At 45.3% G+C, this 71,707-nt stretch overlaps 2 protein-coding genes across 3 annotated transcripts; one reads left to right on the top strand and one right to left on the bottom strand.

The window, feature by feature from the left end:
* Positions 1–12,707: 12,707 nt before the first annotated feature.
* On the top strand, positions 12,708–50,106 carry TBC1d7 (TBC1 domain family member 7). Its single transcript, XM_084576268.1, has 6 exons — positions 12,708–12,934; positions 14,533–14,717; positions 18,877–19,017; positions 24,268–24,413; positions 35,067–35,196; positions 49,796–50,106. Exons 1-6 carry the CDS (start codon positions 12,745–12,747, stop codon positions 49,841–49,843), a joined length of 840 nt encoding a protein of 279 aa, XP_084432394.1. The 5' UTR covers positions 12,708–12,744; the 3' UTR covers positions 49,844–50,106.
* On the bottom strand, positions 48,554–58,087 carry LOC146181130 (uncharacterized). Of its 2 annotated transcripts, XM_084576270.1 has the most exons (3): positions 57,664–58,087; positions 56,866–57,011; positions 48,554–48,923 (listed from the first exon to the last, which is right to left on the bottom strand). In XM_084576270.1, the coding sequence occupies exons 1-3, from the start codon at positions 57,919–57,921 to the stop codon at positions 48,881–48,883; spliced, it is 447 nt and encodes a 148-aa protein (XP_084432396.1). In that variant the 5' UTR covers positions 57,922–58,087; the 3' UTR covers positions 48,554–48,880. The 2 variants fall into 2 exon arrangements, with proteins under 2 accessions (XP_084432396.1, XP_084432395.1); XM_084576269.1 differs by lacking the exon at positions 48,554–48,923 and having other exon boundaries at positions 52,231–57,011; positions 57,664–58,083.
* Positions 58,088–71,707: the final 13,620 nt, after the last annotated feature.

The raw sequence follows: 71,707 nt of genomic DNA, 5'->3' as shown, positions 1-71,707 counted from the left end.
CACCGACTAACCCACACCAATATTTTACCTGAATGCGTCTTCGGACTGTGTAAGCTAACGCTAAGCTGTCTAAGCTAAGCTAAGCTAAGCTAAGCTAAGCTAAGCTAAGCTAAGCTGGCTAAGAAGACGAAAGATTCGATTGAGAAACGCACAAGTATGAAAGCTTCCAATCCAACAGACCAGATATAATTGGCAGAGATACCAATGCTAATCAATAAGCGCAAAGTGGCCGATATAAGGAAGTATAGTATGGAGAAAATTGAGCATGCTATAAAGAACGGGGGCAGCCTTAAAGCGATGAAGAAATTGTGCATAGGCACAAATCAGATCTATAAGCTAAAAGACAATGCAGGCAACGTCATCACGAATATGGACAAGGTAGTCGAAGCAGCCGAGGTGTTCTGTACTGATCTCTACAGTGGCCAAAGTACTCAGGATAATAATGAGATTGGCAATAGTGTTACGACCAAGCATCCGCATTTGCGCGCTCTATTGTTCGCCTGTGGGCATGGAAAAGTTTTGTGAATATGTGGTGATGGTCCATTGGCTCTAAGTGAGCCTGTTTCCAGGAATCCTGTTTTGTAAGCATATTTTGCTTTGTGGACAACCTGCAAATGCCAAATTGGCCCTGTCAAGAGAACGTCTGGAAAAACACAAAGAAACGTCCCCCTGCGGGAAATAGCAGGAAGTGCTTTCTTTTGTTCACCCTTCCAGTCGAGAAGTGCTATCCTCCAGTGATGAATGCCTCCTATCCAAAGGAGACGACAGAGTGACATGTCCGCTGACGTGCAGGACAAGAGAAGAGCATGACTCATACGGCCATTAAGTGATTTCCCGGGAATGCAGGAAAGATTTGCAATTGTCGAAAAGGGACCATGTTGGGAGCCCTATGCGGCGCCACGTGCACTCGGGTTTCTGAGAAGTAAAACCCCCAGAACCAGCCTGTGGTTTCTTTGCTGAAGAATAGAAATGTACCTCCTCTCCTCGCCGTTCCCAAGCTTTTCCCGCCAACAAGTGATCACGCCCAACGAATGAATGCCGGACCAGTCAGTGCTTCAGACCATCAGTGCAGTGATGTGTTCGATTGGATGCCGATACCTGAGGGGCGTGCCCTGGATTTGGTTGGTCAGCATCTTCAGAGAGGGGCTGGACATAGGGGGTTTTTAAGGACGCTGCAGAGCACGAAATGTCGCTCTGGGCCCTGGGTAAACGGCTCATCCAGTCGCTTCTCGCTATGAACTCTTAACGCTTGTCATTTTGCTGATGTACCCTTCTTTTTCATGTAAATATTCTTGTAAATACGTTTTCTCAAAGTGCCAGTAAACCTGCTTGTACATATTTTACCAACTTCGAAGATTCAGTCCTTCTTCAACCCGGAGTCTCTGCACGCTACCAAGTGAAGGCCGGGTCGACGTAGCCCCAGCGTCACGACAACTGGTGATCAGCGGTGGGATCTGAATCTGCAAGCACAACGACTGGTGCCCAGCGTTGGGATCTGAATCTACAAGCCACAACATCTGGTGATTGGAGGTGGATCTGAAGCTACAAGCCACAACACCTTGTGATCGGAGGTGGCATCTCAAGCAACAAGCAGGAGCAACAATCGAACAAGAGGGCAGCTCGGAACATCGATCGCATGTGTGGGTGAGTGCTTGGCTTTTCTTCTGATGTGGACCAGGTTCTAGAACAGGGTTAGATTTTAAGAACTGGTAAAAAGTTTTGAAACGCCTTTAGGTTTGGTAGTTTGCACTGTTGTTTTGGAAGTAGCCGACACTCGGAGCGATCATGGACCTACAAAAGCTGCAGAAACCGGAACTGTTGCAATTGTGTGAGGAATTGGGAATTGATACAAGTGGTTTGGCACGAAAACCTTTGATTATAAAGGCAATCACAGATTTGGGAGCCGATGATGAGGAGCTCAGTGAAGCATGGAACCTCATCGCCCAAAAAAAGGAGCAGCTCAGACAGCAGAAAGAGCGGGAAAAAGAGGAAAAGAGGCGTGAGCGTGAACTTGAGAGGGAAAAAGAGGAAAGGGAGCGCGAACGTGAGTGGGAAAAAGAGGAAAAGAAGCGTGAAAGAGAAGCAAAAAAGCTGGACCAAGAAATTGAGCTCCGGAAATTAGAACTAGAGTTGAGCAAGAGGTCGGGCGATTGTCCCCAGCTAGCGGTACCTCTTCTCAACAAGGAGGCAGATTTCAAGATGTCAAAGTACATGCAGCCATATGTGATATCAGGGGATATCGGTCTGTATTTGGCTAACTTTGAGCGAACTTGCGAAAAACTGTCCTTCCAGCGAGACACTTGGTCTCAGAGATTATTGACGGTTCTGCCCTGCGAGGCAGCGGAGGTTGTCGCGCGGCTAAGCAAGGAGGACGCGGACAACTACGAGAAGGTCAAAGCTTGCCTTCTGAGAAAGTATAGGCTTAGCGCCGAGGCGTTCAGACAACGTTTTCGGAACGCTACTAAGTCCAGGGACGAGAGTTACCCTGAATTCCTGTACAATTTAAGAGTAAATTTGGGCGAGTGGCTAAAGAGCACTGATTCCTACCGTGATAGGGACGCTGTAGTCGAGCGAATTCTTTTGGAGCAGTTTTATAGCTGCCTCCCAGAAAAAGAAAGAAATTGGTTACAGGACCGAGGCGAAATTAAGTCGGCAACTGAAGCTGCCGAACTCATTGAGGAGTACGCTTCGCGCCGACAATTCAGCAACCCAGCAGTAGATAGGCTCCGCAATCCCACGTTCAGTGTAAATAACCGTCAGAAAAGGCACTTTGCTAGATTTGCAAACGAAGAAAGGAAGGCTTCTTCAGGCAAACGCCCTAGAAAGGACGGCAGTGAGAAAAGTGGGGAAGTGACCAACGCGCAGAACACAAAGAAAAAGCTTGAGGCTAGGAAGCCGCTCACATGCTTTAGGTGCAATGAGCAGGGTCACATTGCCGTCAACTGCCGGAAAGAAAAGTTTGTTTTCTCGTATGTCAGTGACTGCGATGAAAATATGCAGCTTTTGGAACCTTACATGCATGACCTAGTAGTCAACGGGAAGCCTTGCAAGGTACTGCGCGATTCGGCCGCAACGATGGATGTTGTCCATCCGGCGTATGTATCGCCTTCCGACTATACAGGACAGTGTGCATGGATCCGACAGGTAGTTGAGGAACAGAGTGTGTGCTTGCCGATCGCGAACGTGGTCATCGAGGGCCCTTTCGGCGAATTAACAACCGAGGCTGCCGTTTCAGGAAAGCTTCCTAAGTGCTATCCGTATTTGTTCTCCAACAAATCGGACATGCTGCTGCGAAAGAGGGGCATCCTTTTCGGAGACAGTGTTGTGCAAGCATTAACACGTTCAAAGGCGCGAGAACTAGCTACACTGCTCATACCAGAAAATTCCACAGCGGAGGAAACGGCAGTTAAAACAGTGGTCTATGTGGAAGATAGCGGGTTAGAAAACTTTGAGAGCGAGGCATCTCAAATAAGTCAACTTGAAAGTGAATTTGATGAGACGCGGAATGAGGACGTTCTTGAGAATAACCTCTTGCCGCCAGTGTCTAGTAATTTCACGAGGCTTTTAAGTGGAACCCGAGAGGACTTAACTATGGAGCAAGCCAATGATCCCAAGAATAAGCTCGAAGTACAGTGGGAAGGACCTGCTGAAGTCGTTGCAAAGCTTTCTAACACTAACTACGCAGTGAAAATCCCCGATAGGCGTAAAGCAGTGCGCATTTATCATTGCAATCTTATGAAGCCTTATGTGCAGAGGGAAGCCGTGGTAAATCTAACGTTAAACCTTCCCGAGGAGATGGGGGACAACTTGATTTGCCTCAGTGGAAAAGGAAGCAACGCTCAGGAGCTTCTCAAAAAGACGGAGCAGAGAGGAGAACTAAAGAAATCCCAGCTGTCCGATCTGGGCGAGATAATAACAGAGTTTGAGGCCTGCTTCGTGGACAGGCCAGGCAGAACTGATTTGACTGAGCACGATATTGAGCTGACTTCAGACGTGCCAGTGCGATCAAGGTGCTACCGATTTTCTCCAAAGCAAAGAGAAATTCTGGATAGGGAAGTAACTCGCATGCTGGAATTGGGAGTAATAAAACCCTCGGAAAGCGATTTTGCTTCGCCTATGATCTTAGTAGAAGCTCCAGGTAAAGACCCTAGGCCTGTGGTAGACTACCGAAAGCTAAATTCTCTCACCAGGGATCAAGTGTATCCTATTCCGAATATTGAGGAGAGAGTAGAACAGGTCAGTAGAGCGGCATATGTGACTACGCTGGACCTTACTCGAGGATACTGGCAAGTACCGCTCACTGAACGCGCCAGCAGATACGCGGCTTTCGTCACTCCGACGGGCAGCTACCAGCCAACAATGATGAGTTTCGGGCTCAAAAATGCTCCATTTTGTTTTTCCCGACTCATGGATAGGGTTTTAAAGGGGTGTGAAACATTCGCAGTGCCTTACTTAGATGACATTGCGGTTTTTTCCGACTCATGGGCGGACCATATGGTACATCTAAGAGCTGTACTGAGCCTTTTGCGTCAAGCTGGACTAACCGTAAAGGCCGAGAAATGTTGCCTGGCAAGGGCGACCGTGGACTACTTGGGTCACAATGTAGGTCAGGGTTTCAGGAAACCCAGCGAGATTAAGATTTCTGCGGTAGCAGACTATCCGCGGCCGAGCACGAAGACGGAAATTCGAGCATTCCTAGGTCTGACTGGGTACTACAATCACTACATCCCTAACTATTCAGCTTTGGCTAGCCCTCTGACCGACGCTCTCCGCAAGACAGAACCGACAAATGTAGTCTGGGACGAACAAAAGGAAGCCTCCTTCGTAAACCTGAAGGCTGTGCTGATTAGCCGTCCGGTATTGCGAGCTCCAGACTATGGCCGAGAATTCACGGTCCAGTGTGATGCCAGTGATCGAGGGTTAGGTGCTGTTCTCTGCCAGAGAGATGACGACGGTAATGAGCACCCCGTGCTCTACTTGAGCAGAAAACTGAGTTCTAGAGAGAGGGCTTATTGCGCGTCAGAGAAGGAATGCGCTTGCATTGTATGGGCCATTCAAAAATTGCAGTGCTATCTTGGAGGGGCCAAATTCACCGTAGAGACGGACCATTGTCCCCTGGCTTGGCTGCAAACTGCGACATCGAAGAACAGTCGCCTTCTTAGGTGGAGCTTGATTTTACAGCAGTACAATTTTGAAATAAGATACAAAAAGGGGAAGTTAAATGGGAATGCGGACGCGCTTAGCCGCTCTTTCTAAGCGGTCCGAGATGTTCCTCACCATGTATCCAAATTGATAATCAGGTTTTTTTTTTTTCGTGCGCTTGAATATAGATGACTATGTAAAGCAGCACGTTTGGTTTTCGAGGCATACGTGGGTCCTGAACGTCTTGAGAGTGGGCTTTTCTCGAACAACAATGGCAGTTTTCTTTTGACCTGGTCTCTTCAGACGGGAGCCGAGTGCTTGCTTCGACATGTGGTTGAGTTTCAGATAGCTCAAGCAATTTGGCCTACAACAATCAAGACAACGCGACAAGCAACAGCGAGCTTCAAGCGTTCACGTGCAGGCCATTAAGTCGTCTCTTCATGCAGCAGCTGCGGCTGCTGCCCTCCGAGTCTCTTCTGGCGGGGGAGGAGGCTGTTACGACCAAGCATCCGCATTTGCGCGCTCTATTGTTCGCCTGTGGGCATGGAAAAGTTTTGTGAATATGTGGTGATGGTCCATTGGCTCTAAGTGAGCCTGTTTCCAGGAATCCTGTTTTGTAAGCATATTTTGCTTTGTGGACAACCTGCAAATGCCAAATTGGCCCTGTCAAGAGAACGTCTGGAAAAACACAAAGAAACGTCCCCCTGCGGGAAATAGCAGGAAGTGCTTTCTTTTGTTCACCCTTCCAGTCGAGAAGTGCTATCCTCCAGTGATGAATGCCTCCTATCCAAAGGAGACGACAGAGTGACATGTCCGCTGACGTGCAGGACAAGAGAAGAGCATGACTCATACGGCCATTAAGTGATTTCCCGGGAATGCAGGAAAGATTTGCAATTGTCGAAAAGGGACCATGTTGGGAGCCCTATGCGGCGCCACGTGCACTCGGGTTTCTGAGAAGTAAAACCCCCAGAACCAGCCTGTGGTTTCTTTGCTGAAGAATAGAAATGTACCTCCTCTCCTCGCCGTTCCCAAGCTTTTCCCGCCAACAAGTGATCACGCCCAACGAATGAATGCCGGACCAGTCAGTGCTTCAGACCATCAGTGCAGTGATGTGTTCGATTGGATGCCGATACCTGAGGGGCGTGCCCTGGATTTGGTTGGTCAGCATCTTCAGAGAGGGGCTGGACATAGGGGGTTTTTAAGGACGCTGCAGAGCACGAAATGTCGCTCTGGGCCCTGGGTAAACGGCTCATCCAGTCGCTTCTCGCTATGAACTCTTAACGCTTGTCATTTTGCTGATGTACCCTTCTTTTTCATGTAAATATTCTTGTAAATACGTTTTCTCAAAGTGCCAGTAAACCTGCTTGTACATATTTTACCAACTTCGAAGATTCAGTCCTTCTTCAACCCGGAGTCTCTGCACGCTACCAAGTGAAGGCCGGGTCGACGTAGCCCCAGCGTCACGACAATAGGTAAAAGCAATCAGACGTTCCGCCAGTGAAGAAGGACGAGGTTAGGAAAGCGTTAGAAACTATGAAAATTGGGAAAGCAGCTGGAGAGGATCAAGTACCTATAGATGTGTTGAAGGACAATGGGGATATCGTACTAGGAAAACTGACCACCCTAAATATGCAGTGCCTGGCGCCATCGACTTTACCGAAACCATGGAAGAACGCAAACATTATCTTAATTCTTAAGAAAGGGGACAATAAAGACCTGAAAAATTACTGACCAATCAGCTTACTGTCAGTTACGTATAAAGTATTTACTAAGGCAATCGCTAATAGAATCAGGACCACCTTAGGCTGCAATCTAGCAAAATATCAAGCAGGTTTTCGGAAAGACTACTCTACTCTCGATCATATCAACCAGGTAAAAGAAAAATGCTCAGAATATAACCAGCCCTTATGCATAGCATTCATTGATTACGAAAAAGCATTTGACTCAGTTGAAACCTCGGCGGTGATGCAGGCATTGCGAAATCAGGGTGTAGACGAGCCGTACGGGAAAGTGTTGGAAGAGATATATATAGGGGATGCACAGCAACCATAGTCCTCCATAAAGAAAGTAACAAAATTCCTATAAAGAAAGGTATTAGGCACGAAGACACGGTGTCCCCAGTACTATTCATAGCTTGCTTAGAAGAAGTATTCAGAGACTTGTGATAAGAGCAGTTAGGGATAAGGGTAGATGGAGAATACCTCAGTAATTGGCGATTTGCTGATAAGATTACCTTGCTAAGTAACTCAGTGAATGAACTGCAAAGAATGATGCATGACCTACACAGGAAAAGTAAAAAGGTAGGCTTGAAAAACAATATGCAAAAGACTAAGGTAATGTTTAACAGCCTCGGAAAGGAACAGCAGTTTACGTTAAGTAGCGAAGTACTGGAAGTAGTAGGCGAATATATCAACTTAGGTCAAGTAGCTAGTAACCGCCTATCCGAACCATGAAAGGGAAATAACGAGGAGAATAAGATTGGGATGGAGCGCATTTGGCAAGCACTAGCAGATTATGACTAGCAGCTTACCGGTATCGCTCAAGAGGAAAGTATGCAACAGCCTTACCTGTACTCAGTTATGGGGCTGAAACTTGAAGGCTAATGAAGAGGGTTCTTAAATTGAGGACAACGCAGAAGGCTATGGAACGAAAAATGGTAGGGGTAGTATTAAGAGAGAGGAAGCGTGCAAAGTGGATCAGAGAAATAACTCAAGTTACTGACATTCTAGTGGAAATCAAGAAGAATAAATGGGCATATGCAGGACATGTAGAGCGAAGAGTGGATAACTGATGGTCGCTTAGGATAACAAACTAGATTCCAAGAGAAGGAAAGCGTAGCAGGGGGTGGAAGAAAGTTAGGGGGGTAGATGAGGTTAAGAAGTTAGCAGGGGTCAAGTGGATCAAGCTAGTACAGGACCGGGTTAATTGGAGGAATAGGGGAGATGCCTTAGCCCAGCAGTGGGTATAGTCAAGCTTATGATGATGGTGATTATGGTGCCTCCTCGGACGCTCTTTGTCGCATCAGCGCACAAGATAAGAACTGCGTTTCGAACTGCACAAAATTAATGTCAAAAAATGGCAGTGACTCAGCTATGTCAGGATGTACGTAGCGAGAGGTACCCTGGCTGAGCTTGTTGTGGTCCTGTATGTCTAGCAGTGAGACATTGGGTATACACATCTCTTATTCATTTTCCTTGACAGAGAAGAAGACTGCCCGATGATCTGTGAAGTAGCATGCAGCGGTCTCAAATCTGTCTATAGGCAAGCGTCATGTTTGTCAACAAAGGTGGCGCTGCCATCGGCAGCGACATAGGGTGTAGGCAAATGCGCAGCCTGCCTACACAGCGTCGAGCGTGTTGCTTTCGAAATCAGTTCGCGCGTGCCAATATTCTGAAGACTAAGCTTCGCTTGTGCGTAGAAATAGTTTGTTTTATGCCTGGCATCACCGTTCCTCTCTCCGTTCCTCTCCATGCACAAAAAAAAAAAGAGGCTTCTGCCATTTGACTCCTCGCATTCAGAACTAGTGAAAAGGGGTATTGCTTCGCTTTGTCTTGAGTCTGCACTAAGGAAGTCATGTGTTCACACGATGCGTCGAAGCTTTGAAAACCAATTGGCTAGGCTGGCTTCAGCCGGGTTCCCTGGTGCGGTCGGGGCGCAGGTCGCCGAAAGCCTCCTACAGAAGTTGAAGAAGGCAAACGGAGTAAGGGGGGAGGTCCCTCGAGAAGAGGTGAGACCGGTCGCCGTGCCGTATGTGCACAAATTGGCCCACAACTTGAAGAAAGTTGCGAGCAGACATAATGTGCCACTCGTCTTTTCGGCTCCCCTGAAGCTCGGAAGCCTTTGCCCTCGAATAGCGAAAAGGAAGGAAAAAGAAAAGGAAAGAGGCTGTGGTGCGAGACATGGGCGACAATTCATAAATATGCCGAAAGGGTTGTGTATGAAGTCCCCCTCACTTGCGGTTGCTGCTACATCGGACAAACCGGGTGATGCGTTAATGAGCGAATCCGGGAACATGAACGTAACGCAAAATAAAGATGGCCCCAATATTCCGAAGCATATCAGATAGACTCTGGAGGCCCTGTTACAGCGAGCGGTGGCCCACTGCCCCAAGGCTGAGGTGCTGTGGCTCATGGGCGCCAAGTCCAAGTGGATGGCTGTGAGTGGTGGTCAACCATTGAACATGCCAGGACTAACACTGACCAACTTCGTGTGTAAAGCTTTATCTTTTACATTTCCTCGATTTGCCTCATTAATCTATCTATTTTCGCATCCTGACTATTCCCCTTACCTGGTTGCGACCCTTCTGCGAAGCTGATGCTTTTCTCTCCCAGCGTCTTGTCTCTTCTCCATGGGTTATTGGTTTGCTTGGGGTTGACTGCAGGCACTTGTTATTCATGTTTTTCTGATGTGCGAATTCTTGCAAGGAGTGGCAATGCGATGGCCAGATAGCTAATAGAATCATTTTATATCGGAAAGAAAAGTAATTTGTGCGTCAGTGACACGTCGATCAATCTGTATAATGCAGAGAAAGCGTTTCTTGAACATAACTCATCTTATACTACACGACGCGAATATGTTCCTGATATATATATGTACTTTCTTCCGCACAAAAAAATATGTTGTAAGTGGCGCTCTGTCCTGTTCTTCTTTTCTTGCGTGTGTGCGTGCTGTTTTGGCGCCTTTAATTTGTAATGAATAGGCACCAACTAGCCCAACAAAAAGTTCTCTTAAGCTTTTTGTTCCTACCCTAGCATCTCTTCTGTGTTCATCAGGATAAAAAAAATGCTGAATAAAATTGATTTCATTTCATTTTAATTGTTCTGATTCTACTTCAGTGCTCACTACGTCGCCTGCCGTAATATATACGTTTGAGGGCAGCCTAAAGCGGGATGGTTTGCTGCGCGGATTCCATACCGTTCACATTCTGCTTTGCCATATTGTAAATTTTACACGGATTAATAGCGGCGTCGCGGTCGAGCTAAGATAGCGACCATATGAAGGACTCTGATTCTTATCAGCCTGGGCTCAACAAATTTTCTTGAAGACGCGACAAAATTTCGATATTTCAATAAAAGCGATCGCCTACATTTAGCTAAGGATTGGTATACGTCGATGTAAAACAACCAACTGACGACAAAACGATGATCGTCGGCCTGCGCCTGCAATCGTGCAAGCAAAACCGCTCACGAGTGTCGCTCGTCCCTAGAGGGCTTTCAGCGTTGTGAAAATCGCCAGCGCTGAGCGTCCCTGCATGTCTGGATAGGGAGACAATAAAAACACGTCTCAGGTTTAATGAATTGTTACAGGTAAGCAAGGGTTTTAGAAATCTGATTGACGCCGAAAACTTAAATATGGCTCGCGATGATTTCACTCTCAGCTGTAGTCTGCTTGAAATTCAATTTAGCTGTAGTCTGCTTGAAATTCAATTCAAATTCAGTTCGTACCATTTGCATGTACATGTCGTCTTCAAGTCCAGCAAGCAACGTCTTTGTAAGTATATTCATAAACAGACTTATTTAAAACTATGGAGTGAGGAGCTCAGAACAAATCCTAGAACACAACCTCTGTGTTGTAGGCAATTTGTTCTTTCCTTTCATTTATTTCTGTACACTGTCGCTTAGTCGGGAGCACAGACCGCGAAATCCAGAATCTATTGTGTAAAATTTCGCTTCGCTTGCTCTGCAGAGGATCGCTCGATCACTTCGACAGGCTTGCTCACGTCTCTCCGTTACAGCGTAAATTCGCAGTGCGCATTCGGATGGGTGTTGGCGCGTATATAGTAGACACGAGGGCTTCGATCTGTTTTGCCTTGCTGGTAACCCAATATCTAGGCGCGAAGCGGGTGAAATGAAACTTATTGCTAGCGTCGATCAACCACGACTGATTTATCAAACAGAGCTATAATTGCACCAAACCTTTAACTATAGAGGTGGTCTCCCTGGAAATACTGGCAACACACGACCATTGCCATTGCGACTAATCGGTGGCCATCGGCAGTTTCTGCACACAACGCTGCATTCTCTGCGTCGTTGGTTGTGGAAAAGGTATGAAAATGATATCTCCCAGCATGCTCCCGGCTATTCCATCTCGTTGAGAGAAATGATTATTAGGAAGAATGTGCTGTGGATATGGGGTTGTTGAACAGTGGTGGGAATAACTTTGTCCAGCGAGGTCAGCAAAGTGTAACCAGTACGATTGTTCGTCAACGCCGTACAAAAAGGAACACAGCAATACTGCCGAGTTTTCTTTTTGTCGCGACGCTCCCTGGAGAGCACCCGGACGTGCTTTCTACGCAGCACCAGCAGCGCCTGAATTCGCCTATGCAGCAATCGTAAAGGAGCCACCAAATGGTTCTGCGCACTGCCGCTCCTGCATAAGTAGAAAGGATTGCAAACAATTTATAAGTAGAGGGGAAGGAGGAGGAGGTAAACTTATTTAAAGAAGAGGTCGTAGGCGCGGGGTGGGTTGACGTTCCCGTCCCCGCGGTGGGCTCCTCTTCTAGGCCGGATGCCAGGTGGCCGACCGACGATGTCGTTCGGCGACCTCTTCGGCCCGCTCCGTGACTCGGAATTGAACCTCCGGGTCGGAGCTGAGCAGCGCGGCCTCCCACTGAGATTGGGTAGAGAGCTGCAGACTCTGTGATGGCTTGTCTTGATTACATGAGTATAGGATGTGTGGTGTGTCTGCCTTTTGATGCCCACAGAGAGAACAGACAGGGCTGAACTGCTCTGGGAACCATATGGAGTACAAGTACGGATTAAAGAAAGTGTCTGTTTGAAACTGCCGCCAGGTGACCAGCTGCTACTTTTCCTGATTTCAAAACTCGCGCCAAGGCCATAGTAGTGGCGAGAACCAAAACTTTAACCCGGAATTTCTTTTGGAATCTATTACTGGAGTGAGCTCAGTCTCGAAACAACAAGCTTTGTAAGCCACAGTTTTTTGTGCTATAATCAAGCGGAAAGCTTTTGGCTAGCTAATGTTTTTTTAATAAATGGGTTGAAACCAGATGCGCTGCGTACGCCGCAGCAGAATATAGTTGATGTAGTCCCTCCAGAAATTTGGTGGATCCTCTTTTGTATTGTAAATAATATCGTTATTATTAGATCTAAATGTACAAAGTAAAGCATCAGTATAAGACGCCGTCCGAACGCCGATGATTGCGTTGCTGCTCGGCATTGCCGCGAAATGTAAACAGGCAGCGTCTGTTGCGTCTCCCAGTTGACTTCGATGCGCTGTTGTAATTGCGCTAGTGTAGACAACGTTTATCGTGTGGGCTATTGCTCCTTCACAAATTTACGTGACACAGGCCTTCAGTTGTGTAAACACATTTTTGCGTAAAAAACAGAACTGAAACCGAAACCATAACTGACTGCTTCGCATCGCTGGCAGTCAGTGTAGCCGTAGTTGCTTCAGGCATTAAGGTTTCACGGTTAATTTTAATTAGCTTCCTCATATTTTTAATGAGATACAGGAATGCAGTTTTGACTTTGTATAGATAAAGATCTTTGTTGTTGCGTGCTAACTTTTTGTATTTTTCTTGACGAACGTTGACAAGTGCTCGCTCAGGTGCGGCGCCACCGTCGGCAGCTCGCAGCTGGTGTCATGGCAGCAGCTGAGATGAACTTTCGTGCACACTACTACGACAAAGTCGGATTCCGGGGAATAAACGAGAATCGATCGCTCGAAATCCTGCTCAGCGAGAAGCCCATAGACCTCAAGAAGCTTTCAAACTTCTGCAGAAAGTTTTGCCTACCCACAGTTCATCGGCTGACCGTCTGGAAAGTGTTGCTAGGTGAGCCCTCGCGCAAGAAAAAGAAGACGCATCCATCTTGCTTTGTCGTCTGCTCGCTGTCGCATGCGCTGGTGTCGCGTTGCCCCATTGTCTTTGTCGATGCCTCCATTCCTACCTCGTTGCTAGGAGTTGGTCTGCGCGCTGCCTGTCCTCTTGCTGAATTCTTCTCAAACGCGCGCTGTACAGGAATTCGGCGTACCAGAAATAAAACGGCGTTGTTTATCTTGCCCTCGGCAAATAGCTGCGATGGAGCAGAGGCCAGCTGCTCGCTCCCTGCCTCTTCCGGCAGGTCGTTAGTCTTTACATTGCTTGGCCTTAGCTCCCTCCGGCCGGCGCATCCCCTGTCCCCTTGTGTTGTTTGCGTTTTGTATTCGGCGTTCTTTCTTATGTGTCTCTTTTTCCTTGTTTTCTTTTGTAGTGTAAACAACTGTACATTCTCTCTCTCGACAAACGCGATACAAGATGCCCGTTCTAGAACCACCTCAAGTTGCGGTGCAGCTGAAATTCCAGAACGCATGCATTCTTGTGGACTTTTCTTTTCTCTCAGCAGCACGGATTGAGTCTTGACGCGACGTCGAAATTGTTTCTCTGAACCCATCGCGGGATTATCCGAGTTACTTTTTTAGATCACAGAGAGTAGTCGGTAGCTGATACTAAGACCCTGGCCCTTTCGATTCGGTAGGAATTTTACCGGTAGGTATTCAATTCACAGCCGTCGTCTGCATGCCGTTTGTGAAAAGATTGGCTAAAAAAAAAATGAAATCACATTTGTTTCATTACATTCAATCAGTCCATGGCTATAATATTAGCTTGGGCTGTGCAAATTGAAAAGGAAAATATTGCTCACCAGAAACCGAAATAAGAAGCAACTGAGTTATAACAACCCTCGAGAGAAAAAGTGATGCATAAATGAATTTGTTTATGCGGTAATGTTAAAAGCCGCATTCGCCAGAAAATCTGGCTTAGTAGTAGTTAGCGAAAATCAACGGCATGCCTCTGGCAAGTGCTGGTAATTGGCAGGTGCAATGGCTGAGCACTTGTATAACGTCATCATACCACATGATATGGCTGAGTTGAACAGGTAATTTGAGGTGGGAGGTGAGATACGGATCATGGCTGCCAGTACCCTTTAACCCCGTGTCAGACAGGATACTCCTAGGCAAGGTAGGCACGTTTGTGCGACTTGGTTGATGCAGGGATGTATATATATCTCGGGTAATCATTTGCATAATTTGACATCTTACAACTATGTGCTAATGAATATGTGAATTAATGAATTAATATAGGGACAGATTAAGAGATAAGGGATTAAGCATGTAACAAAGGGCATGTATGTGAATGAGGGTCCACAACGGGAGCCACATACTGTAGCCATTAGTGCTGTCATGTTGCATCCTTAAAGGAAGAGATTAATTGTCCCCAAATTTCTTTTGTGACAATGGGATGCTTAAAATGCTCATGGCTGCAAATACTTGAGAGTATTCTTTGCGAAAATATCTGCAATATAAAAGTCGCTCTTTGTGGTGTTTTTTTTTTTTTCTTGCAGGCTTCAAAAAGCTGTTTCTCTTTACAACATGTTTTTTTATTACGTCTCACAGGCATCCTGCCCACTTTTGAAGAAAATATTACCAGTTTTGAGAGGGATGAAGAGGACCAGTACAATGACTTGAGACGTGCTCTGGAAGTCATGCGAGTGGTTGAAAATAACACGCCGCAGCCAAATGCAATTGTCCTGATGTATCTTGTTGGAGAAGGGAAACTGCACCTCGACATTGAGCTGCAGGTAATGGTTTGTTCCTGCCTCATGAATTACATGTTTTATCGAATATTCACTAATCAAAGGTAACATGCTCTCAAATGCAAATGATGATGGGGCAAGATATATTTCCCAGCAGTGAAAGAATTTTTTGACAGACATAAAGAGCTCGCAGCATTCTGCATTTAAGAAAAAGACAGTCATTCACTGAAGAGGGCTGTTATGTTTAGTCTTGTTATGTTATGTTATGAGTCTTGTTTAAATATAGGCATTAACATGGTCATACGAAATCAGTGCAAGCTATGTAATATGCAAAAAACAGTGCAACAACGAAGACAACAGAGTAGAAAGAAGACGGGACGAATGCTGACTAGCAACTGAAGATTTTATTAAAAAGAACACAAATATATAATCCATTCACAACCACGAGCACACATGAGCTGAACTAACAGCACTGACACCTGATAACTTGAAGCTTAACAGTCAAGATACCAATCAAGAGGCATTTCACATTCACAAAAACCGCGACACATGCATTAGCACACCATCTGTTCTTATTCATGACTGTGAACTGTGGTATCTTGATTGTTAAGCTTCTAGTTATCAGCTCTCAGTGCTGTTCTGCTCATACATGCTCTTGGTTGTGAATGGAGTATACAGGGGTGAAAGTGCTGCTCCAATTGCTCCAAACTGGTTTCCCTGCTCCATCCTGCTCCAAAATGCAATATTGCCCCAAAACTGCTCCAAACTGGCTGCCTTGATGTCCTGCCATCAAATTTAGCAAAACATGGGAACAATGTCACAGCAGCAGGGGCAAAAATATAATGCATCTTGCACTAAGCTTAATACAAATGAAATTTTTGTAAGGAAAGGAAGCATGAAGCATAATAAATATTTGTTCGCAAGTAAATTTAGTATGAGCCGCAAGTAATTAGAGATAGTTAATTGCGAGAAAAAAAATGCACTGTGCATGTGACGTAGCACCTCCTCCCAGCCTTTTGAATCGCCAGTGGAGAGAGTAGCAAATGAAGCGGATAGCGTGCATAAACTACAGCGTGCCATTGGGAAACTTCTCCGGTTGCAAAAAATATACGTCTTTGTAATACTTTTACTATGAAAACAAGCCAGTGCTTCAACATCAAGCTCCTTTGTCCATGACAAGCATGTCAGGTCTACTTCAGATAAAATCATACTTGAAGCTTATGGGTTGGTATGTCAAAGCAGTCACTCACTAGGAAGCTTCTCAAAAGTGTTGGAAAGGCATATGGCCTATCGCAAAGATATTAAAAATGAGCCCAAATATTGCTCAAGCAAAGAATGATGAACTATTTGCAGGAGGCAATAAAGTAAAGCTGAAGGATTGTATACCCTTCAATGCCATCTGTCTGTATCCCAAAGCTGCTCCAAAATGCTCGAGCCTGCTTCCACACCTGTAGACTTCCTCCATGTTTACAAACAAACAAGGCAATCGAGGTGGCATTGCAGTCTTCTACTATCCCACAGTGGGCAAAAAACACGAGAGCGGCACTGGAGCCAAGCCTGTCAAGGCGCGTTATTGTGTTCTAAAGGCGCCTTTTTGGCAGACAAAATAACCAGTGCTTAGGAATTTATCAGCCCAGGCATAGGATCAAAAAAGATTATGTAATACCCCATATCAGGAGGCTTTGAGGTGTATTCTGGATAAATAGATAGATATGCACAAGATGGGAAGCGGAAATGTCGTGCCTATTAATCTGAACTGCAAATTAATATTGCAGAACACATCTAAGTGGTAGACTCGACATTTGAATCTGTGAAGTCAAAATAGGTAAACGCATTATGTCAGACTAGGCGTTCATATATGAAGTGCACCAGCAAGCGTTCTGTTTGCTGTTAGTCTGTCCAAAGTTGTTGCTGAGGTCAGCCTGTATTATAAGATATATCTTTACATGCTTTGGCCATTTGTCTTGTCAGAGATGAATGCGAAGTTGGAAAGGCATTGAACTTGCATAAAAAAGAATCAGATTGGAGATTTTATATTTCAGAAAAAAGAAACTGCAATTATCAAAGGCATATGACCTTGGAAACATGCTCCAAAACATAATTCAAATGCTCCAAAACTGTCGTTTCATTTTTCCAAAGCTGCTCCAAAATGCTCGAGCCTGCTTCCACCCTTGAGTATATATTTGTGTCCTTTTCAACAAAATCTTCAGTTGCTAGTCAGCGCTGGTCCCGCCTTCTTTCGACTCTCTTGTCTCCATTTTTGCTTTGTTTTTTACTTAATTATGTACCAGCTCGCTCAACTCGATGTTTTATGTAGTATGCGTGGGGCACCTGGGCCCAGTAGATTTTCTTTTTATGAATGTGGTTTTTCGATAAGATGTCGTAAATATTTTATGATGCTGAAAATGTCAGTTTCTGGATTGTATTCTTTTGCAAAATGATATCCGTCATAAGCGCCTCGGGGCTTTCTTGCATAAAAATTCCTCAGTATTAAAAACTAATTCCAATCATCATCACGATGTCCTTTGCAGGGCAAATGCCAGTCCCACTGATATCCAATTAGCCACACCCTTTGCCATTTTTTCCCAGAAAACTTTAACATGGCAGCATTAAAAGCAGAGCGTAAAAAGGTCTTGCCAATGCAATAGCGTTTTTAGAGGCCTTATCGTGAAGAAAATCTGACAACTGCATTTATGAACAACCCTCAAGAGAAGTGTATATAAAACCTGTACCTTACCGGTACTCAACTAGGGTCAGAAACTTGGAGGCTAGCAAAAAGGGTTCTACTTAAACCAAGGACAACTCAGAGGGTTATGACACAAAAAATGGCAGTTGTAACGTTAAGAGATAGGAAGTGTTCAGAGTGGGTCAGATAAATAATTCGAGTTAATTACATTCTAGTGGCAATCAAGAAGAAGAAATGGGCCTGGACAGAACATGTATTGCGAAAAGAGGATAACCGATGGTCACTTAGGGTAACAAACTAGATTCCAAGGAAAGGAAAGCGTAGCAGGGGGCGGCAGAAAATTAGGTGAACAGATAAGGTCAAGAAGTTCGCAGGGGTCGAGTGGATGCAGCTAGCACAGAACCGGATTAATTGAATGAATATGGGACAGGCCTTCGCCCTGCAGTGGGTATAGTCCGGCTGATGATGATATCCGTTTGAGGACATAAGTAAATGGAGCACGCTATTCTCTTAGGATTGCAATCATGTGTTTGCTATCGTGCATAAAGAAACATTTGTCCACCAAAAATGGAGGGGGGGGGGGGGGGGTTGCACTCGCATCCGCTGTGTGTTTATGCACTGTACTGTTATGAGACACTGTAACATAAAACAGGATAGACAGAGTGCAAACTTCTGACCTGTTTTGTACACGAATTTCTGATTGTTGTGAACGATACATTCAGGTACCTGGCAGCGGCATTCGTTATTGTCATAATACTGTGTCAGCATCTTATCTGTTGTGAAAGAGATGAAATGTGGTGCACTTCCTGCTTTAAGTATTAGTAGCTGTGTCTCCAGTGCATGGCCACATAGTGTTGCAGCGAACCTAGCTCTTGGCTTGAGAAGAAATCCTGCAGTGATGCTCTTCTTTTTCCGCGTTATGTGACCAAGCATGTGTCCATCCCATCATCAGCCTGCGTGGAAAATTTATTCATAATCGCTCACGATTCCTTTTTTATGTCTGGACAGCCCTGCGGTAAATGAGCAGAACCAAATTAAATCCTTTCTGCAATATGGCCTGCTGCTTGCAAGCGTCGCCGTACCGACCCTTAGTATGCCAAACCAATGGGAATTGGCTGACAATGTTGTAGTTGGATGCCCTCATTGCAAACTTTTCCACCCCACGGTGGATGTGGGATTGGATTGCAGCAATGGTGGCCGCTTTTTGATGCCAGTGAACAGCAAGACATCCGTATACTGTGCAATATCAGTGCATGTTAAAGAACCCCAGCTGGTCGAAATTAGTTTAGAATCCTTCAGTACAGCGTATCTCATAGCCTGAGTATGTAAAGACTAAACCAAGCCAAACGCTTCTGTGCTGCTGGTATTATATGAAGTTGTACAGTTTATTAGAAGCCCAGAGCCTTTGGTTGTGCTTTGGGTGCTTCCTCTGTGACTAGCAAATTGGTGTTCTTCCTGCATTTTTGTCCTGTCATGCTTTATTCACCAGTTCACTGCGTGCGTGCTTTCTTATACTAGATGTGTGACGAGGAGGTCCAACACATGAGGAGCATCGCGTCTGTGTTCAGCAAGATCTGCAGCCGGGAGGAGGAGGCATACTGGTTGACACGAAACTTCTGGCATCACCTCAAGAAACTTGCCATTGATGCCACGGCCATGGTCAGCAGGCGGGGGCTTTTCAGTTTGTTTCAGTCAGAGTTCAAAGTAGTACACTAAACTTTTAGACACGACAGGTATAGTTGGCTAAGCTGAGATTCATAAATGAAGACACGACTATATAAGAAAGGCCGAATTCAGCAAAACATGCTGGCTTATTTTTTTTTTTCTTCCTTTTAGTGGGTTTTCTCAGTTCCTGATAACATACATTACGGGTTAGAGCAACACGATGCAGTTTGTGTGAAGTCACAACCGCATTAGTACGAAGATTTTTACAATACCCCCTGGCAGATTGAAGCTCCCAACTGCAAAAGCAACGAAATTGCTCTCGACGCTGTTGTAACCTGTGCACATTAGAATTTCACCTGACATTTCAGTCCCATTTGATGTTAGCAGACATTTTAATTCATTATTCTGTTGGCTTTACTGGCTTGTCGCTTCAGTTTTATGGAGCTTCATGTCTTGAGCAGTGTGTGTCACCCATACCTCCTTTATACTAGAATGAATTAATGAAATTCTTTTGTTGTTTTGGAAAATGTTTGGAAGAGCAGAAAAATCTGTCAGTGTGTTTTTATTGCTTCGCTATTTTAAAACTGCACTCTTTGATGAAGTTGTCATCATGTCAACATTTGCTTTAAGCGGTAGCCGCATGAGGCGACAACCCCTAGCGATCCGTCGCGCGACACCGCCGCCAGCGCCTATCATTGTCGCTGGTGCATACCACACGAAGCAATGGGGCTCAGCGACAGAGAGGTGCGTTTTCAGCGTTGCTTTGTTACCGCCGCCTCGTCATTCAGGCAAGGGGAGTGCAATCACGCTATATCCCATTTATAACACTAAACAGCATGAAGTACAATAAAACACTGATGAAATTTCTTGTAACACATCGTATTTTAAAGGGTCACAGCACAGCGATGCGTATACACTGCGATGCCGACTTGCATTGCAAGCAGTTACTTTCTCCTGCTCCTTTTGGAAATTGACAATATCTAGCCATGCTAACTTTTTTTTTTCTTTTATTACCCTTCCAAGCTTTTACTGAATTATCTCAATGCACTCATATATACACGGATCAGACGAAGTGAGCGCGTGCAGGCACCAGGTTCTTCACCCAAACCGGACTAGGAAAACAAACTTCACACGCAATTAAAAAAAAAAAAAAAATAGCCAGAACGGAAGTTGAGTGCCCCAAAGCCTTGTTCGATTGGCTGCTTCGCGAGTCATTTCCAGGCGACACGGGAAGTTTTCTAAAAACTCAGAAACTGAGCAACAGCGACGAGCGGCAATGCTTTGCCGGCCCTCAGCCCGTCGCACAACACGTCGCTGCGAATTGTCGCCTCATGTGGTTAGCGCTTTAATGTTCCTTCCTTTTTCGTAAATAGCTGCTGGGGACTCAGTGGTAAGCAGCATTATTGCACGCAGCAAACCGTTGCGAGTGCTGTGACGTGAGAAATTTATCAAGGGTTTTACTCATTTCTTTAATAAGAGTTGAGATGACTTTGAGAATGTGTTCGTTTCCTTAAATGAAAAGGTGCTTGAGACACCTTAATATAGATGTATATTGTGACGTCACCACTGTTAGTTACCTGTCTGAAGCAAAAGTCATGAAATTTTATGCAGAAATAACAAAGCGGCGTTGTCAAGTCATCCTCTCTTTGAAAAAATTCACTGTCATTTTCCAAATATGTCATGCATATGAGCACAAGCCAGCTTGCTGTGGTAACATTTAAAAAAAGCAAAAACACTGCAGGCATGTGATAAAATAAAACCAGTGGCGTAGCTAGGGTCACCCGCACCTGATGCGGAAGCATGGTGCAGCAACCCCCCCCCCCCCCCCCCCCACCCCCACCCCTTTCTCCTCGTTCTAAGTACCGAATCGCAACTTCCTTTCTACCTCCTCTGCCCTCATGGCTTGCTTCGAAGTCAAGTTCGCTCTGCGCCCAACCACGCAGTACGAGTGAAGTGACATTTTTTTTTTTTTTAACACTTAGACGCAGCGATCGTACCGCACGGCTCAGCAAAATATCACATCAAAAGCACATATTTCCGGAAAAGGCAGAAACGTTAGAATGTGTGAGCTCTAAGGGAATTCACTGAGTGAGCGGCTTAAGACAGGTAATTGCCCAGTATGAGACCATAAGAACAAAGGGGCCTCATGTCTACGCAAGGGAGGGGCCTCTGAAATGTTGCATCCAGAAGTCTTCATCATGCTGCAGCTATCGGTCTTAGAATGTTCGACTGTGTTGTTAGTACCAGGAGGACAGTGGTTGTGAGGTAGCATAATGGGAGTTCACAGAGAAATACACTCCTTGAGCACACTCTGTAACCGAACCCTTTCCTCACTACTTTTATTGCCACGGGTTGTACTTGGGTCCCAAGCAGAGCCTTTCGCATGTCACATGCATGGGTGAAAGCCTTTTACTTTCTATACATTTAACTTTTATCCTCACCTTTTCTCCAGAAGGTGCAAGTTGACTCTCATATCCAGACTGCAAAGTTACCAACATGCATTGATGGCCAACTGAATATATTAAGCACGAGACGGCCTTTTGGAGCTGGGAGACGGTGGGCGTCTTAGGCTCATTTCTTTTTTAACGCTTTCAGTTGCATTTCTCACATTAACAATCACTTCACCTTTTTCATAGAAAATAAGCAAGAGCCGCATAATACACTGCGTGAGCACCCTTGAGTGCATTCACTCTCAATTCCCCTTTTAAAGCACCTGGCCTTGCACAAGGTGCCCTCCTTCCCTTCCAATTTTTTTTTTTCTTTCTAGTCGTGCCTAGAGGTCACACTTGCCATTCCACTAAGCAACAGGCCTTCCATGTCTTTCGGCATTTTGAAAGTGTGAGGTAGACGTACGTGTGACTAGGCCGAGGAGCGAGAACGGCACAGAGATAAATGAACAAGACAAAAGACTGCCGGAGAGATACTGCCAGCGGTCCTTGCTTGGAAAAGGAGAGCGAACTGCACGTACACAAAAAGTGCGATGAGGTAGCGCGGCCACCGATGGGTGTCGTCTAAAGCACGCTCCCGCACAGGGGTTTCCGATAGGTATCGTGCTGGTGCTTCCAGGGTACAAGTGTACACAGGCCCAGTTCAACATTAAAATGGCGCAGAGTCTCTGGTATAAACTAAGGCATGTGGTTTCAAGCACTCCTCACAACAGAATAATTCGTTCTGCGAGAAGATCACACTTGCCAGTCAGTGTCTCAGTGGCACCAGTGCGTGTCTTGTTGCGTCTTTACACAATAATTAATTTTGCCCCCGCCCCTCCCTTCTTATTCTGCACAGCTGCACCCACCTAGGCGCTGCACCCGGTGTGGACCGCACCCCCCGCACCCCTCTCGCGACGCCACTGAATAAAACAAGTGTTCTGCTCGTGTCAAGGGGTACCGGTGTATGCAAGGTGCCTTTAAGAAAGAATGCTGGCTAACTGGAACTTGACAAGGGCAAAGAAAGCACTCAGAAAGACTCAAGGCACAGAATAGGATTCACATATTGTGCATCCTCGGCTTTGCCGACCGCATGTGTGTCTGACCTTTCTTGTATTATCCTCATCTTTCTAACTGCTTTCGTCCTCCATACTTCACATCCAACCAGCCGGTCTAAACCTCTTCCCTTAAGGAACTTTAGTTAATGTGCAAAGATGCCACTGTTTTAGAGCAAGGCTGTTCAAACGAAACAGGTTATGGCTGTGGCATGGACAATAAATCCCATTTGCGTGGACTGCAGTCCAATGTTCGTCGGATGTGTGACGACACATTCACATTAGTCGTGCAAAATATTCTGTGTGATGTGTCTGATGCATATTCAAGGAGTGCATTTCTATAAACTTGTCAAAACATGTTTGCCAAGCTGCTAACCGACACATTCATTTGGAAGTTTATTCATTTGACGAAGTCAAGCTGTGGCAGGCTAACTCTCGCTGTCATTTCTTCATCCCAAAAGGAACCAAAAGGCTGGAAACGTTTATGCTTCTTTTTTTTTTGCATTCATGTAGTGGTAGTACCTTGTGGTAGTAGTAATATTGCTGAGGGATATGTCTGGCTTTTGCCAAACACATCCCTAACTACTATCTTGTTTACTGCAGAGGTTACGTGTGGGAGCTTGTTTACCCTCCCAAGCTGAATAAACAACCATTCATTGGCCCTCTTTTTTTTTTTTTTTTTTCCTAGTTTATTGATTTGTTTATTTTCCCAAAAAACTGTCCAGGCAAGCTTCTTTAGCTTATAGTTAGAACAGTAGGGGCATGGTCTGGGGGCCCAGACACTTTGGCTAGCAGTAGTGAAGGTCAGTCAGAAGTACAGCAAAGAAAGAAAGGCGCAACATTTATTGTGATAAAGCATGTGCACAACACAACACTACAAAAACATTAGTACAGAACAGAGAGGGATATAACATCATTCTCGCGAAAAAGCAAGTAAAAAATGTGGAACAGTTGTAAACCAGAAATGCACTTTTGCGAGATGTAGCACAAATTTAAAGCCCACCAGACAGGAGAAAGAAAACATTGGCTAAATGATACACATATAATTTAATTACAGCTCCATATACAATATTTGCATCCTACTCTATATTTACAGAAAGCATTCGCACTTTTCAGTTTAGATTTTTGCCTAATTTACTTTTGTTAAGGTTGCATGATAATTTATACTGCCAATTATTATGGAACCCTGGAACGAGCCTTGCTTCGAAGCTTCGAGCATAGTTAAGACGCCTTTGCTCAGTCATTTGTTTTTTTTATCATGTATTCCTCTTGTTAACTTTTTTTTTTAAACCTTATGTAGAAAGGACTACTGAACAGGTGTTCCAAAAGATGTTGCATTTACTCTTGGATTCCTGTTTTTTGACAGCCTAATTTGTGTCATGGGTATTGATGACAAAGCTATCTTCAGAGCCTGGGAATTACCTGAAATAAGAGAGCAATATCATGGAGGTCATTGGTCTAGTGGCCGTCTCCCAGAGATTGCTGCACTTGCAACACTTCTGACTGCTTTGTTTTAAATTGTGTTCTTAAGGGAATGCCACACTTACTTTGCCTGAACACATTTGCAATCGTGTGACATTTTTCCTCAGGCCATTGTTGATGCATTTGTTACATAGAACCACTTTTTTTGCAACTACTACCAAGAATTGAAAGAACATGCTTCTTTTTTTCCAAAGATGACTTGTGAGAAAGCCATATTGCCTCTGAGTCTAAACCTGCACAGCTAGTCGCTGTGAATAATCACGGTGTCTCTCTGGCCGCAGGGGAAGCAAGTGGAGGACACGCTGGAGAAAGAGGACCCCGAACTCTTCCAGCAGCTTCTCAGAGTGAAGGCATTTCCGGTGCTGCCCCTGGAAACATGGTTCCAGCGGTGCTTTGCCGAGGTCCTCGACGAGGATGCCTTAGTCAGGTGAGGGCCCCAAAATACTAATGCTGTAGCGTATGAGGCCACATAAATGAGAAAAAGGTGGTGGCTTGTGTCACTAAACTCTTTGATTGGTCAAGACAGGCCGTGTGATCTCATGGCATCGCTTACTCCACTGACCAATCAGTGGTCAGTCAGGTCACGTGAATATGTGATGTCATCAACCTCTCAGCCAGTCGGGGAATCCTGTAGTAAAGTTGGAAGGTGGTCTAGCAAGTGGCAAAGTTGCATGGGAAATAGCGGAGCTCTGCAGGGCTGTGAGGTCATCTACAGGGTCGTAGCCTCAGCCAAAGTTCTTCAAAAGATAGAAAAAAAAGCAGTTCTGCTGGAAAAGAAAAAATCTTCAGCAAAATTGTACCACTGCCCTTTGGGTCTATAGTTAGGTGCTCTACCTATACACCTCTGAGGAGCATTTGTTGGTGTAGTAGTTTGGAAGCCTTATGCAACCATCTCATACCTTATTAATTGGACCATTAATTAGCAACTGTACCACTTGATACTAGTTGTCAATACCAGTTATGACAACTAATTAAGTCAGTTACATAACAACAATGTAATATATTCATATGGCAATGCTACCGCATCAGCTCTGTACGATACTTAAGCCTCCCCTAATAATTTTCTGGCATTACTAACCACCTTGCAATGTGTCGCGTGAGTGATCTCATGATTATAATGAATGCAGACAGGTAAGAAGCAAGTTTTAATAATGTACCATGCTGTCTCCATCCACACTGGAATCAATCTCAATCACCAAACATGCTTCTTATGCTGGCTAAGAGACAAAGAATGTGCACGTGCCAAGCTCCATGATGTTCTCTGAGAGACTGAAAGACGGAGCTGGTAAATTTCGTCCAAATCATACATTACATATCCATAAGTGACTATGCCGCTCAGGCATGCAAGCCGACGCAGGCAACTGTTAAGCTCGAGGTGGCGAGCCGCAATGGCGTTTATTGGATTCTTCGGTCATTGCCTGCCTCCTGACTGTGTGGCTTGCACGGACCGGTGCCTACTTTGGAGACCTGTGGTGCCAGGCCCGATACAGTGACCTTGTGACTGCTCACGTTCCCACCCACCAGTCAGTTCAGTTCAGTTCAGTCGTGTCCGACTCTTCGTGACCCTATGGACCATATCACGCCACACTTTCCGGTCTCTCACTATCTTCCTAACATCACATAACTTCATCTGCAGCGCCTCGAGGATGCCATCTAACCATCGCGTTCGCTGCCTACCCCTTCTCCGGTGACCCTCAACCTTTCCCAACATCAAATTTTTCTCCAGCGACTCCTCTCTTCTCATCAGATGACCAAAGTAGCTGAGCTTTAACTTCATAATTTGACCCTCCAATGAGCAGTCAGGGTTTATGGTCGACAATATTGACTGATTTGATCTTCTGGAAGTCCAGAGTCTCCGCCAGCACCACAATTCAAACGCGTCAATTCTTTGGCAGTCAGCCTTCTTCACAGTCCAACTCTCGCATCCATACATCTCAGCTGGAAAGACCATAGCACGAGTTATATGGATCTTGGTTGGCAGTGTAATGTCTCTGCTCCTTACTAGGCGGTCAAGGCTAGCCATGGCTCTCTTTCCCAGAAGCAGGCGTCTCCTAATTTCATGGCTGCAGTCTCCTTCCGAGGTAATCTTGGAGCCCAAGAAGAGAAAATCTGTCACAGCTTCCACTTCTTGTCCATTGATGCTCCAGGACTTGATAGGGCAAGACGCCATGATCTTTGTCTTTTTAATATTCAGTTTAAGCTCAAACTTCTCACTCTCTTCTTGTATGCGCATCAGAAGTCTCTTGAGTTCCACTTCACTTTCTGCCATTAAAGTGGTATCATCCGCATATCTAAGGTTGTTGATACATTTTCCAGCAATCCCACCCACTCACTCACTTTCTAATACCCACATACTACAATGGGCACTGGCTTCTGTTCACAGTGGGACTTCTAACCAAAGTATCGAACCGGAACCGAACTGAACCCAAACATTTTTCGCCATCTTGGAACCCAAACTGGAACAAATTCGAGGAACCATTCCTAACAGGTTCACGGTACGGTTCCGAACCACTTTTGCCGGCAAATTGTCTTCATTATTTTTCCTTTTATCGCCGCTTGTAAAGCGTTCTCCTCACTTATTTCCAAAGCTCCACTTCACACCGCAAACATCACAACCATATCGAAAAATTGTCCTTACAAATATATGACAAGAACGAAGAAAAGTACACTGCCACTTGCATAACACCAATCTGAGGTGTGAGGCTATCATTTCATGCCGAACACGGGTGGCCGCTGAACTGTGCGATGGCGCAGTGCAGCTGCCACCCTCGTGGAAAAAGTTGCCCCATTCAAGAGCCTAGGTTCCTTAGCAGTGAAATAATAGCGTATAATTCGTAAGTTGGGGTACATATTTAGATGAATAAAAATGTAATTATGTACAAATCAAAAATGAACTGATGAATCTGTTAAAAACAATTTTCACGCAAATCATTTTATTTTTCTATTGTTCGACGACATCGCAATGTGTCACATGGCATGTGCATAGCAGCCATATGCTATGCGACGCCAGCAGGTGCAATTAGGTTGACTGAGACATCAGAATGATAAGCCAATGCTGGCCGCCTTGGGCAACAATTTACTGGTCTGTTTTTGAGTTGTATAGAGCACAAAGATTATTAAGTTGATTTCCCTTTTTGTCTTCTCTTCATTTTTTCCGTAACAATGTTGCTTGTTTTATCTCCCTTGGCAAGTTAAACATGTCTGCAGTGAAGTTCCAATGTTCAAATGTGGAGACTGGGTGGAGCAAGGAACTGAGTGGAATTACAGTAAAACCTCGTTACAGAGACAATTTTTCCCAACTCTCGTATGTGCAGCAGTTTAGATTTCCTTATCTAAATTAGTGTTCTTGAGTGTTCTTTCTGTTTCAATATGCCAGGAACCGAGAAGGAGTGCCTCCTCTTGACTGGGAAGTCAAAATGTCCCAACGTTTCAGTCACACAGTGACTGAAACAACGGGGACTGAAACAACGGGGACTGAAACAACGGGGCCTCCTCTTGACTTCCCAGTCAAGAGGAGGCCCTTCTTCTCGACAGTGGCTAAAACAACAGGGACATTTTGACTTCTCAGGCAAGAGAAGGCCCTTCTCGACAGTGGCTGAAACAACGGGGACATATTGAAACGGAAAGAACACTCATATGAAACAGAATTTAGATAAGGAAATCTAAACTGCCACATATACGAGTTGTTACGACTCAAGTTGGTACAAGTCAGCTGCGTTGCATGAGCGTACCCGGGTTGTGTCTCTTCTAAATATGAAGAATTTACTTTAGGGGCCTGCAAAAGTTGCCCTTAGTAACAGAGTGTCTCTTGTAACCATGTCTCTTGTATGCAATGTTGCTAACGTAGCAAACATAGGAAAACCAACCAAACCATTTTCAAGTGTCTCTTATAACCGAGTGTCTCTTGTAACCATGTCTCTTGTAACGAGATTTTACTGGTAGGAGTATTAATTCACATGCTACTTGTTCCGGCCCATACAACTAGGGTGTTGAAAAAAAGAATGTGTTTCATCGCTTCATCCAGCGTCACTGATGCGAATGCCTAAGACAGTCTAGAAAGTGGCACTGAAAGCTAGAAGTGCACTGTTGAAAGGAAACGTAACTGCTGAGTGACGTGGTCCAAGGATTGTGCGGTGACGCGGGGGGTCTGGACAAAAACCTTAAAAAGCAAGAAGAGGGTCAAAGTGAAGTGGACCTAAGGAGCCTCTGACTAGGCCCTAAGTGAAAAAACAAAAAAAAACAGTAAAGCGAATGACAGTAGTTGTGCAACCGGTGAACTGCAGCATGAGACCCTTGATGTAACTTTACGTTGAGCAACGAGAAAAGGTGCCGAGCAAAACAGCATTGGGTCACCACATGGAAGCAGCTTCGGTGGATCGCCGGCTGCGATCAAGTACCACTGCAGACAGCAGCAGAATCTCCTACTAAGAGCTTACAAGCTGAGGATGAGCTTGAAGCATTTCTTATGGAAAGGGAGGAAGACTGCCTGCAAGGATTCAGCGACAACAGCAGTTCTCTTGAAATTGAAGAAGTACAGAGCCTGCTCTATACATTTGAAGAAGTGCCCATAATAAGCAAAGACTTCAGTGTTTTGTAATTTTGGGAGGAGAAATTGCAGCGCCCAGAACTGTATTCACTAGCTGCAGTAACGCTTGTTATACCATCTGCACAAGTCAGCATCAAAAGAACATTTTCTGAACTAAAGTATATATCCTGTGTTATCATTGAACCCGGATGACTTCAATAATCCTTGACAATGTCCTCTTCCTTCGGTCTTTTATGCTGGCGAATAAAAAGGTTGGCAGCATTTACTGAGCACATAATAAAATAATTGTGAGCAGCCATATTGTTATGTCATGCTTGTTGTAAATAATGAGACTAAACATAGTAGTCTAGCCTCTAAGTGGTTTTAGAAAAAGGTACTATTTAGTGCGCCTATACAGGCAAACATGACGCACGACAAGACGGTGGTTGTATCACATCGCAGCCACAGGAGTGGGACAATTAATTCAGTTCTCTGGCAAATAAGACAATGACTCCAAACCCGATATTGGGCGTAAGGACATACCGTGGCACCACCTCTCGGAAGCGCCCGCGTGACAAACTAAGTGAGATAACGCACGTTGAACGGCTGCTGTAGGATGCTCTTCTAGGCAGTTCAGCTGCGCGTTAACATTACATTAATTTTTTTATTTAATATACACGTCGGTCTGGGCCTGCATAAGCTTATTTTAAGCAAACACGAAACCTTTGTCTGTATAACGTCTCAAGCGGTGGAAGCGTCGTCTTCATAGTGTAACATGGACAAGCTGACTCAACACAACCTTACAAATGAGATCAATTGTCAAAATGTCCTTGTAGTATGTTTTAAGTGTTGGATTAGTGCTGTGTGGAGTTTTAAATGCTTTTAGAGAAAAAAAAAGGCACATTGAAAATAGCATTGAACCATTCATGCGCGTCGCTAATTAGACGAAAGGGCATTCATGTACTGGTAGAGGGGCATAGTTACTCCCATCGTTTACTTGCAGTTTCTAACAACTTCCTCACCTTGAAATTGAGATGCCACGATTAAGTGACATGGCAATGGAAACCTCACTGAAATCATGTCTTTTCATTACTACTTTTGCACTGGTTTTGATTTCAAATCTCTTAAATTTAATTTATCCATTGGGTCAAATTAATTATTTTTTATTCTTCCTTCCAAAATTTCGCTTTGGGAACACTGCCTATGATAAAGTGTGCAGAAGGATTGGTTTTGGTTGGGCTCCTTGTATTCTTCCTCAAGGGAAAATGTGTAGCGAGAGATCGAGAAAGAACGACGACCACTGAATGCTGCCTGTCTGGCCCAGGGAAACACTTTTCAAGTGAAGCCCGCCCGCTTTCTTCAAAATCCTCAGGCGTGAAAATTTTGAGCTGGTGGCCTTCGTGCAGCAAAGCGAAAGTGGCGTTATACTGAGCAGCTTGAGACGCAAGCTCCGTGTTCAGCGAAAATTTCTTCACTCTCTCTCCCTGCCGCGGAAAATGCTTCTTTCTTGTGAATGGTTTCATCGCCATCCGTGTATACCATCGTCACCGGTAAAATACGCACCGTAGTGGCTACCGACCGAGTGTGCAGAATGGGTCAGGGTCACAGGGGTGGGCTACAACGAGTTTTGCTCGCGCCAAACGCTTTCGCTCCACATGCTGCCCTGCGGCCGTGAATCACCGAAGCTAGTGAGTTCTAAATGACGGCGAGCTTCTGCGCGCACAGGCCTTTCGTGATCTGGTGGAGGTCCGAAGCGAGCCGTTCGTCGAGAACCGACTAGAACGGCCTTGCCGCGGCCGCCGTCCCTTCCCTTCTTCTGTAGTATTTAAAAGTGTCTTTCGTTCTCAACAATCCAGGGGTCTGAAAGCCGAAAGCACTGAGCCTTGGGGTGATCTGTTCGTTGCGCAAACGGCATCAGACGCCTTGCGGAAAAGGGCAAAAGTTATGGGGGAAAGAGAAATTTGGTGTAAATGTCCCTTAACTCACCGAAGCAGTTGATTTTTATGCCTTGTCCAAAGATCCGTTCTTCCTCAACAAGAAAATTGGTCGCGCTCTCCAGATTACCACGACCGAGCTAAAGAGAGAGAAAAAAAAACGAGGCAATACCGTACGCCGTCGAAGGCGAAGAAATTTGCAGACAATAGAGAAATAGAGATATTTTGGCAAAATCCTATGTGGGACCATAAGGTGTACCCTTGCTCTGGAGAAAGATTTGATGCTCGAAACAAGCGCGTTGCCGTCGTTTCGTTTATTATTGGGCTGCGGCACCAAGGGACGGAGGCCCCAAGCCGCCCAAGAGGAGAAGGAAAGTAGGGGCGAAGCATAGGCAGCTGGAAATCGTGTGCTCCAGGCATATAATCTGTCAAACTTTTTGTCCTTTTTTCTCAAAGGGAGATCCACACGAGGAACACAACAGAGAAGTGAGAAAGATACTACGCCTTCTTTTTTTATTTAATGCTTTTTAAGATGAAATAAAAGGTCCGTTCGAACGTTGTGACGGCGGTGTGCCCGGAATCTTTACAATTTTTTTTTTTTTCTCTTTCTCTCTTCTTTTTTTTTTTATCTCTTCCACGGCGTCTCTCATAGCCTGAGTCACTTTGGGACGTTTCGTCAGACGTCTCTCTTCTTCTCAAAGTTCGTGTTGGGAATAAACCTGGGGGCCTTCTACCCCGCCCGCATGAACGTTCTCAGCGGCAATCAATAACTGATTCCCTTATTCTCTCTCCCCACGCACGTTTGGATCTCCTCGGCCCCTTTCCATCTTCGTCTAGTGTTGTGCGCGCCTTTTTTATGCGCAACAACATTTTGTCAAAGTTTCTCTCTTTCCACTTATTGCTTTTTCTCTTGTCAACAGGAGAGGGCCGGGAAACAGGCGCTGTGGGATGAACCAAACGCCGGGGTAAGGCGCCCGAGTGGAAAGAAATGATAGGCAGAGGAAATCAGCACGGCCATGCAAGGCAGAAAGAGAAGAGGCGCGGGGGCGCCACCACTCCAGGACAATTCGGTCCGCCCTTGTTTCGCAGGATGGCGATGTCGATACTCAGAGGCGCTCTCGACGTTTTAGGCATCGTCACTGATGATGAGAGTCGAAGCGTACAGTCTGCCTGCCTGTCTGTCTGTCTGTCTGTCTGTCTGTCTTTGCAATGCTAGGCCGCTTTTCTTGGGCTCCAAGTGCGGCGGCGCCGGCGCTCTTCTTTTGTTCTCTAACCCTCGCGCTGGCGCCTGTGAAGCGGGCGGCGCTTCCTTCTTGAGAACGGAAAGAAATTCAATGAACACGTGCGCTGGTCGCATGTGCTGTGGGCATAAATGGGCTTCATTCACCGCTCTGGGCAAACACATGGTCTCTTCAGACGGGAGCCGAGTGTTTGCCTCCGCTGCCCTCCACTACGGCTCCTCTTTCTCTCCACTTTCACTAGTGATTTTTTCTCCGGGCTTAACATCCCACTCTGCCGTTCTAGGATGTGGGGTTGCAGTTGCGGCTACGGGGACTGCGAGGGATGGTTACAGCGTTCGACTACTGTTCCCAAGGTAGGCTTGACGTTTTAACCTCCTGATGGCCCATATCCCTTGGCGAAACATCACGGTCTGCCGGGGCGAAAAAAAAAAAAAAACGGAAAGCTGGAAAAGGACGTGGTGACAGACGCTTTTATTTTCTTGAACCCCGCCGTTAGCAGCGCTTCTCTTCCTCGCTCCGCGCGATGCTTGAGGCCAAAGAACGCCCCGAAGCTAATCTGTGCGAAGGCCTCTCCCACATTTCTCCACTTAACGTTGCCAGAAGAAAGAACCGAACGGGGCAAAATTGTCAGGATGCAAGTATTTGGCGGAGGGGCGGTGAGCACCATCAGGGACAGGACTTCCACGACACCGCGCCTTTCCCCTCCTATAAATCAAGAGGTCCTACCAGACTCAGGCTATGAGTAAAATTCTTTTCGTTCGATTTGCGTGTACCCCTCCCCCCCTCTTCCTGCGAGACCAAGGAGCATATAATGTGCCTGACTAAGCATCGTGCAAGATAATTTCAAGCTTTCTCTTATTCTTCCTATCCCAGCCGTCGCTTGAGGAACGCCCAGCGCCTGCGCCCTGATCTCGTCAACTCCCTTAGCTAAACTAGAGCGCCCTAGTTAGCAGTCCAGCCTCTTTCTTTTTGGGGAAATATCGAAACGGGCAGAGGTATGGGTAAGCTATTCTGACCAGCGGGTTGGAAAGGCGCACTAGATTGCTGCCTACGGCATTGTCACCAATGAGAAGAAGAAGAAGAAGAATCAGGGGCGTTCCAAGGCAATTTAAAGTCGCCGCAGGACGTTGGAGCAGCGACTTGAAAGTGTGTGCCTCCGTAGGCTGGAAATGCACGGAGAGATGCGACGCGCATAGATAGTGCAGGGAGAGGGGTTGCCGGGTAAGGCTGAAAAAAAAAACAAAGAAAACATCATAAACTGCACATTTCATGAGGACGAGATAGCTTACACTTTTTATTTCGTAGTGGGAAGAAACCTATAATCCATAAGCATTGTCTGTTTCAGGGCAATCTGGCGAACATCTTTTTGCAGGGCATCCAACTGCTGAGCATAGTGCCCTAGAAGGCTCTTAGCGAAAACAAAGTCTTGCAGGGAGTTGGTCATTCTCAAAGCCTCCCGGTGAGACGCAACCTGCACAGGTTCCAGTTTGTCTTCGTTGCTACTGTCACCATCCTCCGTGCCAGTGACTGCTGCGACGATAGCCTCATCTGTCAGCTCTTCATCTATCCTGACTGTATCATCGGCATGTAAAAATTCCTCAAGTCTCGACGCGTCGCCATCACTACCACTCACTCTAGACCAAAGTTCCGTCATTGATGTGCTGGCAGGAGCTTCGCAACCTTCCACATCGCCGGCAATCCCCAGCGAAGTCCGCCATAGTGGAGGAGCTTACTTCTGTCCATGTTCCAAAAATTAACTGTGCTGGCATCAGGAGCGAGATCTTCAAGTCTGGTGCCGGTCGCCGTGCTCGGACAGAAATGTCGAGATTCAGCGCGAGGCTGCTCGAAACACGTCGGCGATACAGTGCCTTGAAGCAAGCAGTCACGCCTGCATCCATAGGCTGCAAGCCTGCAGTGGTGTTAGGTGGGAGGAAAAAATACTTCCACATGCGAGAGCTTCTGAGCTGTTTGCTGCGCAGTGCAATTATTGAGCACCAATGCCACCTTCTTGCCTTCGCGCTGCATCTTCTGATCAAACTCGACCACCCACTGCGCATGCCATCCACGCTTTCCCGTTATGGCGGTAGCGAACCGAGTTCCTCGCTGCACCACGAAAACAGTGAGAATACTTAGTTTTCTATGACGAAGATCGGGCACTTGTTGCTGCCGTCCATGTTGTCACCACGCGCAGTTAGCTTTGCTTGCCACCCTGACAGGGATCACCTTTGACAGCATGCATCTTTGATGGTAGCATCTGGAAAAACAGCCCAGTCTCGTCCCATTGTGCAAGTCCTGCTCCGCATATGCTTCTCGGATGCAGAGCAGTATTTTCCCAAGATACTTCTGCCTAGCCTCGATGTCGAGCGATCCTGCCTCGCCCACGGCTGCCTCGTAGATGATTCCATGTCTACCCTTGAACCGTTGAATCCAAGTACCACCAGGCTGGAAATCGGTGTTGCATGGGAGGTATGCGAAGTGCTTCGTCTTCTCCACTAAAATCGGGCCACTAATCGGCAGGTTCACTGCACGGATGTTCAAGAGCCACTGGTAGAGTGCCTGTCCCTCAGAACGGCCATGCCTAGCAATGCCTTATGCCTTCCCTACTCCTCCACATGAGAAAGTGCTCCATCCTCTCCCACGTCTCCGTGGCATGCAAGCTTCCCCGGTGCACCCGACCAACACATTGGCTTGTCACGCTCTGTCCCGATTTCTTTTATTGTCGCTGCATCGGCGTTGTCGGCGTCTCCGCGTACGCACGCAGGTTTTTGTGGTCGCCGTGTTTTCGTTCACTTTCAGTGACTATATTTGATTGTTATAACTGATAGTATAATAAGAACATTCTAGTAAGCAGTTTATTTTACCATAAAAACATATGGCAAACCTAACAATGCAGTGGCTGCCCATTGTTATATCTGATACATTGTTAAAACTGGTATTGTTATAAGTGGGTTTGAATGTAGATGCAAACTGCCCTTCAGAATTGATCGTGCCACAATGTGCAGTAGATAAGACCAATGGCTACTTCTTTTTTTGTCGCAGATGTTATGCTTGCATTCGTTTAGTTTTTCTTTCAGATGTGGAGTTTTGCTGTTATCTCAGCTTAGGACATGCAAACAGTTTCTTTGTCTTCCACCTGAACTCTTACTGTGGCTGTTAAGCAATATGTAACACGTGCAGTGCTTTTAAGTAGGCATAGCCTGTATAATGCTGCAATTCATTTGTTTGTAGTGACTGTTAGTGATGGTCACTGAAACCATACTTCATTTTATAGGAACATGTCTGCCCAGCAGACTGTTCTCAGATTCATCAGTCAGTCGTCTCATGGCTGTCATCATAACTATTACTCACTCATTATGGCACCATGCTTGGCTTCCATTCAGGGTGTGGGACAAGGTCATCGGTGGCTCGGCCAAGATCCTGCCTCACGTGGCATCCGTGCTGCTCATGTCCCTACGCTCCACCCTGCTCAGTGTCACCGAGCTGACCGATGTCCTCGCACTGCTCGACAGGGTGAGCCTCCTTTGATCGCTCTCGCAAGACGCATCTTTAGGAGTGGGGACTTGTGGGCACTGTTCCCACATTAAGGTCGAGGAGAGGAGTGGTAGGAGGCTGTGCTCATGCTTCATGCCCAGGCCTAAAGCCCACACTTGAGTTTAGGCTGTGTTGCCCGTGAGCAGGGGTAAGGAGGCGATGACTCTTCTTGCCAAAGGCATTTTCTATCCTCTATAGGGCACATAATTTGCATTGGCGAACGGTTTCTGTCCAGAACATCAGATAGAACTCTGTATACTCATCACAACAGCTGCCTACAATATCTTGGAGCAGTCATCATGTGAATCAATGGCACTAATTAATCGAATTCAGTAAAAGGAGATATGCAAGTTAGCTTTTCAGAGGAACTGCTGACTGTTGCTTGTACAGGGTCGTCCACTTCTAGCCAGAACACGGTCACTGCTTTTAAAGCGACGTATCTGACGCAGGCAGATATCGATGCAAAGCGATGCAAGCACACAGAGACACGGATGTGCTGCTTCACATGGCCAGCCACTTTAGATTACTGCGTGGCCGGGTCGGATGCAATGACACCTTGAAAGCAGTGACCGTGTTCTAGCTAGAAGTGGACGAGGCTGTACATCTGAATTTCAGGGTATGACTGTGAGGTAGGCTTTGTTGTAAATTGTTTTAGTGTGCCACGAGATCAGTCATGGTTACAGTGTAAGATTATACTCAGGTGTTGACACTCCCCTTGACAACGCAGTCAGATCTTGCTTGCCACTGTTTGTGCTTCTTAGGATCTCAGACTCATGGTACCACAGGAAAAGGACCTGCGAAGCTGAAGAGCTGTGGCAGCTGTGCCGCAGGTGAATAATAAGGGAGTAATTGCTCAATGACGTCCACCCAAGTACAGCCAAACGGCTACAAAGGAAAGCTTACAGCCTTCGTTTATAGCCGTATGGCTGCGCTTGGGTGAACATCAATGAGTAATTACTCCTTTACTACAAATCTGCTCCACCTTGGGGGTTTCCCCTAAATATTCGAGACCCACCACAGTGGTGCAGTGGTTAGGGCACTCGACTGCTGTGCCCAAGGATGCGGGATCGGATCCCGGCCACAGCGGCCACTTTTCGATGGAGGCGAACAGCAAGGCGCCTGTGTGCTGTGCAGTGTCAGTTCACTGTGCAGTGTTCAGTGTCAAGAATCCCAGGTGGTGGAAATTTTTGGAGCCCTCCACAGTGGGCAGTACAGCATCCTCAAAACACGATGGGGCTGTTTTGTGCAAAGGGACCTTCTCTTTTGTAAAGAGCACTTCTCGGCAGTGCGCAGAGTGAAGCCGGAAAAAAATGTCGTTCTTACTTCGGTTTCCTTTCAGGCACAGACATCTATTGTACAGGTGTTCATCACATGAAATTACTGCGATGCAAATGACTTTCAGTAATTTTCTCAGGCACATACAATAATTTCAGCTTAACTTCAGGTAATTCGGACATTTCTTCTAGTCCCTTGAAGGCCGACTTAGCGAGAGTTTGCAGCAATCTGCAGCAGTATAATAGCTTTGCCCAGTTTCATGCAGTTCCGTCATATAAAAAAAGCTGATATTGGGCGCGGAGACATTCCGTGGTGCCGCCTCTTGGATGTGCCGCGTGACGCAGTAAGTGGGATAACTCGCTTTGAACTGTTGCTGTGTGATGCTTTTCTAGGCAGTTTAGCTGCGCGTTAATGCTTAATTTATTTTCTGCATATACACTTCGGTCTAAGCCTGTTGAAGACTATTTGAGACATTAGGCCAAATCTATTCAGCAAGAAGGCATTTCACAGAGTCTGTGACCTGTCGAAACAAAGCCCGGCGAGTCTGAACTACTGCTAGGTGCCGCACACCTGCAGGGTTGTTGTCGCTGTTGTTAAGGAAAGTGAACATGTGACACATCCAGTCACATAAGTGATCATAAACCACGGTAATCATTTTGGGAAAATTACGCTCTGTACCGCTACATCTCTGCTTTGCTCGGTAATCATATTTCTCTGCTAGAGGAACAGAGCTCTCAGGTGGTGACAGATGCGAGACACTTCGCACAGTCTCGGCAGAAGTGGCGCCATTCGGCTGAACCATAGTCTAGTTTTAAAGTGGGGATGAAGCGAAGAAATCTTTTAAAGCAACTGTGCCAAGGTGTGTTCTTTCTTGCACACTGACCGCGATCATTGCCACTCGGACTTCGGGTAGGTGTTTGTTTTTCGCGTAGTTTTGTTGGCCCTTGCGTAAGCAGATCGTGGTATGCACGGTTATTTGTCTTCTTGGTCCTTGGGCATTACTGGTGAAGTTTACTAAGGCGTGTCACAATGCGTACCGCTGCACATGGCAGCAGAAATGTTTAGTTTCGGGCATCAGTGCCTTCATTAAGAAGGCATTTAACACCTCCCCACTTTCACTTTCGGACGAATATTCCTTGCTCTGGGTAGTTAAAGCTAGCTGTTGGGCAAGTTTGTGATGATCTTCCATAGTTACAGCATGAAAGATGGGACAAGAAAGGAGAACACAACACAAAGCGCTGCTCTTTTTTTTTTTTTTCTTTTTGATGTTTTTGCGTTTTTCAGGCATAGCGAGAAGAGCATCCAAACCTTTCGATACATATGCATCCTTGTCCAAAACCACAAAACCTCCTTTATCAGCAGGAAGCGAAAACAAGTTATCTTTCAGCCAGTTAACAGACTTCTGAAGGGGAAGCTTTCTTCCTGAAAATCTATACCTCGTACACCATCAGATATTCACCATTCCGCCTGTTTTTTCGACTTTCCTAGAAACATGTCTCACTATATGGCACTGGGTAGGTACTAATCGGCGAAGAAGCCAGTATATTTTCTATCCCGCACAACAATCAGACTTCGTTAGGTTCACAAGTGATAAGCGCTACAATGAAAACCTTAATTCCAGTCCTTTGGCCACAACTCACGAAACTCTCCAACTCCATATAGGTGAAATCTTGCTCAATGAAATGCATGTTGCGCACACAAATGGCCACACACTTCTATACACATTGCCAACTTGTTCAATCAAGCTTCCCTCAGCTAAATTTTCGAGTAGAAATGAAAGCGTGCTCTCGGTTTTGTCGCATATACAGAGCAGTAACAGACCATGTCAACAGCCTAAATAAACTACAGCAACCACAGCGACGATGCACAATGAAAATGTGTCGTGCTGGCACAGACCAAAAAACAAAACTGCGGAGAAAACCGCAACTTTTATGTTGTAAAACGCACAAATTCAATTGAGCGCGTGCTTCAGCAACACTAAGCGGAGTCACGGGATCCCACTTGCTCTCCTATGTCGACACTAGCGCCGCCCGCACCAGTGGTGGAGCTCGTGCCCAATATGAAACCTTGTATAAAATTTATACTGAATACTTCAGTATACAAATGCACTTCTGTTCATTTGTAATTTATTTTTATTTCCAAACATTATGCAAATTTTGAAATAAACAAACAATGTTTGCTATATTTAAATTTTTTGTTTTTTCCCACGATATTCATATTTGAAAATTTCAGTATTCACACACTCCTCCTTTTTATGATATACTGCATTTTTCACTTGCTAAGCCTGCATAAATAGTGCAACTGGAATTAGGACTCGGCCTTCTTATCCTTGGAGCTCTTTATCAAAGTGCATTTACTGTAAGCTTTTGCTGGTTTATCCATGCGACTGCTGAGCACATGGTTAACTACTCCGCTTCTTAGAGATAAACGGGTCAAAGAGCCTGCGTCAGGTTGCCCAAATTGCAGTTGTGTACAGAGCACTTATGCCCATAATCAGGTCAAGTCGACTTCTGGACATGACTGGGTCTTGCACACATTCTACAGCAGCAGTGAGCACTTCATAACCACCAGATGAATATACCGCAACAACCCTCCATGGGCTCAGCCCACACCATGACTGCAGCTTGTGCAACAGTCGCCAAACCAGGACACAAGAGCTTAGTTTTAAGGAAAACTTTAATATATGCGTAGCGCCCACCACAACCAGTGCAGCAAAGAACCTAACATTCAATCATTGTGACACACACTTGCAGCACCAAACATAGGTTAATGCTCCTTGAAATGTCAGAAAAAGCAGGACATGACACTTTGCTTCTTCCACCTCTTCGCATCATCAGCACCTCTGCACCGCTGTGGTTGGCACACATACTAGAGAGTGAACATGTCTCTGCGCCCTCTGTGCCGTGACAGGCAGCGAGTGTCAACACCTGTGTATTCTTGCAGTGTTGTCATGACTCCTCTCTCCTTGATATATGTTGTTTGAAGGACAAAAACAAGCAGAAAAAAATTAGCTGTGATGTAACTTGTGGTTAAACCTAGAGTTACGCGAGAGCTATCTGCATGGCCACGCTTAGGTTCGGCTTGAAAGTAAAGACATAGCTTTTGCGAATAGTGGTTTAATCTATAATTCTAGCTTTATTTATGTTATAGGGAGCACTTTTGACTACTGAATTGCGATGAGGCGAAAATCTCTATCGCACAGTGGTCCGAAGCCCTCTACTTCAGCACCTCTTTCTCTCTATTTTCACTCTCACCTTTGCGATGACGTGATAGCGTAAGCTACCAGCCAACATATAAAGCCCCTCTTTAACCGAGCCATATTGTTACGTGGCGACAAGCAAAAAGGCAGCACAACATTACAACAGGGTGATTGATCATTAAGGCCTTCTATGAAGGCTGGCAGTATTTCTGAAATAAATACAGTCGAACCCGGATATATCGAACTCGAAGGGGATCGCGAAATAGTTCGATATATCGATAATTCGATATACAGAAATCGGCTTGTGACGGCACTTAGGATGCGAAAAAACGATGCCGTATTTGTCGCGTAATCAACCCACTCGCATAATGAACCCACCCTCCACTTTTGCACCCGAAAGTTTGAAAAAAAAAATGCGTTAAGGCCAGCTCGCTCACATGCAAGCGACTGAGCGATCTCAGCGACGAGCGGCAGCGACAGAGCGAAAATTTTCAAACTCGTTGGAACTGCGTCCCTCTTGCCGCTCGAGCACCGCGGCAGCTCAAAACAAGGTTTCTGTGTCGCCGTGGCGGCAGAAATCGCGAGCATTTTCGCTTGCATGTCTATGGCACGTCAGTCAGTTTCGGTCGTCTCATCCACAGCTCATTGGCAGCGTGCCAAGATGCTGCGCGGCGATAACGTCAGGGCGCGTGTTTATCTTTTGATAGCTCCTGCGGTGGCGGGGAGCGAACTTGGCAGAGTGCCCGTGATGGCTTGATTGCACAAGCCTGGTCCGATTTATCACGCCGCGCTTGGGGCGGGCGTTATGATCGCAGCAGCTGACCGCGTGCTTTCGCTGCGTGCTTTCGCTGATTCATACATGCAAAGATAAACGATAAAAAAAAAAAATAATAAACATCCCCGCAAAAAAAAAAAAAACTGCCGCTTCTAAACGTCCGCAGCCGCCATGTCTTACGCTACGCCGCGCGTACAGCACAGCGATAAGAAAGGATGACTCTCGCAAACAAAAACAAAAAAGCGAGAGAGAGAGAGAGAGAGAGACAGCTGCCGCTTCTTAACATCCACAGGCGCTGTAGCCACGTCAGCCGCCGCGCCGCCCCACGCAGAGGGTTCGCAACACACGCTGGATAAAGCGTCCGATGTCTGTCTGAAAACGGGCTGAGCTGGCTTGGCGCATGCGTTGCGCATGCTGAAGGAGAGAGATAGCTCGGCAAAAGAATGGGCACACCCACGCACATGGCTTGCAAACGTCATGTGCTGGCGCGCGGGAAACGACAACTGCAGATGCGCGCGCCTTCGGGGAATTGGCGCGGCGCTGCCCAGACCAGCCGTCGCCAAATTGTCCCCTCTCATTCCTTCCGCGCGTGGCTTGAAAATGTCACGCGGCAAACGGCCAAGGGTGATGCGATCGTCTTTGGGGAAGGCACACTTTCCAGTGCGTGGCGCGAAGTTCGATATATCGAACGACCGGTGAAATTGAGTTCGATATATGACGCGGCTTTCCTATACTTTTACATGGGATTTTCAAGGGGATATTTCGGGAGTTCGATATAACCAAAATTCGATATATCCGGGTTCGATATAACCGGGTTCGACTGTAAATAAATAGCTGGCCTAGTGCGAGGACGGCTCTTGTGCTACTGCTGATCTTCTACATCATAACAATATGAACATGCCTGTGTAGCCTAGGGATAATGTGAATGCAAAGGTCTTGGCAGGCTGATTGTGATATCACCCTCCCATATGAAAGGAAAGACCCAAGTTTGCAGCTCCTGCCAAACGTAATGTCAGGAAGCCTCACATCCCGTTAGTGCTCGGCCATGTCAACTGTCAGCTACCAACACGGCGAAATGGCAAGGCTGTGGCCAATGTAGCTCTCACTACAAAAAAAAATAATAATAAGAAACCTGCCCATTGAATTGTGGAAGGAGGCGTTTCATTTGCACTCGTAGATTTTTCCAAGGTAGTTTGAAACCTGCCAGTTCTATAATTTGCACAGCCATCGACTTATTGCTGAAATTTTTCAACGTCTGTTGATCATTGTAATGATACCATATACGCCATAAGCCAAGTGCTACTACAATTCGTCTCGTTTGCAAAGCAGTGAGTCCTGCTTGTTTGCTGCCGGCTTGCTGCTGCTGTCTTCTGGCTTTTTTCTGATGCCGATCACCCAAGAACTTGACAGCATTGCATCCATTGCTGCATCGTCATAGGCAGTGTTACACTATTAGAAGTGCAAAGCTCCTAACTGGGCAGAACATGGTATAGGAAGCTTCCTTAATATGGGTGACATGGATAAGTCTGTGCTCTGTACTGTCTGTTTACCTCTGCATGGCTAGTTTCGCTGATGAGTCATCCGCGCACGCTCTATTAAATGGCTACTTTGACTTTGCTCTGTGTAGATGTCCTTTTCATTTGCTTATATAGACTTCACTGGTCCTGCCAGTAATGCCTGCTGCTGCTCTAAAACGGAAAAGGGGCTGTAGTAAAACAAGAAAATTTATTCTTTTTGCCTATTCATTTCAGAAACCTAGCAGTAGTCATCCCGGTTTCCTTTTTTTTTTTGTTTTTTTTTGTCTGATGCTAGTTTCCTTTCTCATTTAGTAGCATGGGAGGAGTAGTAAGCATGGTTTTACATCCAACTGCACGTGAGCTGTGAAGCATGCCATAGATAATGGATCCGAATTAAGTTTTACAGCCCCGTTAGAGTGACTCAGTGGTACTTGGCCACTGAAGCAAATCATCTGGGATCGAATCACCACCACCACGGCACCTACTTTTTGACGGAGGCAAGAAGCAAGGTGCACGTGTGCTGTGCAATGTCAGTGCACGTTAAAGAACCCCAAGTGGTCTAAATTTCTGGAGCCCTCCACTATGGTGTCTCATAGCCTGAGTCGCTTTGTGACATTAAACCCCATAAATCTAACCATCACATAAGCATCCCAGTAATTTTTGTGTGGCAGTGGTTGGGATTTACTAATATTACCTGCCAGTCCAGGTGAGTAGGCTGTGGCTGCAGACTTGAAGACTCTGGGATCCATCTCAGCTTTTGTTCACCACAAAAAGTTGCTCACAAGATTACATGAGAAATTCTGTTCATCATCATGCTGTTCCATTACCATCACTTATGCCTACTAGGTTTATCGCCAATAGCTTTTAACGCAACAGAATTAAAGGCCGTCTTTTCCAGAAGATCGGGTGCCAGCGTTGTGGGTGAAAAAAATCGCGAGCTTGCCTCTGGTAGGTGGTAGTTGGCAGGGGACATGTCCACGCTGCGAATGGCTCAGTTCGTGCAAAGTCACGAGACCATGTGACATCACTGAGTTGCAGAAGCTGCCAACTCAGGCAGCTCCTTTGAGGCAGTAATCGAACCGTCCAGGATCTTTAAATTCCGAATTAAGCACACACCCTCTGGGCCGCACAAGTACATTCACATGGATTGGTTAAAGCAAGGCTTATATCTATGGCTTATGCTTAAGTGTTTGTGCAAGACAACAGAGCCATGAATGAAGGGATTAGCGTTGTGTTACGTTTGATAGCGTATAAGCAGCTTAGGCTATCAGACGCCAAGCACGAGGATTAGTATTAAATGAGCTGCAAAGTGCATACCTATAATGCACATGAGGATTCTTAAAGGGGCTGCAGGTGGTACTATCCATTAATGCTGTCACACCATACCTTTAAAGGTGGAGGAAGGTTAAAAGTGGCTCCTAAATTTTTATCCTTCCATTTTAAGGAGAAAGCCTTTAATGGCTCATGCTGTCGTGGACAAAATGTGTCCTGCTTTTGCGGCGGCTCTGACTGGCCGAGGCGGGATGACATCATAGAGGTCTCGACCAAACACAGAGCATCACCACAGTATGCGTGAATGTGTGCCTTATATAGACATATGTCAATCAATGACCAATTGCTAATTAATGACTAACTGTATTAATGGCTAATTGATGACCAATTAGGTAAGACATTAATTAACTGAATAATGATGAATTAAGCCCTTGTTTAATGACTCATTATATTTCTAGTGACTAATTGGTTAATTAATTAATAATTAGTGCCAGTTGCTTAGAAGAATGCGGCACTCAGGCTTTCGCCTTTCGCTACTTTAGTCGCTAAAGTCCCTCGCAATTGTTTTTTGTTATGTTTGGTTTGCGGGCTGTGTAATACTGCAGGGAAGGGGGTTAGCAGTGCTATAAATCAATGGCATTGTTATTTGACCACCAGAAAGTTTGCAAGTGCATCTGCAGGTGAACTTTTTGGATATCTAAAAAGAAAACTGGTGCATATAGCAGAATTACATTATTGGCACTCGCCAAGATAAGCTGCAGCATTTTTTTCCAGCATACAATGTGAATGTGGGATGTAGGACATAAGATTTTATCCTAAAACAGGGGTCTAGTTTGTACATACGCACATTGAGCTGCACGCAGAACTAAGGAAGAGGCCCTCTTGCCACCTGTGTCAACCAACTGTTGTGATGTAGTTAATCCAGATCATTCATGGTCAAGTAACCCCCTTGCACATGTCAGTGCTTCATATCAGTTGGCCCCGTCGTGGTGGTGCAGTGGTTAGGGCGCTCAACTACTGTTCCCAAGGATGCGGGGTTGAATCCCCGCCATGGTGCCTGCTTTTCGATGGAGGTGTAAAGCAAGACATCCGTGTGTTATGCGATGTCAGTGCATGTTTGAGAACCCCAGGTAGTTAAAATTTTCGGAGCCGTCATCTATTGCGTCTTTCTTAGACTGAGTGGTTAAGCATTAGACCCTACAAACCACCACCATGACAGTTGGCCGGCATTATTGGTTGGAGGGCTTCCTTTGGAGGCATCTGACTGCAGTCTAACTCTGAGCTGAGGATGCCTTGGAAACTTAATTAGATTGTGTGCAGACACTTGAGTGGCATGAGTGTTTAAAATGGAAAAGGCCCTCTGTGCTTCCAGAAAGCATTCTGCTGCCACCCGACTCAGCACTCTCCTCCTGTGCTATATGTTATTATCAAAAGCACCGGGCTTTGACAACACACATTCCTTTTTCTATCAAGAAAAACCTTGCGGACATTCAAACTGTTGTTCCGAAGGACACCGCGTAGAGCGAAGGAGCCTTCTGTAACAATCATTGAGCCATCTGCGCTCTTACCCACTGTACCTGATGCATCATGAAAAGTTTCATTCTGGAAATGCTAGGATGTTCAAACCACATTATTATCTGATAATCACTGCAGTTGTAAGTTTATTTTGAATTTATTTGTAGAAAGCTTTGAAGGGAACACACTACACCTCAGCAAAGTCAAAGTTTCGGATCACTTATGTGCACCGAGAAAAACTTCCAAGTATGCAGGCTTTGACACAATGAGGTAGCAGCCCATGGAGATATGCTTTCAGCCACAGGATGTTCGGTACACTTGCAAAGAAGGCCGCACAAAGGTTGCTCACGGAAAAATATGCAACTCAGGGATTCTTTTTCTATGAAAGTGTTGGTAACACTATGGAGGCGAAAACTGCCTCCTGTATGTCTGTACCCTCTGCCACACCTGCCACGGTTGAAGGGGACAGAAGTCTCCCTTTTCTTCTGCAGGAGAGGAGTGGAGAGGTGACTCATATATAATGGAAGTGTTTAATATGCTCCTCATTGATGCGTAAGCCAAGTCGAAAGGATGTACTCTTTCCCTTTACCTCCACATCAACCTGATCGCCCTAAATTTGTAATGTCCCATGGGTTTAAGATTTGTGGTAGGATGCCGAGTTGGGCGAGTTGGTTGTAATTCATTTTGGATGGAAAAACAGTGCAATAGGATAAAGGACAAAGGAATAGGTTTGTACTGAGCGGTGCACATTTTTAGTTCTGAAGAAGTCATTGCTTAGAGGCACACTGGGCTGAAATTTAAATTGGCCTGTGGTTGTACATTACCATATGATAACAGCAAGGATGCCACTTTTAGTGCAAACAGGCATTGTATAGCAATTTGACTTTTCAATTTCAATAAACAATGCCAATAAAAATACACTGAAGCATACATGTCACAGTTAACCAGTTATATAAGACCAACCATGGTGGTCATGCAAGCATTGCAAAATCAGGGTGTATACAAGCCGTATATGAAAGTACTGGAAGATATCTATAGTGGCTGCACAGCAACCATACTTCAGCATAGAGAAAGCAACAAAATTTCTATAACGAAAGGTGTTAGGCAAGGAGACACGATTTCCCCAGTACTATTCACAGCTTGCTTAGAGGAAGTATTCAGAGACTTGGAATGGGAGCAGTTAGGGATAAGGGTGGATGGAGAATACCTCACTAATCTGCGATTTGCTGATGGCATTGCCTTGCTAAGTAACTCAGGAGATGAATTGCAAATAACGGTTGATGACCTAGATAGGAAAAGTAGAAAGGTAGGCCTGAAAATCAATATGCAGAAGACCAAGGTAATGTTCAACAGCCTCGGGAAAGAACAGCAATTTACATTAGGTAGCAAAGCAATGGAAGTGGTAGGCAAATATGTCTACTTAGGACAGGTAGTAACCGCAGATCCGGACCATGAAAAGGGAAGAACAAGATTGGGATGGAGCGCATTTGGCAAGCACTCGCAGATTATGACTAACAGCAAGGGCATGGGCAGGACATGTAGTGTGAAGACAAAACAACTGATGGTTGCTTAGGGTAACAAACTGGATTCCAAGGAAAGAAGAGCGTAGCAGTGGGTGGCAGAATGTTAGGTGGGTGGATGAGGTTAAGAAGTTCGTAGGGGTCAAGTGGATGCAACTAGCACGTGACCGGGTTAACTGGAGGAATATGGCCGAGTCCTTCGCCCTGTACTTGGTATAGTCCAGATGATGATCTATGTATTTAGACATGCCTTTGCAGTCAGAAGGCTCCCCTTTCTAGCATATCCTTACACTTATTACTGGCATAGGGTTCGCACTTGGGTGAGTAGGTTTCTCCGCAGCTAATGAAGATACTCAAAATTTTGAAACAATGCTAAACTAACATTTTTGTTTGTGACTCGCAGCTAGATCATTTAGCTTCAGCTTGTGTTTGCTTTTTGTGGCAATGCATGACTTCGTGCCCATTTGTGTGTTTATTAGTGCTGCATGAGCTACTCGTTTCAAAAATGGCCAAGGTTAACTTTCCTCACATTTAACTGCAGAGGAACGTCATATATTTCACTGAAAAAAAAAAAAAAAAGAAATGATATTCCACACCTAGAAAATATTCATCCCTCCACCCAATGTTTAAAAATTCATTTTAAAATAAGTGCTGGAGAAAGGCTGCTGAGTTTTCAAAGAAAAAAAAAAGAAAAAATACAAAGTACAGCCAATAAATTGTAAAGTTTCTAAAAAGGCTAAAGAACAAAATGCCCGCATTGCTGCCACAAACTGATTTGCAAGAAAACTGCATGCACCAGCACAGCTTTTTGACACGAATGTCATACGTCACTATTCACTGACGAATGGTGATCGCAGTCTTTCTATGCGACAACGTAAGACCTGTTGCTGTGTTGCTGTCTCACTCAATGAGGCAGCAGTCTTGGGGCAGTGATTTTAAAGGGCCACTGTCGAGGGTATGACCTGGAGCAAAGGAGCCCAATGCTTAGATCAGGTACTGGAGATAGTCTGTGCAAAATGCTATAGCGAGACGTGCACTGCAAAAATGCAAATCGAAGATCTCTCATGCTTTCCTTTGGGAAACCAGTTTCCCCGTTCTCTAGGCTGGCCCGTCGAGCCGCGAGGCTGACGTCAGAATCGCAACGACGTCCATTGGGTCCGTCTCGCTTACTGACGAGTGAAGGATGGGCGTACAGCACTAGTTATGTCCGCCGCTCGCTGTGCGCTTTTCCCTTGCCACAGCCAGACTGAATGCAGCGGTGCGCTCTTCCTCACCCGTTTCACTTTCGTGCACACAGAGTACCACGCCCCACCTCCTGCCAAATGCAGAGGAGAAGGGGCAATTTGGCTTGCGGAGGCTAGGCAACCGGGCAGGAGAGTGAAAAACTTCTGAGAGGGAACGGATGGAGAGGAAAACAAAACATCATTTGATTGCATTGGCTGTAACTGCATTATTAATTACTGTTTTCAAAAACTTTCTGTGGCCTTGCATTCCTGCGGGTGAAGCCTCACAGTAACCAGGGGAGAAAATATTTTCAACCGGAAGGTGGATAGTGGCAACCCTAGGAGTTCCATTTTGCCGCCACGCATTTTATAGATGCTTTCACAGTAGGTTTTCCCGGGTCTTTTAATTCTTTGTGCCTGATTTGGGTGCTGGGTGGTGATTTGTTTCACTGCAATTCATTTAGAGTGTCCACTTTTGTGGCCTCTATTAGCACAATTTTTGTGGGAAACTTCGCTTGCATAATATCACGAGCTGTAACTATTTGTTGGGATTGATGCAGGAAGGTCTGGGAAGAGTGATGTAATAGCCAGTTTGAAATTTTCAAAAACCCGGCAGGGTTGTGCTTGAAGTGAGTCACCAAATATTTCTTAGCATATTTCTTGCTTTATAATTTTGCATAAAGCATTTTTGATTATGAATCAGTGAAACTTACCTAACTTAATAAATAATTCAGACCTGAATTCCATGCAGTTGTAGTTTAAGTTCCAGCAGCCAAACGGTGATTGTGATGTCAGTAGTGAGTGTGAGATCGTGTGATGCGCATAACTGCATTATAATAGTTCTTGATCTAGTCGCTGTGATTTCATCTTCTGGAGCGGTTCAATCTAAGAGCTAGTAAGTAGCAAATAAATTGCAGCTTTTGCATGCATTATATTATCTCATACTCACTTGTGACATCATGGCCATCATTCGGTACGGATTTTAAAACATTTCAATAATTTATTCACTGACTGCTGAAAAAGTTTATTTTTACTTATTTATTTTATTTAACAATACTGCCACTCTAAACCGAGAGCCTAGCAAAGGGGCAAGAACAGACATCTTATGTACAGTACATGCTTACACAAGACAATTTAAAAGAAGTAAACCAGTTCACAAAATGCAAACAACGAAATGCACAATCTTTTTTTTTTTTTTAATTCCTCAAAAGCAAAAGCACCCTAGGTAAAATTTAACGTTTCCATTCCTTTAAGGCTCTAGATGAGGCTAGGAATGGCGCCTCGCATTTTATGCACGACTGTCACATGAAGACTCCACTCTGGTCACATGACGGCACTGGATATCTGTCGTGGCTTGAGTGAGGGGACTAGGAAGTCTTGACTGAAAGGTTGCTGTCAAAAACTGGACACCTGCAAGTAAAGAAAGCTTCACAGTGTAGGCTCAACAGCTGAAAGCAGGACTTGTTAATAACCTGGTAGTAGTGTAATCAGCGCTGATCAATGGTGGTGTACTCTTTGACATGTATTTGTATCGCTTTTTAAGGCGAAAGCCTTTAATAGCTCATGCTGTCGTGGACAAAATGTGTCTGCTTTTTGCGGCGGCCCTGATTGGCCAAGGTGGGATGACGTCATAGAGGTCTCGACTAATGACAGAGCACCACCAGGGTATGCGCGAATGCGTGCCTTATATGGCCGTATGGCAATCAATGATCAGTCACTAATAATTAAGACTGATCAAGTAATTAACTAATCAATGAATAGTGAATTAATTGTCCTTGATTAATCACCTACTTGATGACTGATTTGTTAATTAATTACATTCGTTAATTACTACTTACTACTAGTTGCATATCACAGTGCAGCACACAGGCTTTCACCTTTCACTACTTTAGTCGCTAATGTCCCTCCTAATTTTTTTTTTAACGTTTCCCAATAGCAAGACAAGAATGAAGCCAATACAAATGCAGGCATTGCCCCCACACCCCCACTGCTTCCTACTTCAGGCACCTCCCCACTTTCCCCGTGGCAACATCAGAATAATTCGTGTTTTTCCTCCGTGTGTAGTAAACATGTGATATGAGAAAAAGGGGCTTGGTTTTGTACATACGAATGCATTGACTGACTGTAAGCACTGGCAATGGGCAACACATCCTAATGATGTTTGTTGTTGCCCCTCTGCAGCTTTTTTGGTTAGAGTGAGGGTTAACATAAAGTGTATGCTTTTGTAAATATCCACATTCTGGCTCCTTGTATGTATTCCTTTGTTGCTTTGTGTGTTCCAGGTGTCTAAGGAGGTGTCGGAAGCTGTGGTCAACAGGGCATTGGAGTGACTTTGGCATGCACGGAGTACACCTAGGTCAGCTTTCCAAGCCAAAACAGATCTGTGCGGCCAAGGTGCTTCTTAGCAGCTGTGTGGCATCTGCTTGTGTGTATGTGCATTGTTGTGCGAGTGTGTGTGTGTGTGTACGCAGCAAACACTTGGTGTCATACGGTATGTGTGTGTGTATGAAAGCGTGAATGCCATAAGGTTGTGCTCATGAATTTTGTTGTGCAAGTTAGGCTTAGTAACGAATTAAACAAATGATTGAACATGTGCTGGTGGTCTGACATTTTCTGGCCCTGATGTGACTTCTGTGCCCAAGAATGCGGGACCGAATCTCGGCCACCGCGGCCGCTTTCTGATGGAGGTGAAAAGCCAGGTGCCCGTGTGCTGTGCGATGTCAGTGCACGTTATAGAACCCCCCAGGCGGTCGAAATTTCCGGAGCTCTCCACTACGGCATCTCTCATAGCCTAAGTCACTTTGGGACGTCAAATCTCACAAACCAAACCAAACCATTACTGCGTTCAGATACTGATCACAATGTGTCTGCGTTCGCATTTTCAGCATCTATGCATAAGCCGTGGCAAGTGGATGTAGACACCGACATCCGTGCAAAGGTTTAGAATGCGTGAAGAAACTTCAGAACCTCAGCCAACAGTTGTGGCACCCGTCATTTGTCTTTGTACATTTGCAAGACAACAACCTTCTTTCTATGATTTCCAGTCCCTATCCCGAGATAGCCAAGACCACCTTATCACCACACCCTTCCTTATCTTATCCACTTATCTGACTCTGCTGCTACTGCTCTATCCCTCCTCTCTTGAAATCCACTCCATTACCCAAAGGAACCTTCAGCTATCTTGCCCCGAGATTACTTGCACTGCCTACTTCTTGTTTTTAATTTCGACTGGAATGTCATTAAGTCATTTATCCCATGATGCTACCTGCTCTACCCATGTCTCTTAATGCTACGCCCATCATTTTCCTTTTCGTAGCTTGTCCCATTGTCCTCAACCTAATTTAGAGCCTTTTCTTTAGCCTCTATGTCTTAGCACCTCAGGTGAGTACTGTCAAGATGCAGCCATTATAGTCTGCAATGCTCACTGTCATGCCATCACTGTGTTAATAGGGTGTTAATCAGTATGTAATCAGTGTGTTAATAGGATCACAAAAGCACTCTTTTTTAAACATTTGTCCTTATTGGCCAGGGAGGTTAGAACCTTGAAAGCACAAAAACTGTTCAAATTGACCATCATCTAGTGGACTTTTCTTTGTGCTCCATAATGATTTATTATGCACATGTGTTTACCAAGTGCTAAGCTGTTTATGTTGAACACCTCAGTGCCGTCGGTCTAAAACTTTCTAAACATGAGGTTCTGTGGCGAGCGTCACAGTACCACATCTCGTAGCTCGAATGTCCATGGCCAATAATTCCACCTTCTGACTTGCATCAAGGCCCGTCATTTTCAGGAACATGTAACATACAGCGTTGCACTTTTTTCTCAGCAGTAAAAAGCTTCAAATTTTCATTTTCTAACTTGCAAAAATTGACGTTCTAACTAGCGGGAATTGATGACATTGTATCTGCAACCTAGCATGAAAAAGTGATTCGGGATTTGTGTCGGTCCTTAGCTCCCACAGTTCCACCGAGGAAATAGCCACTGTTGAGAAACCACCTGACCACTGTCAAATTCACCCAGAAAAGAAATGCTATCAAGTAAAGTGGTGGCATCTTTTGTGATCACAGGCAGCGCTGCCAGGGTGGCGCAGTGGTTATGGCGCTCGACTACTGTGCCCAAGGATGCGGGATCTAATCCTGGCTGCTGCGGCCACTCTTCGATGGATGTCAGTGCACGTCAAAGAACCCCAAGTGGTCGAAATTTCCGGAGTACTCCACTACAGCGTCTCTCATAGCCTGAGTCGCTTTGGGATGTTAAAGCCCCACAAACCACCTGGTAGTTAATTAGGAAAAGGAAGATGTGGCTATCTTCCTGATAAGGGACGAAAAGGGCACTTTTCTTGTCCTTCAATCGTGGATTATGTAACTTGCTGTCAGTCTTTCCAAGACAACAAAAATGACAATTGTGTCCATACTTCTTCCAACCTCCACTGTCCCCCTTTAAAATTATTCGCTTTGAAATAACATTATTAATAGTTATCAGTTATCATTACTGATGACACAGTGACAAGCAGCCTAATGCTGATGGCTTAAATGAATAGGTGAGAAATGTAAGGGAAAGGCACTGTAAAAGTACAGTGTCAAGGATAAACAAGAGGGACTAGGAAACCACATGTGTTGTGATAGTTTCACAAAGCTTCTTTTCTACCCTAGCGAATTATTTCTGCAAAACTATAGATACTGACTGTTTAAGACTACAGCTAATTCAGGTTTTTTTTCAGGTTTTTTTTATTTTCAGAAATGTATTACACAAATTAGTATGATTTATTTGGTACAGAAGGAGGTCCCAAAGCTAAGCTCTCAGGGGGACCTCCTATAAAAAAATGCTTAAAGCAAATTCACAAATATGGCAGAAATTGAACATTAAAATATGTTAAAATCCATGAACAACATGAACAACAATACATAAAAAAAAGAAAAACATAACTGTGTGGTTATAATTACTTCGTTAATAAAAATGTTTTCGTGTTATTAGTGAAGAGCCTATACGACCGAACCGTTTTAACATATGAGGGTAGTGAATTTCATAGAGTTATAGCTGAAAACAAAAGGGTTTGTTTGCTATAATTAGTGTTAACTCCGGGAAATAGCAAATTGTCGTTTTTGAAAAATGACGGAAGCGCAGTAATGGCAATGTCACCATTGCGAGCGCTGTATATAAATGTGGCTAATCTTAGGTGGAGCAGACTCAGTAAAGGGAGGATATTAAGATTTCGATATATAGGGGCAGCTGAGGCAGTGGACGGGGAAAAGGTAAGTATCCGAATTGCAGTTTTGTAAATGACGGATGCTTGACATATGAGTGAGATATGTAGTTCCCCAGGTTGATATGCAGTAGGTTAAGTGACTGTGAACAAATGCGAAATAAAGCGTCCGAAGAATATGGGGCTGAAAGTAATGACGTGTTCGAAGAAGCACCCTAATGCCAAAGGCAACTTTTTTGCATAATGATTCAGTGTGCATGTTAAATTTTAAATTTTCGTCTAGTAGGATGCCAAGAAATGTAGTACATTTAGAGAGTGGAATTTGTGGTTATCCAAATAATGCGGAGCAATATTAATCGGTTGTTTATTATGCAAATGAAAGACCATAAACTGTGTTTTTTGGGGATTAATTTCAAGCTGATTATCTTGACACCAATGAACTAGAATTGCAAGTCCAGCATTCAATGTTGTGATCAGGTCATTTATGCTTCTGTCGCTAGTATATAATGTAGTGTCATCGGCATATAGAATGCAGTTAGATTTGGTGAAATAACTAGGCAGATTATTAATGTATATTAAGAAAAGCAGTGGTCCTAAAATTGAACCCTGTGGCACACCTTGGTTAATAGATACTGGCTGAGATAAAAGGTCGGCAAACTTTACTATTTGAATTCTGTCAGTAAAATAACCGCGTATGAATGTTAATGCTGGGCCGCAGATTCCCAAAGACTCCAGTTTGGAAGAAAGTATGGTGTGGTTAATTGTATCAAAAGCTTTAGTAAAGTCTATAAAAACTGCTCCCGCCCAAAGTCCTTGGTCTATTGATTTTTTTATAGCGTCAGTTAGTTCTAATAGCGCAAGCTCTGTTGAATAATTGGGACGAAATCCAAACTGGTGGGGAGTTCAGAGATTAAACTTTGTGAAGTACTTTATTAAACGATTAACCAAAAGTTTCTGGGGTGGTGCAATGGTAAGACGCCCGACTACTGTCAAGAATACCCGGGTTCGAACCCGACCTCGGCGGTTGCGTTTCGATGGAGGCGAAGCGAAGAGGCGTCCGCGTGCTGTGCGATGTCAGCACACGTTAAAGATCCCCAGGTGGTCGAAATTTCCAAAGTCCTCCACTACGGCATCTCTCATAGCCTCAGTCGCTTTGGGACGTTAAACCCCACAAACCGAACCAAACCAAAAGTTTCTCTATGAGCTTGCTAAAAAAGAGCAAAATAGTTATTGGCCGATAGTTGGACATATTATTGCGGTCTCCTTTCTTAAAATCCGGTACTACTCTGCCCCTCTTTAGCGCTACAGGAAAAACGCCTGTTAAACATTTTATTAATAAGGTTAGCGAGCACAAAAGAGAGCTGTCGCGCCACAAGTTTAATCTTAGATGGATGGATCTGATCTAAGCCTGACCCAGTATTCTTTAAGGAAGAGATTGTGGTTATGATTTCTTCGGATGACGTGGGGTACAAATGAAATGAATATGGGCAGCACAAAGTATTATAGGAAACTGAAGCTTGCATTGGGCGGGCATTTGAAAAAAATATATTAAACACGTTGACTATGTCCAATGGATCAGTTAATGTCTTATTACCGTCATGGAATTCGTTTGTAATTGGTTGCTGGCAGTCTATGTGCAGAAAAGATTTTATGAGCTGCCAATTTTTCGCATTGTTATTTCCATTTTTAATAATCTCTTTTCCATAGTATTCCCGTTTGGCTTTTTTAAGTAGTGCAGAGAGTGTTTGCGAATATGCGCAAAAGCGGTTTTTGAGGGAAAAGTTAAATGGCTGTCGTTTGAATTTTTTATGAAGGTTATCTTTTCTGCGAATAGACCGCAGCAGTCCATTTGTTATCCAAGGATTTCTGGGCACAGAATACCAACGCTGAACTGAAGATATGGATGTGCAAGCATTAATATTTTTAGTTATTGTACCGCATAAGTTTTTAAAAGCAATTTCAACACACGGTTAACTGGTGATAGCTGTCCAATCTATATGAGATACGATGTTAATAAACCGGTCGGAGTGAAATGAGTATGAGTTGCAGATATTAGACTTCTTTATGATGACACTTTCAAGTAGTAAAAAAATGGGGTAATGGCCGGTTATATTGAAGTGAACTACCCCTGCAGTGTGAGGTGAGAGAAGGTTAGATAAAACGTGATCAATGAGTGTGTGCGGGCCAAGAGCTGCGCACCGTGTAGGTGTGTCAATTAAAGATTCTAAACCATGGCTAAAAATGCATTTTGTATATTCAGAGCATTGGCAGCAGATGTATTTGTGATGTCTACATTAATGTCGCCCATAATAATTATGTTACTATTTTCGAGGCTAAGCAAGTTAAGAATGCCGTCGAGTTCAAGGCAAAAATCTAGTAGGATGAAGATTGAGAGCGATAAATAGATCCAATTATGGTACGTTTGTTAGATGGAAGAAAAGACTTGTCCAGCTCTTTCCACACAGACTCGCATTTATTAGTAAGGAAAGCGATATCAAGGCGTCATCTGTAAGTTAAGAATTTAGATATGTATATGGCTGAACCGCCATGGCGATCTTCTGTACGATGGCTATATTCCGCTCTGAAGCCTGGTAAAGCAAATAATTTTTCTCCGTTAGATGACAACCATGTTTCAGAAAGGCATACAAGGGAAAAGTTATGATTCGAGATGGTTAAAAAATTGACAAGGTTATCATAATGTTTAGACAGACTACGTATGTTGAAATGGATAACTGAATTAGGTGATGGAGCGCATGCGTGGAGGAGATGCTGAAATTTGTCTAGCGTGTGTAGCGCCATGGCCATCGGATGATAACAGTGCCTTGTTTTCTTTTTCTAGGTGAAGATGGCAAGATCATCCTCACTGGCCATGCGATACACTGTGCTATCAGTAGTTGCCCTATCTTTGATGCGGCAGTTGTCGACCCAGAGGAATTTTCATCCTTTTTCAGTGCTTGCACCCGTCCGAAAAGATGTTTGTTTTCAGGTGTCAGATGATCATTTATGTAGATAGGGGGATCGGTAATGCTTCCATCGCCGCCAACTTTGATTCCGATTTCGGTAGACGTGAGCCGTGCTTTCCTTGCCTCTGAACTCGGCATTCTTTGTGCGGTTGCAAAAACGAGCAATTATGTTCTGTCCATCTTTAGCAGGTACTCTGTGCACAGTATCTATGTCAGTGACAGTAACAGGGCAGTCAATCTTTTTGCCAATACACTGAAGAATAGTGGAACAGTCCTCCCCCTGTATAACAGGGACTCCTTGATCTCGATGTTATTCATGCGTAAGTACTGCTCTAGTTCAGATACTCTCTTTGCCAGTTGCGCATTTGAACGATTCAGGTCTTTGTCTTCCTTTACAAGAGACGCTTGCTACGTTTTCATTTGCTCACAAAGGTCATTAAACATGGAGAGGCTGTTCCACAGCTCTGTCATTTAAATTTTTAAACTATCAACTTCTTTAGCAAGTTCGGCGTTCATTGGCATGATGAAAATAAATGAAGCAACTAAGATGCTATCTTGAGAAATCAGCAAAAAAGTTAAACCCATTGCTCGTGATTTAATGCTGTCTGAGCTTCATGTTAGCAGTTTGTATTCTGAAATAGATATTAATAAACATCTCTTGGAACATAGTCACTCAGTTGTCTTGGAGCAGACTGAGGTAGTATAGTGTATTTTAGTGAATTTTATAAATGACGCCACCCAATTCATTCAGGACACACTGCTGGAGTGCTATAGCAGGAGAGTATCATTTTCAGTTCTTTTTAAACACAAACGAGTCAATAGAGTGCTGTGATAAAGGCATGCATACACAAAGTGCCCAGAAGTTCACGGTATTCAACATTATTATTTCCTTTATTTTATATAAATTATTACAAATGCCGTTACTCCTTTCACATTGGCCAACTAGACAGGAGGGCTAAACGATGTAGGATTCATGTTAGTGGACACTTTCAAAAGCCAAGTTGACAGGGGTGTAGTAATGTCCATTCTTCAAAGCTGAGAACAAGTGCACTCATAAAAGCTGCACAATTCCACCTATAGGAACAAAGTTACTGCGAAGATGTTGACTGGCAACCATCAGTCACACCCGAAGGCATTGGTGGCATTGCATCGACGTCGAAGTTTTGCACATAGTCCTTGGCATACTTGGGGTTGGTGTAGACTAGAAGTCGCTTGTCCTTGTGCTGCTCCAGACTGAGCTCGAGCCTCAGTAGCTCCCAGGGTACGTCGAGCGCATGCCGCTCAGCCCACAGGTAGAGCTCGCCGCTCTGCTTGGACCCTTGGACGGGAACCTGGGGACATACGAGTTCACGTGTCAGCTATTACGTCATTCCAATTTACAGACCTAGTTAACAGGCCTTGTTACATCATAAAATGGAGGAAAGCATTTGCTACTAACATCTCAATCAAACAATTTGTCATGATGGCTGAACTCGCTCATCCGTTCCCACATTTTTGCAGCAGTTAACGACTGGTTATTGATTGGCACCTATTCATTTGCTATATTTTCTGAATGACCAGCCCAGATCACCTTGAGTAAGACGAAGCAAGCACAAACACTGGAGTAGACTGACACGGCTTCAGAGTTCTTTTTCAGCGTACGTATCTCGTGTTTATAAGTCATGCGTGCACTATACATCCTGCCGCCTGAACTAATTGCTAATGCGCAAGTAACCGCGATTGAAATTAGTAAAATCTGGTGTGAAACTTTGTTGTGGAAACAAGAACATAGCCTTAAAAAAGCTTGCAAAAGTTTTTGATGGCTCACTGCTGTTAATATGCCTGCCAGTTTCAGGACTTTGTTGACAGACGAGATTTTCGAGCGTCACTGCGCATTGTAATCGCACTTTCACATAAGCGCTACTTAATAAGCCTGCGCTGCATGATGCAGTTTCTGCTTTTAAGCGAATCACGTTTAGTGAGTAGCAGACACAACGTGGTTACTTTCATCTGTGCCCGGTGTGGTCGCGTCGTCGTGCTCGCGGTGTCACCTATGTCTATCCGGTGCTCTTTGACCGGTTCGCCCAGGAGTTTCATAGCAGCGGAGCTGCCACGCAACGTTGTCATGGCATTCTTGTAGTAATCCAAGTCAGTCATCTTGTCTGTGAGGTATTGCTTGAACCAAAAACTGCTGCACACGATCCCAATGCCGGCAATTCCGACGGCCCTAACCAGATTGTCCAAGCTCGGCAGTCGAGGCATGGCGGCAGGAACCGCGCTAATAAGATCGTCTGGAGCTCTAAAAAAGTACACCGCAATGTTATTCCGCTTCGAATAAGCTACACGTGTCTAATCCGGGAACATTTTCTTCGGTGGCGAAGGCGCTGGACGTATCCGTAAGTCTGCACAAGAACGTAAAGCTATTAACTTGGGTTGGCTTGGCTTGGCTCGGCTCCTTGAGAACGCAGCGTCGATGGCGGTAGGACTGTCGTATTTGCATTTTTGTCGTTTGAACTGCTAGGTTCGGTTCTTGTTTTCTTTCTGTTGCGTTCAAATGCGTTAGCGGGACGCGACATTCGTGTTGCCGCTTGCAACCAAAGTAACACAAGCAAATGGTACAAAAGACGGCGCGGGCTTTTCCGCGCTGCTGTCTCCGTAGTAACTCATCAGTGCAGTCTTAATCATAGAACGCTCAAACTTATTAAACTGACTACTGCGAACACCTCAAGAACAGCAACGAACAAACAGCACCCTGCTGCACTTTACGCTCAAGCGCGTGCGCGCTTGCACACTGGTTTTTTTTTTTTTTCCTTTTTTCTTTTTTTTTTTTTAATGAGCTGTCACGAAAAGCTTATAATACATGCTGTGCTTCTCGAGTCAGCGGGAAATTATTGCACTCAGTTATATTCAACATATTCTCTCTGCTATATGTGTAGCCACTGCACCGCGCGTAGCCATTTAATATTTGCTTTCAATCAAAGCTCACTGCCGTGTAACGGCCGGGCTTCTCTGTTCGGAATGTCATATGCATGGTAATGCCCACCGAGTATGTAATAATCATTAAAGCTTCTTGAACTGCTTCATAAATTGGTTGCGCAGTAAGCTCGACGTCATCATAACGGTGTTGTAAGGCTTCTACTGTTCCGTAACTGAAGCTGGCAAGGGTGCAGAACGCTTTCGAAGTTATACTCTCATTCGCAGCGATATTATGCAATCTCCCGAAACCAGTGCATGCGCTCACTGTATGAGATTATAACGGGCTGTCTGGTAAGGCTTCTGAAGCTCCAAGAGAATTAAACTGTCCTGACAGCGCCCTGCGGGTGCTCAGTTGCTTTTTTTTTTTTTCGCTTTTTTATGATTTTTTGTTTCCCTTCGTTTTGAACATGCAGCTAGTATACCTCGATATTCTTTCTGGTTCCGAAGACTGAAAAGTCATCGGGTCTCCTGTTTTTGTGTGTAGTGACTTTCGAGCGGTGGAGGCTGCGGGTAGACCTTCGACCTCGCCCTGTCGCCGTTTCCATCGTTTTCCCTGTCGTCTGCTCGCTTTGACCCATCCGCTCCTCGGCACGCGGTAGCCATGGCAACCGCCCGGGTCGCGCCGGGCGATCACGTGTTGACCTAGTCGTGAGGAGCCCAGAAAGCTAAAAGGCAAAATACAAACAGAGAGAAATGGCAACTTCCTTCTGCTCTCGAAGCTCGCGCGCCCGTTCCGGAGAGCGCCAACTGCGCGTCGCAGACCTGTCACCTTGCGTTTTTCGCACCTGAAAAGGCACGCGCCTCCATACCTTTTCAACCATTCTAAAGTTCGTTTCTAGTTTTCACTTTGCCTCTTTTTCACTTTGAGCAGCTTCGAATTTCTGTCTACAAGGCGCGTTGCTGAAGCTAGTAGTAGCAGTTTCGGGACGAAGCGTCGTCTGCTCCAAAGCCGCGAAGGACCTCGGAAACGTTGTTGCTATGGCGACGAGTTTGAACTAACCAATGAACGCGGAAGGAGGGCGCACGTGATGAAACGAACGGCCAATCGCAGCAATGATCACTGACCAAAACAACAGTCGCGCGTCGTCTGCTTCCAGCTGTGGCCGAAGGAAGAGTTTGGGCGCGATTTAGATTTCTCAAATTGATTCCGTCTCGTAACCTAGATTCCCGGAGAGAGCGCGCTTCCCTGCGTTGCTTTTTTTTTTTTTTTTCGCTTTCTCTCTCTAACGATGCTTTCGCTCGCGGATGAGATTCGTCGTCTTCTGTTGATGACAGCCAAGCATGCATTACGATAAACATGGCTGTTAATTACCGATTTTTTCATTGGATGGGTTTCAAGTTTCTCCGAGGCAGTACGTTATCAAGTGTTCTTCCGCATCCGTTTCTGCGCTGCTGGACCTAAGGCCAAGATGGCACTCACGTGCCTGAGTGCTCTATAGGGACAAAAAAAGAAATAATAATCCTAATAAAGAGCGTTGCGCGAAACAACGTTTAGCATTGGGCAAATCTTTTTAAACAATGCTAATTACCATCTAAACGTTGTTTTTAGTCATTAGCGTTTAATAACAAAGCTGATCGGCTGAATTCGAGAGCCAGATCATGCACTGGAGCTGTGATAAGGAAAGCCGGGAAGGTTGGGTGACCCGGTGTTTTGTTTTGTTTTGTTTTCACTAATGCCCTTCAACCATGTCTCTTCGTTTTTGAGCTTACATCTACTGCATATTATTCGGGTCGGTGCACCACTTATATATACGGACCCACAGTATATTTCATATCCTTTGCACAAGTATACAACACTAAAAATGCAGCAAGCAATAAAGTGTGCAACTTCAAAAATAAAACAACCGTTTCTTTAAAGCAATAAACGGATACACGTTTGCACCAATAGGCCGCATCTCGTGACTGGGAAAGCGTATATGGCGACGTAGGACATTCGGGCACTCTCAATCTCAGCATCCCCCACCTTCTTTTCTTGGCTATTTTTCCTGGCACACAATCGACACGCTGCGTCGTTGCACGGGGTGTATGATCTACGGCGCTTTGTTCGCGACTCCTAAAGCGTCGCGGCGCAGGCGAGGAAAACGTCCGAGGCGACGGTCACTTCTTGCGCACAGGCGCCATATTGCACCTCAATGCGGCCCCCATCTTTAGGGGTAGGTTTGAAAGCGTCCGTACTCGCGGTTTTTGCGTGCGTGCATTGTGAAAAGTGCATCATTCGCCGAGCAAGCCTCTGCAGCCGCATCACGCCATCGCGGAAGCTCTTTCATTTCGCTATTGTCCCCTTCGCTCTTCTCTTCAGCAATGACACACAACGCGACCCAGATGCGGAAGAACCAGTCGCAATTCCTATCCCCGCCGTCAAGTTGATATCAAAGCAAGCGTTATCTCATCGAGGAAAGAATGTTTGTACGAAATACTTAGGCTGGCAGTCCATGCACGGGGCTAGTATCCGGCCCAATATTAAGCGAGGAACTCTGACGTCAGCCTATAAGGAGCAAACCAAAGTTTCATCGAAGCACAATTGACTTCAGAAAAGCCTCCTAACTTGGTTGGGTGCATATAATAATTTGGAAGGCAGTTGAAATTTTCTGACAATTTTTCCTTGTTCTGGTGGTGCATTCCAATGCTTGGCTCCTATATGGATTCGATTAGTCTCCCACCTTATACGCATTACTAGCATTTTACAATTTAGTTTATTCTTTCCGTTAAGACCGAAACACAAGAGAAAGAGAAAACATCTGCAGGCTGCCGCATCAGACGTGGATCCAGACAGGCACCAGTATTTATTTGTGCTTTGATTCCTGTAGTCTGCGCAGCATTGTATTGAGCACAGAAAAGGGCGTTACCAGACGAGGCGTCCGGAAAGGTCGCAGCACTCTATAAGACAATACACAATATATTTATAGCAGCGGCAGTTAGAGTTTCAACTTGATTGGCAGAACTGGCTTGGTTTTTGTATCATCACATTTGGGCGCCCTTTTCTTTCAGCGGCTTCAGATAATGTCGCGATAAGATGTGCGTTTCAAAATATATGACAATGCACAATGCTATGTGCCTGACTTATCCTCCTCTGCCTCCTATGTGTAGGTGTCAAAACAGGAAGAAAAAAAAAGGTTTCGGGACTTGGCCGGAAGTCACGAAAAGGTCATATTTCCTCGCTGTCTGGAACTTTAGAGGCACTCAGTGCAAATGGCGCAGGCTGTGCAGAATGCACTCTTTTAGTTCTGGACTGTACGCTTTTACAACCGAAATGTCGACCCCTTTATAGATTTACTCTCTCCAGAAGCTATGGTCGAAAAAGTTTTTGTAAACTGAATCAAATAATGGTAGGGTGAAACGCGTGCAATGTTTCGAATGCGCAGTATGTTCAAGTTATGGTTGGAACAGAACTAGCATCCACGTCCGTTAGTTAGCGTGCGTGTCTTCCGCTTTTTTTATATATAACTAGGTATGGTTAGTCGGAAACCTGAGAGGTACGAAATTAACTGGAAATAATAATGGCATAAATATACGCACACCTGCTTTATGAGCAGCAAAGCGATACGTGCACAACCCCCCCCCCCCCCCCAAAAAAAAAAAAAAAAAACAACGAAAATGCATCTGGCACAATATTTGTCTTCATTAATTTTGTTGTGCTAGTGTCTCGCGAAAAAAAAAAAAAAAAAAGACAAGAAGGAAAAGGAGGACAAAACATCTTTATTTAGTCAGCGGGGGACCCTCAGTCCAAGGGGCCCGTTGGCCATGGCTGCAGTAACAGCGCGGCGAACCAGCCATTGGGCAGGGGTCCTGCAAGGCGGCCTCCCAATCTTCCATGCAGGGGTGGGGGAGAGGGCTTAGAGAAGGGGTAAGGAGACAAGCTGTCAGTTTTTGTTTCTGATCCCCACAGGTCTACCGGTGCTTTAATTCTGTAAAGGCGTTTTGTTTTTCCTGATGCTACGTTTTCTTTCTTTTTGTTGCCAACGAGAGCAATTTCACCAACAATGAGCGGATATGTGATGAAATCGACTAACATTAATAATCGCGGCAAATTAAAAACATCAACACATCAGCGCTCGTCGCTTCGTCTCCGAGTGTGGGCCTGCGCCTGTGCCGCGGCGCGCGGCCACCGGGTCACGCCGGCTGGGGCCCGGGCTCGGGAGAGGAGGAGAGTCGCGATACAGGGAAGGAGAGAGGGGAATCCCCGGGACTTTCCCCGACGCCGCCGCCGCTGATGACCCACAAGTCGAAGGCGTCCGAAAGCGCGCTCCGGATAGGAGAGGGGAAATACGATGAAGGAAAGGGGGATATTGCACTGGCACTGCTCACAAACAGCGGACAGTCTTGCACCTCGTAAATAAAAACACGTGACGGCGTAAACTGTACACGACATCGCTGCCTACAAGAATCACGAAAGCTGTGATTACTTGCAGAAAGGTGACGCAACGAATGCAGGAAATCGAACCAAATGCGACCGTCGAAAGGCTATCATCATCATAGCAGGCAACAACAGCAGCCTAAACTGGCCCACTGCAGAACAAAGACCTCTCCGGTAACTCTACAGATAGCCCTGTCCACATTATCCCTGCCCAACTTCCGCACACCTTACTTAAAATGCTGCTCCCTCCTGCGCTTGCCTTTTAGGAACCGTTCCTCCATGCACTGTCCATACCAATTTCTTCTTAATTTCGACTGGGATACGTCAGTAACTCACCTTTGTTCATTTTCCCTCTCTGCTCTTTTCTTGTCGGCAACATGTTGCATCTATAATTTTCATTTCCACAGCTCGTTGCACTGTCCTCCATTTCTGTTCATCCCTTTCAATTAACCTCTGATGCCTAATCTATGGGTAAGTACCGATAAGGTAACGCTGTTCCTCCCGAGAGATACTAGTAAAGTGCCATTCACTATCCGAAAGTGCATACCAAATACACTCCACACCTTTCTCTTCCTCCTCGTTATTTCATTTTAGGGGTATAAACGGTTGCTGCCTTCCCCCAAGTAGACGTATTCGCTCACCAGATCCGACGCTTAGCTAACTCTCGTGAAGTGCTGATATCTTTCGAGACTGTTGAGTAACACTAAATCTGAGCATGTTAATTTCTAAACCCACCGCTCTGCTTTGCCTTCCTAGGTCAACGATCATGCTTTGTTTTACTTTGCCAGATACAGTGTCCTCAAATAGATCAGGACCGCATCACCTTAGTAGGAGTGACAGTGGGTCCGAGCTGCGGTAAGTGATATGCAGTTGACGTTGGCATAATAGAATTGGTTTAGTTTATAGGGTTTAACATCTCAAAGACACTCAGGCTATGAGAGACGTCGTATGGCAGGCTCCGGAAATTTTGAACACATGGAGTTATTTAATGTGCACTGACATCGCACAGCACACGGGCGCTTGCTTTTCGCTTCCATCGAAAAGCGGCCTCCGCGGCCAGGATTCGATCCCGCATCCGTCCTAACCACTGGTCCACCATGCCGGACATAGCATAATAGGAGAAAACCCGGGCTTCTGCAGTGAGCTTGCCCATCACTTAGATGTCTAGGCTGACGTCTATATCAACTATCCGTCTTCCAGCGGGAATAACCTAGCGAGCTCACCGAACCTCAGCGCGGACAAGGGACTTTATCAACGCTGATGATAAATTGGAGGCAGATCCTCACAGGCACTGTGCCCGGGATGCTTCCAAGGAAAAATGCAAAAAGGGACCCTTCTCATAAGGAATATGATAAGGATTTATGATAGACGCTTGTCCCTGTTAGATTTTCGTTTCGAGCTACCCGCGAGGAAGTTGTAGATACTTTTTGTGCAAGTCATATAAACGTGAAGGAGAGCGATAAGAAGGAACGCCACACTATGCGAAAGGAGGAATATTCTTATCAATTAATCCACTATAGCAAAGCACGTTGCTGGGCGAGTTGGATCTGCATACTTAACTTCTTTTAGTGCAAGAGACGCTTGGCAAGGCTACAAGAGTCTACATAAAGCTTCATGTCACTTGCCCAAATGAACTGATTCAATAATAATTGTCTCCGTATTTCATTTGTGTTATCAATGCGTGATGATAGAACACTTCGAAAAGCAGGGAAACAGCCTCGCAGCAGCAGTCGCACCCGTGACCACTGAGGTGTGCTGCCTTCGGGTCATCGGGGAGCAGCGATCCTCGAGCTCTTTGGAAAGCGGGCGAGAGAAATCGGGAAAAACCGGGAAGAAGCAGCAGCAGAAGGGGAGGGAAAGGGGAATCCCCGGGACTTTCCCCGCTGTCGACTCACGAGTCGCTGGCCCGCGCCGGTTCGTTCGCCTTCCCCATTGGGGAGAGGGGAGCCTCTTTCACCCAAATTGGCCTCCTCTCCCAAGGTTCCGCGTGTGACGCTACGCGGACAACGTTGAAAATAGGGAGCGCGTCGCCGGGGCCGCTGGCGTTCCGCATACTCTGAAAGGAATGACCTCAGCTTTTGCGAAATGCTCCCGGTTGAAATGGGGACAAGATGGTGCGCCATTTAAACAACGACATAATACTGATCGCCATCATCATCAGACTATGACCGCTTCAGAATAGGGACTCTGTTATTGTGTCCAGTTGCTATGTTTCTCTTTGCCTCGGAATCCGCTCCGGACCCTCGGTCATCCCTTCTCCCGAATGGACGTGTAGTGTCGAAGTCAGTTGCCTTATCTTGATTTCAGCTGGGTTTAACTCTGTGGAATTGAATTATCGCCTACTGAATAACACCCCATGTTAGATTAGAAGCACTATATTCGTAAGGAATAGTTGAGTTTCGCTAATAGCGCAAGTGTCGGGATTTGCAGCCTCGATGTTGGTATAGCTGTAGCGAGGTTTTATTTTGACCACTGAGGAGAGTAGGGACAAGCATGCATATAACCTGTGGTGTCTGCGGTCCAAGTTAATGCCGGAGAGTTCGCTATTCACATGACACAACCTTCCCGCCGGCGTTGGTGCTAACTTGGAGAGCACGTATATATAGTTTCGCAAACTGGAGCACCGTTGTGCATGCAAACACGCAATACCTTTCTGTCACTGCTTTTCTTTTGTCGCGTGAAATTGATTATGTCTTTGTGTGGTTACATTTTCACTCTTGCGGATGTCCCCTTCCTTCATGTGTCTTTCTGGATCCGCAATTAGAGTTTTGGCATAGCGCGATGGGGCTTTCGCGGCGACCTAATTGCGCTTGCTCAGTAACACGTGTGTATCCCCACTATTCTACTTGCACCTATTCGCTTCACGTTGACGGAGCGTGAAACGTGAATGCTGAAATCAGGAATAGAGAAAAAAAGTCGTTGGAGGCATAGATCTCCCTTAGCGAAAGCTTTTCCTGCGACTCTCTGCACTCATTTGCGGCTTTTTCACTCAATTGCTCCTTTTTTTTTCTCTCTCTCTCTCTGTTTTGCTGTGTTTCCTTTTTTTTTCGCTCATTATTCTCTTTTCTGCTATTTTATATTCTCCAATCTTGACGTATTTTGCACAATTTCGACATCCTTGGCTATTTTGACATCTAATGACTTTCTTTTTTGTTCTACCAAGTAACTAGTTAACCGATATCAACTAAATTCTGCACAAATACTTTTTTTTTCACTCTCTAGCTCATACAGCAATTCCTTTATGTCATCAATCAATTCATTTCTCCCTCGACTCCCTCGGCGGACACAGAAATCCCGTCGACATTCATGAGCCTATCATAAAAGCTTTCGCCTTAAAAAATGCGCGATATTGGAGCGCGAATAGCTGTATGCTGAAGCCCCCGCGATACATTAGTGGTGCTGGCGGAGTCTGACTTTGGACTTCATCTTACCTTATGTATGCTGAAGCTATTTTTGTATGTCCGCACATTGACGACTTGCACGTTCGGGATTCGATTCCCATTTCACCCCAATTATCTTATCAGTGCAATTAATTTACCTTACATGTTGTGACCTATTAAAATCAAAACTTATCTGATGCTTTAAAGAATTTCAATTCCGTGTGACGTAACGATCCTGTGGACCAATGAGAAATTGTGCAAAGACGCCATCACTGTTGTACTGCGTGATCGCTCTGAGGGGTTTGACTAGATGATGTGGTTGTGACGTCACGGCATCCTCGACCAAGCCGGATGCTCTCCAAGAGCATCGCGTTAATAGTGCCCACTCGTTGCACCCACGTCATGCATGCACGATACCAAGGTTATACATAATGTAAACCGCATTCATGGCAACGCATGTAAAAGCTGTCTTCCATACTGTGCGTGTCCGTTTGCGGGAACTTGTAGTGAGAAGAACTGAAGAAAAATCTAGTGGGCGAAGGAAAATAAACTTGCTTGAATAGATTGTGGGAACCCACCTCACTTGCATTACAATGCGCACTTGGACAGTTATAACCGCCCAATAATACATTGCGTACACTGTGCACCACGGCGCCTCACGGAGGCTAAACCTTTTTCGAAATACCGGACTATGGGCCAACACTTGTTCGTGCAACTCGATAAATTGAGATACGAAGCTGCCCCATTGTTCAGACTAAAGTTCAAAGTACCTAGAGCTTCATTAATAGCGAAGAGGTCTATACGAGAGCTTAGATATCTCAGTGTTTATGTTGCAGGCTAAATATGTTTATTCTATTTTTCTCTTTCTCTCGCAATCTTCCGCATCTTGTGTATATTAAAAAGAAAAGACAAAAAATACCGTTCATACTTTTGTAGTAATCACTGACTGCATCGTTATTGACGAAGTGTATAAACATTACAGGAACCAATCAGCATTCCAAACTCATTAGTTTCATTTTCGTGATACAGCCACAGATGATTTTGACACGAGGCTAGTCTTATATTTTAGTGGTATACCAAGTTTTCTCGTTTGCTTTTTAATTATTATTTTTTCTTGCTAAGACAACAGGTATACAGGGCTGAACACTGGCACGCAGTTGCATTTCTACGATGGAATATTTCGGTGCTCCTTCTTTGATGCTGCCAGAAGAAGAAGCTGCATACTTGAATGCCTGTTCGCAGTTACTTGCTCACGCAGCGTCCCCTATGGCGACCAAGTGACGCTTGCTTCCATCCAGTTTCCGCTCCCAATTTTACCACTTACAGTAAAATGATTGATGTCCACTGGTTGTGCGTCTCTCCTCCTTTAAAATAACTCTGTTCAATAATTGTTCTCGGTGTAAAAAACAAAACATATTCGCTGGTTGTTTCTTTCCGGCAAGATAACCAGATTACAATAGCGTACTGATTCAGTGTTGTGATGTCCTTGCCGAAAAAAAGAAAAACATTAACCGATGTTTAACTCTGTTTAAACCCATTGAGACGGGTGAAAGCACTGCTGGGCATGGTTTGGCATGGCTTCGTTTAGCGATTTAACAATGAAAGACCTTCACAGAGTTTAGTAAAGTGTTAAACGTCTTTAGTTGGTTTGATTTTTGAAAGAAAGAAGGAGCAGTATGCATGTGTCTCACTCCTCGGAGGATTCCTACACTTACAAAGGGAAGCATAACATTGGAGGTACGTATGTCCTTGGTTCGAATCTTTGTCGCGAGAGAGCTTCCTATCTAACCGTCAGATGGATGCTAAATGGGAATGGAAATGGTTCGACGCCACCCTCAACGCATGCGTAAAGAACTGTTACGTCACAATTATCGCCTTATGTTAATGTTATTAGCATTACTTCCTGCTCACATTTCTGCTCACACCATTCAGTGGGGTAAGTAGCACTTTCTAAATTAAACGCGAAAAAATTAATAGGCTATGCTGGTGAGTCCAAACCGGGAACGCAAAAGGTGGACTCAAGTAGCCACGAATGTATGCGTATGTGAACCACATATTGCGGTGTAGTAGAGGGGTCCACAGAGAGTGTGTGACGGATACTGCTCCTTTCCTTTTCTGTGAAGCAATCATTAGTAGGCTATTTAAAAATAAACTGATAATTAGTGATGATAATCACTAATAAAGATAAAGAAGGAATAATAATAATAAACGCATTAAAAACAAATGAAGTAAAAAATACAATAACGTCGCAGCAGGGCAAAAGCTTTCGTATTAAATAAAGTTAAATTGGTTCACAGGAAGGGAAAGGCGCAGTAACTGTCACACTTGCTCTGTGGACACCCGAACCGCGCCGTAGGGGAAGGGAGGAGGGTGGGAATGAAAGTGGAAAGAGAGAAAGAGGAGCCGTAGTGGAGGGCTACGGAGTAATTTCGATCACCTGGGGATCTTTAACGTGCGCTGACATCGCACAGCACACGACGCCTCTTCGTTTCGCCTCCATCGAAACGCAGCCGCCGCGGTCCAATGCAGTTTCGGCAGTGACCTCTGTTATTTCTTTTTTCCTTGAAGGGGTTGGTTGGTTGGTTGGTTGGTTGGTTCATAGGAAGGGAAAGGCGCAGTATCTGTCACACTTGCTCTGTGGACACCTGAACCGCGTCGTAAGGGGGAATACGTTTTTGGCGATGAGAGTGTTCCTTACTACATTGCACTGTAGTTATCAAAACGGGGTACCCTATCGGCAGAGGCTAACTTCTGTCTGTCGTTGGGGGACCAGGTCGTATTTTCTCATTCAATTTCGTCGACAGTCAAATTTGATTGCCTATATTTCAGCGTGCAGCTCTCATTTTGGCGCCCTGCGGTTGAGTGTATACGCTGCGGAGAGTGCGAAGGGCATGAATAAGTAGGCCGGTAAGTAGGAAGATGGGGTAGATGTAGGGCTACAGAAGAATTGTAGACTCTATGACCGCGGACTAAAATGGAGCACTAAAGAAAGCGTCATTCTGCGGCGTAATATAGCCCTGCAGGCTGAAGACGACGGTTTGTCCAGAGCTCTGGTAAATGTTGAAAAATTACTGACACCAATTAGTGAGTGAGTGAGTGAGTGAGTGAGTGAGTGAGTGAGTGAGTGAGTGAGTGAGTGAGTGAGTGAGTGAGTGAGTGAGTGAGTGAGTGAGTGAGTGAGTGAGTGAGTGAGTGAGTGAGTGAGTGAGTGAGTGAGTGAGTGAGTGAGTGAGTGAGTGAGTGAGTGAGTGAGTGAGTGAGTGAGTGATCCGCTGTCGAGAAGCAAGCACGCTTTTCTACTTACTGTTCTTCTAAATCTGTAGCCTTTTTCTTCAGTTCTTCCTTTCCATTACCTGGGGGAAGGGGGTGGGGGGTTCCCAAGAGTTTTAGATGTCGTCATTATCGCATGACAGCTGTACACGGGATGGCTCAGTTACCTGAACGGTTACTTTTAGCGCTTCACGTTTACTGTTAGTGGCCTCATAAGTTTCTCGTGAGATCACGTGTGACGCTCGCAGTGACACAGGACGTTCAACGCCCACCGTTATGTATACAACCTTTATTTACAGCTCAGGGAGCATTCCCAGGTTTCCATACTTGCTGAAGGCAAGATTTTTCATCCTACCCTCTCAATGGCTAGGACTACCACGATTATTACAGAAGTCATATTATACGCCTTAAAAGCAAACCCTCTGGGTTGTAAACTTTTGATAAAGGCTGTACGAGGTAAGCACTCTTAAGGATAAAGGTTCTATTCACTGTCGGCTGCCGCGCGGTGGACGACGGGAAAAATTAAGCCGTTTTCCGCTTCCGGTCCGTCATAGCCTTGGATGCATCGTCGTCGTCTGTTGAGGTTGCTTCGTTTGGGTAGTTTGAGAGATCCAAGGTGCTGTGAACTCTAATTTGCTGCAATAATGGTCAATTGCGCTGTCTACGCGTATGCAGCGATAAGTCCTGGTGTAAAAACTTCGAGAACAGCACAGCTGTCAACATTTTGGGGTAGACGCCTGCTGTGGCGAGTCTTGCACTGTTGCTTCTGCTGCGTCGTTTTGCTAAATCATTGCCGTGCTGACTGTCCCGCTCGACGTGATATAAATACGGTTGTGTATGTGCAAGTGATCGCGCTCACTGAATGACAACTTCATAAACATGCTACTTTCTACCCTCGGAGGATAACCTTTCGGACTGCTGCCCCTAAGCTCCCGGTAGGTGTTAAATGCTGAAGCTTATGTAACGTAACTGCAAGCGTGCTAAAGCGCTAGAGGAAAGCGACGAATACCGTTAAGCTATTGCACGTTGCTAATTAGCTCTTGCTATTTTTCCTCTGTGGCTTTGGGTACCATACATACAGCTGCGCGCAGTACAAACGTCGGGCTAAGATGATCGGGACGCCCGTTCGTTCCTGCTTTGCGGCCATACAAGTCAGTTCCTGAAAGCCCGCGTTCCTCGGGAGTTTTAGTACATGTTACGCTCTGCATGCTTGGGCACCGGGGTTTGGCTGAAAAGCTTTCCGCGACCAAAAATAAAAACAAAAGAAAAGTGTCGTTCGTGGAGAATCCGGACTGCGAAAACGTTGCTCGCGGACGGAAGCAAAGCAGAAATCGCTGACGTATACGTAAGGGTCACGTCTGCAGTGTGCTACAGATTGTCTGTAGATCAGCGTCGCCCCCGTGACCATGGATGAATGGAAAAACGTTTATTTTCAACGGCTTTTAGCAGTGGGGGTTCAGTTTGATTGTTGACCTCGCCAGATGGCCACCAGTTTAATTCGACCTGTCAACGATCTCTTCGGCCCGCTCAGTGACACGAGCCTGGATGGCCGGGTCCGAGCAGCGCAGCATGGTCTCCCACTCCTCCAGAGATGGAGCTGGCAACAAATCGGCGGGTGGCGGATAGGCCGCGCACCCCCATGTAATGTGGTCTAAACTGGCGTCGACGCCACACTCTTTGCATTTAGGGTCAACCTGCTCTTTGAATATATAGGAATATACTTAAAAATGGCCCCCTTTTGTGCGATGACGTCATGTGAAATTAACGCAACATAGGTCGTAGCCTAGGATCCCACTTGCTTTCATTTTCCATATGCTTTCCTTTGTGTCATTTGTGGTTGTTGGGTCCCTTTTTGCGCACTTTAGTGTGAGGAACCCGCAGCTTCAAATCTGTCGATGCAGTACCAGCATTAGGTAATCTCGTCCAGATCTTGAACAGGAAAACGAAATGTGTCAGCACACTTCCAGACAGACATAGATAAACCATTGTAAATAAGCATTGGTACAGACACGGCCGCTGGATGGAAGCGCACTTCCATCGAGCGGCCGTGGTACAGATAAGCCAAATT

Source organism: Amblyomma maculatum, chromosome 8 (assembly GCF_055883805.1).
Source record: "Amblyomma maculatum isolate TAMU_Amacu chromosome 8, ASM5588380v1, whole genome shotgun sequence".
In the NCBI taxonomy this organism is placed as follows: domain Eukaryota; kingdom Metazoa; phylum Arthropoda; class Arachnida; order Ixodida; family Ixodidae; genus Amblyomma; species Amblyomma maculatum.
The sequence above is the reverse complement of the archived record's forward strand: the minus strand, read 5'-3'. Positions and strand labels throughout refer to the sequence as shown.

Excerpts from the sequence above, each read along its gene's own strand:
- TBC1d7 (XM_084576268.1), top strand. The coding sequence starts at position 12,745 with ATGGCAGCAGCTGAGATGAACTTTCGTGCACACTACTACGACAAAGTC. Across the intron at positions 12,935-14,532 it reads CGTCTGGAAAGTGTTGCTAG|GCATCCTGCCCACTTTTGAA; the intron begins GTGAGCCCTCGC and ends TACGTCTCACAG. Across the intron at positions 19,018-24,267 it reads CCATTGATGCCACGGCCATG|GGGAAGCAAGTGGAGGACAC; the intron begins GTCAGCAGGCGG and ends CTCTGGCCGCAG.
- LOC146181130 (XM_084576269.1), bottom strand. The coding sequence starts at position 57,921 with ATGCCTCGACTGCCGAGCTTGGACAATCTGGTTAGGGCCGTCGGAATT. Across the intron at positions 57,012-57,663 it reads CACACCGGGCACAGATGAAA|GTTCCCGTCCAAGGGTCCAA; the intron begins GTAACCACGTTG and ends GTATGTCCCCAG.